This window comes from Ambystoma mexicanum, chromosome 4q, assembly GCF_040938575.1.
Source record: "Ambystoma mexicanum isolate Mex_15411 chromosome 4q, UKY_AmexF1_1, whole genome shotgun sequence".
Taxonomy (NCBI): domain Eukaryota; kingdom Metazoa; phylum Chordata; class Amphibia; order Caudata; family Ambystomatidae; genus Ambystoma; species Ambystoma mexicanum.
This window is the reverse complement of record NC_090928.1, coordinates 673,759,236-673,831,324: the sequence shown is the minus strand read 5'-3', so window position 1 is coordinate 673,831,324 and position 72,089 is coordinate 673,759,236.

Below are 72,089 nucleotides of genomic sequence, written 5' to 3'. Positions count from 1 at the left end.
AACTGCAATCCATGATCTTCCTGCTGCTGTGGTTCCTAAACTCCCTGCCACATTTGAGACTCCTCAAGTCTCTGCTGCAAATCTTGAGGTTGCTATAGCTACTGTGATTCCTGAAGCTACCGCTAATTCTGATGCTCCCGATGCCCAGATTTCTACTTCCTTCGCAGCTGTACTCGCTGCAGCAGAATCCTCTGCTACACAACCTGATCCCTCAGTACCTTCTCTTCCTGATCCTACATCCGCCATGCTAACTGTTGCAGGGTCAGCGAAGGGTTTTCCTGTTAAGACTACTGCTCCAGTTGTTTCTGCTGGTGTATCTATAGCACTAAGACTGCCAGACTCTACTCTACCAGTCTCAGGTGCGTTCCAGCCCACTGGCTCTCTCATGACACCCACACACCCAGTTGCTACCGCCTTGATACTCTCTACAGCCATTCAAGACTCTCACCTTGCAACCCGTTTCTGGTGCTTCATGTTTTGCCTTTTTGGAGTAAGACTCTTGTACGGTGTGACAGACATTCTTCCTATAGGTCGGTCTTCAGGGAACCTGGAGAGGGGCCTGGAGAGGGGCCTGGAGAGGGGCATACTGTCATGCCTGCGCCATGGGCGCATCCATTTACGCTCAATTTGGACTATATGTTTATCATTTATTTACAACAGACTCTTGGATCTATCTATATTTACTTTGGAAACTTTATTTCCCATTTGCGAGACTTTGCTGCTTAATTATTATTTCCAACAAACTACGCATACCATAATGCACCTGGCTACAAGCATTGATTCCTGGCTGTTCCTATTGGTTATCAATGGAACTACACCCCCCAGAAGCCCTAGAGACTTGCCCTGCTTCCACCAGCCCAGGAACAGAAAGGGAGGTGGCCGATTGCCTGCAGGTGTGTTTAGCCAGGTGCAACCAATTAGCCTGCCTCTGAGCTGGGCTAGGCAGTATAAAGGCTGCTGCCTGCAGTGGCTCAGCCTCTTGCATCTGAGAGTCCTTCCTCCACCTTTTGCATCTTCCTACAGATCTTGTATGCTGTTTACCTTCACTCCTGCTTGGACCCTGCCTTGTTGCTTCCTCCACCCTGCTGCCTTCAGCCATAGCCTTCCAGGGTCCCTGCCTCACAGCCCTGCTCCTCTGGGCTCTCCACACTGCAGCGGATCACGCTCTGCTGCCTTCCAGCCTTCGCCCTTGCCCTGCCGGGCTCTCCACATTGCAGCGGATCACGCTCTGCTGCCTTCCAGCCTTCGCCCTTGCCCTGCCGGGCTCTCCACATTACAGCGGATCACGCTCTGCTGTCTTCCAGTCTCCGCCCTTGCCCTGCCGTGCTCTCCACATTACAGCAGATCACGCTCTGCTGCCTTCCAGCCTTCGCCCTTGCCCTGCCGGGCTCCCCACATTGCAGCCGATCACGCTCTGCTGCCTTCCAGTCTCCGCCCTTGCCCTGCCGGGCTCTCCACATTGCAGCGGATCACGCTCTGCTGCCTTCCAGCCTTCACCATTGCCCTGCCGGGCTCTCCACATTGCAGCCGATCACGCTCTGCTGCCTTCCAGCCTCCGCCCTTGCCCTGCGTACCCTCTACATTGCAGCTGATCACGCTCTGCTGCTTTCCTGCCTCAGCCCTTGTTCTCTGGGCTCCCTGCCCTGCAGCCTGCCTCACTCCGGCTGCCTTCAGCCCTTGTCCTCTGGGGCTCCCTGCTCTGCAGCCTACCTCTCTCTGGCTACCTACAGCCCTTGTCCTCTGGGCCTTCCTACTTTGCAGCTTATCCCGCTTCGCTGCCTACTACCTACCTTTTCCGCTGGGTTCTTGGCCTAGCAGCTCTCTACAGTCCTCTGCTACCTTCTACGTTCATCAGCCCTTTCTCTCAGGGTTCACTCCTTACTGCCCGGCCCTTACGGGATCCTTGCCGTGCAGTCTGCTTTACTCTGCTGCCCTAAGCCCTTTTCCTCTGGGCGTTCTACCTTACTGTCCTACCCCTGTGGGCTTACTCATTGCTTTCCTGCTCCTCTGAGCTCTCAACCTTGTTCCTTACTGTCCTCTGCTATCCTATCCTGTTACACGACTTTCCTTTCATTTCCTTCTGCTAGTTTGCTATCACCTAATTTACTGGATTTGTCTGTAGTATCTTCTCTTGTACTGTTTGTAGACCCCTTTTGTACAGAGCTTGTCTGTTGGTTCCCATCAGTCAACCTCTGCCCCTTCCCTTGTCCTGTTTCTACATTACAGACACCCAGAGCTGCTGTTCCAAGTCATGAGCAATCAGCGTGGGCCTCTGTTATAGCAAACTGTGCAGAAGGCTAGAGTATTTCCAAGGTTTGTGGAATACTCTTTTCCTATATCTGCATACACCCCAAGAGGGTATTCATTCTGTATCTTTTCCCTTGCTACTCTTGCTTACTCTTCGTTCTCTTTCCTTTCCGCTCTGTGTGTTCTTATCTGTCCACTTTATTTGGCACAACCACCCAAACCCTTTCTGGGTGTCCTGTGCCACTCTTAATAGAGTGCCATTCCTGACACCAGCCTAGCCAGAACAATGGCCCACACCACTGACCATGTCTAAACACCCCTGCATTCCATGATAGTGAGTGACTCCAGCCCCAGCCACAAAACCAATGGCCATAAAAGATCTGAGCATGTACGGCCGTTTTACGTCTTCACATAAATACATTCTTTGTAACACGAGGTATTGGGAAGGATAAATTATAGATCAAAATGAGAGTGGAAGCCTTGGGTTTGAGGGGTGTGATATCAACAAAGCACAGAATGTGTGGGTCAGCATGACTGTATTTCTTCCTCCCTTCCCTCTGGCACCAGTCCCTGAACCTCCCAGGTGCATGCCACAATGATGTAGTGGTAGTCTTAATGTATCATAGCCATTTTAAAACTGTAATTTAGGAGGAACCTACCCTTCACTCTTTGGAGAGATGAGCCCAGCTGGCCCATGTGGGAACAGACAGACGGCGGAAAAGCGAACCAATTGTAGCCCAGCATCCCGATATGGAGCAGGCCCATGTATATGGGTGTACCAACCAATGATGCTAGTTTTTACTGTATAGTGATGACGATGTACTGCCTTTTCAGCTTCTGTTTGCACTTGCTGAGCCCAGAACGTTCTCGAGCAGCAGAGTTCTTTGCTGATACCTTTGTATTCTGTACAATTAAACCTTGTTATCCTTGCAAGCAATCACTTGGCCTTTTTCCCTAGAGGATTGTATTCCTTCTGGCGTGAGTTTAAACAGGGACTTGCCTTCACTACACATAATATCCAAAAGAAATTGACATTTGTAGAGTATATAAAAGATAATTGAAGGGGCGTGGCTTGCATGTGAACAAGATGGACTCATAGTCCTTCACCTTGCCACTAGGAGCTTGACAAATAACACCAAACATCAAGTTGTAAGCGTTTATTACCTTTTTTTGCCATATTAATTGACTATTTTGTAAAGTTGCACCCTCCAACATAATAATTTCATTTGAAGGAGGACGCTGTGAAGTGTTCCTTATGACTCGTTCTCGGCACGAAACAAACAATGATTGCTAATTGTGGCGTGCTGGGCATGGTGCAGCCTACCTTTTGTCTGCCCATTGCCCCCCGATAAGTTAAGGCTATGACTCGAGATGAAGCGCATTTTCTGGTGAGCATTCCACAATTGTGAGCATTTGTTTGTGGCGTTGATTCTGAGCAGCTCACAGTGTTTGTCGAAGCTGAGTAGCATGAGGAGATTGTCCGGGTGAAGTGTGGCTGCTCTTTCTGGTCCGGGTGACGTGTGGCTGCTCTTTCTCTCAAGGCATACTCAGTGCTGCCATCTTGTGGTACATAATAATATTTCAATCGCATTTAAGTTTTAAAATTCCTCCTTTATGCTTTTACCTATACACATACTAGACCTTTGTATGAATACTGAAATTACTAAAATATCATGACTCAGTACACCAGGTGAGCTCTCTTCCATTAACAAAGGCATGGAAAAGATTTTGATGGAGCTTACTACCATTCAATCTTCCATTTTGATTCTAGACTCCAGATCTTTGTTTGTGTTTGTATTTCTTAAGTTTATATAGCACTTTAAGTCAAAGCACTTTACAATATAACAAGAATACATATCATATATAAACCAGAAGCATATTTGCAAACATGAGACAAGCCTTTAAAAAACAGGACGTAGAACAATTTACCTAGGATAAAGAACGAGTGAAGGAGGGTGGAGGAGAGAGGGGGAGATGAGGGGAGGAAATGGAATAAGATGGAATTTCAAGTGAGCAAAGGAAGTGTGTGAGGAGGGTGAGGGAGAAGTGAAAGGGAAGTGAAGAAGAAAATCATGTCGGGGAAATGAGAAGAGATTTTAAGGAGGCATGGAAGGAGGAGTAGGAGGTAATGGAGCGGATAGGGAGGGGTAGAGAGTTCAAGTGTAGGGGGGCAATGAGCTGAGAGGAACGGAAACAAGAAGATGCACAAGGGGAGAGAAGAACAGCAAGCAAACAGAGATCAGCTGAATGGAGGGAGCAGGATGGAGTGTAGAAAGAGAGGAGAGAGGAAAGATAGGGGGGGAGCGAGCTCATGAAGAGATTTAAAGACGAGACAAAGGAAGTGAAATTTAAGTTGGGAGTGAAAGGGAAGCCAGCCAAGGTAAGAGAGCGAAGAGGAAACGGAGTTGTGAGGGGCAAGAAGACAGAGGGTACGGATGGCAAAGTTGTAGAGGGATTTAAGGGGAGTGAGATGAGAGGCAGGGAGTCCAAAGAGGAGGGAAGAGCAATAGAAAAGTCAAAAGAAAATAATGGAGGAGATTAGTTTAGTTGCATGGAAGGTGAGGGAGGTATCCCTTCAGGAATGGCTTTAATGCTTTTAAAAATGACATCATAACAATCAACTCTAGATTGTCTGAAGTGGAGGAATGAGTGTTTTCTGAAGATAGTTTGAAAGGCCTTGAACTCAGCATAATCTTCTCCATTTAGAATCAGAGATATGTAACCTAGAGGAAGAAATAGGAGAGACAACATTAGAATTTAAGGAGTCCCAGAAAAAAAAAATGTTATCATAAAGTTCCTGACTGATTATATACCTAAAATCCTGAAAATATCCTTTCGCTCACCTAGAATTAAAAAGGGCGCACAGAGTTAGAACATGCTTTAGCGCTAACAGCGCTTCACCTAGACCGCTCATCGCTTGTTTATTGCAACCCCACAAGCAAAACAAATTGAATCAGCAGCAAAAAAAATCACTGGCTCTAATCTTTCAAGGCAACAATATTTTCTTCTCTCTAAACTTTTCAAAAGCCACCCAAGATAAAAGAAAACGATTCCTGGATATGAGACTTGCATTGAAAAGTCTAAACATAAAGTACAGCCTTCTAAAACTGGCTAGAATACTCATCACACTTTCAGAATGTATTGCTAAAGAACACTTGGATCCTGATGACCTGTATGCCCTCATCAAAGCACTTCAATCTTCAGAGATGGATACTTTGTCAAGCACTGCATCTTCTTCAGTTATATGTTCCAGTGTGCAACAACCTCTTCATCCTCACAACTTATCTAGTCGTAATATGTTTAAACCTGAAAAATCGAATTATTCCAGAAATAGATTGGATCATGTTACCACTTCAAATCCCTTTGATGGATGAGACAAACACAGGGACAAATCTAGATCCCCTTTAAAACATATTGACCTGGTGGAGGTAAATCCGACTAATTGACAATTTTTTCTTCACCTCTTAACTTGCACCATCGTTTTTTTTTCCTTTAAAAGACGGATGACTATGTTGTTCTCCTTTACTGAAATGCTCCGTTTGGGCTCACAGCCCTACAGCGGGCTATCTTGTTTTCCCCAATGGCAGCTCCTAATGGATATTAACTTTTTGCTGCATTTTTTATAGTTTTCATATATTCAAATTTTGCATTCATTTTCATTAATAATTGTCTTTGTTATTATGTTCAGTGTTGTCTTCCCTTTCCTTCGGTGTTTGCCCTACCTCCCATTATGACTCATGAAACTCTAGATTCATTCCTGCATTTTGTTGTACATTTCCATTCACATATGGCCTTTTCAAATATTCACTGGTATGCAGTCTATTTAGCATCAGTAGATCCCTTAATTATCACTTATCCTACCCTTCTCTGATATGAGTATTAAAGTCCTGTCATAGAATGTTAAGGCACTAAATAACCCGATTAAAAGGCAAAGAATTCTTACTCATGTAGGGAAGAGTGGAGCAGATGAGTATCTGAGAAACTCCCTTAAAATCAATTGAAGAAAATGACAAATTTGTTAAATTATGGGCAAAACATGCGTCATATGCACCCGCTGTAGAGAAAAAAGGAGGAGTTAGTATCCTAATCCATAAAAGAACCTCCTTTAAATTAATAGGTTAACAACATGACCCGTTAGGTTGCTGGTCCATTATTGAAGTCATTATTAATAGGTTGTCAGTCACTATCCTCAACTTGTATGACCCCAATGTCCTGATCCTCTGTTTTGTATTGTTAGTGGTGAATGTAACCAGATTTGTGATTTCAGCTTGAACCACAAATCTGACACCAAATTCATTAATTCTAAATCACACAACCAGTTTTTTTTTTATTTCCTTAATGATCTTTCTTTAGTCGACACTTGGCACTTTTGTCATCCTGATACCAAATAATATACTTTCTTCTCCCTCCTCACAAGTCATTATCAACACTTGAGCACATCTTCATTAATTCACCACTGGCCTCTTTTAGCCTTCATTCAGAAATTGGGCTGATTGTTATATCAGATCATGCCCCGATCTTCAATACTCTTCAATGCAAACCTCATCTTAATTCCCCCTTCCTCTATGGAAATTCAATCCTTTTCTACATTTTTTTGGCTGAATTCTTTGCTAACAATAACCAACAAAACACCTCTATTCCTAACAATTGGGATGCATTTAAGGCCACTCTACAAGGTTTATCATTCTTTATGTTGCTCTTAAAAAGAAACAAAATGAAAAGATTTTACAAGATCTTCTACATTCAATCAAGATACTTGAAACGTCCTACTTCAATCATCCCTCAAATGGAACCTTTAAGTCGTTTCTCTCTAAATGCATTGAATTTAATAAATACAATGCAAAGAAAGCTTGTTCTTTCTTGCTAAGACCTGAGCAAAGTTTTACGGAGGTTCTTACGAAGCTGGTAAGATGTTAGCCTCTTATTTTAAAAGATGAAAAGAAAAATCCATTATTACTTCTGTCATTAATCATCAAAATATTAGAGTCACTGGTGCACAGAAAATTAATAATGCATTTTTTAACCTTTATTCCAAACTCTATTCTTCTGATCAGACCATTCTTAATGAAGACATTCTTAACATCTCGCAATAAAACAAGTAAACAAGTAAAGTACTGATTAACCATTATACTTATCATAGACACTATATAAATAAACAATACAATACAATACAATTTCTAGATGACACCATTTTGTTACAAAAAATCCAAAAAAACATTTTAGATATCAAGAATGGTAAAGCCCCAGGACCTGATAATTTCCCTATTGATTTTTACTGCTCCATTTCTACTTTGCTTTCTCCCAAACTTCTTGAGTTATTTAATCATGTGTTTACTGCTCTGGTTCTTTTGGAGAAGCATTATTATTATTCTTCACTAAACCAGGTAAAGATTATTCTTTTGTTACAGAATTATCAACCCATTTCACTCATATATTCTGAATAAAAAATGTGGGCTAAACTAATTGCTAATAGATTAAATGGAATCATGCACAAGCTAGTTAATATAAATCAGTCAGGATTTATTAAAGGACGTTTGGCTTCCTCCAATACTAGACTCATCTTTATTGTTCTCTCTCATGCACAATAATCCTCTAATCCACACATTTTATTTACTTTAGACGCAGAGAAAGCATTTGATAGAGTTTCCTGGTCCTTTATATTCCAATCTTTACTATGGCATGGGTTAAGTCTGACCTTTTCCAAATTAATTTTGCTCTTATACTCTACTCCTTTCACTAGACTTTGTGTTAATAACACTCTTTCTGACCCGTTTCCCATTTCTCGGTGCACTAGACAAGGTTGTCCCTTATCTCCCCTTCTTTTCATTTTAACTCTAGAACACCTCCTTCAAAGCAGAGCCACAAATAACAATATAAGTGGTGTTACTATACAGGAAATCTCCATTAAGTTCTTTGCCGATACTGATGACATTCTTCTTTATTTAGCAAATCCTTCCACCTCCATTCCTGCATTAATGAAAACTATCAAGCAATTTTCTATTGCATCTGATTATATATTAAAATATGACAAATCTGAAATCATTCCCTTAACCAACTCTTGCATTATGTCTGATACTCCCCTTTACGGTTTGAAATGGTGTCATTCATCTATGAAATACCTGGGAATTCTTATTGCCAAGATAGTTTGTCTACCTTAACCCTGAACCAAAATATTATTAAAGATAAAAACAATTCTTCTATCAACCATTGATCTCCATTATTCCTCTCTTGTTGGGGATGCTCAGACTCAATTAAAATGAATCTGAGTCTCACTATTCTTTATTATCAGCAGTATTTTCCAAAAAAATACATACATTCTTGTCTAACTTTCTTTGGAACAAACCCCCTCCCTAAAATTGCTCGTAATAATCTTGGTGGCATGAGGGCTTAGATTCCCTGATTTTTTCAAATATCAGAAATAATGTCTTCTTTGTCTCTATATTTCAGTCTAATGAATCTCATCCGACAAATTCTCTATCTTTGGTGAATCAATCCTTTTTCATTATCTCACTTCTTCAAACATCCCCATGGCCGGACATCAACAAATATTTACTTCTACATTCTTTTAAAATTGCGTGCAGTTCCTCTATAACCTGCTCGCCTGAGACCCAAGATGCCTCTAATGCCTTTTTATGGTTTAATAAATCTTTCCCATTCAGACCAAAACAAGGGGTTCTAAAAAAATGGTATTCTGTCAGTATTTTTCTTGTTGCACATTTATTTCATAATAACATACCTATTCCGTTCCCTCAACTATGTACTCAATTCAACCTTAATGGTTCTGATTATAAAACATATTCAACCCTTACTTCATTAGTTACTAAAGCTTTTCCTTCCTTTTGCCATGGTATTCCATCAAAATATTTAGAATCAATCCTATATTCCCCTTCAGTTAAAGCCTCAAATTTATATTCAATACTTAATCAGCCCAAAGATGATTGTATCATTATTTCTAAAATTATCCAGCAATGGGAAATAGACTGGGATTTACATATTTCTCTTACAGTTGGGATATCATTTGGAAACAATGCTTTTCCACTTCAATTACAGAGGACTTAACACAATCACACTACTTTATCCAACATAGAGCGTGCCTTACACCTTTCATAATTGCAAGAATCTCCAAAACAATTCACAATATTTGCTGGTATTGCCTAACTTCCCCCGCTGACTTCTTTAATTCGATTTTTGCCTGTAAATATGTTTTCTCTTTTTTGGGGGGGGGGGATATGGAATTGTTTACAAAAGATGTTTACTTTTCAAGAACCTTTATCATTGTGCAATGTAATGATTGGTGTCTTACTCAATACATGCATGATATCTATTTACTCACCAAAGGTATTTAATTTATTTGTTTATATTGTCTTTCACCTCATTGCTACCAACTGGAAAAATACAAAAAAATTATCTTATAATGTATGGTGGAATTATATTTGTTCGTATCATAGGATTGAAAAAATGCATGCTCTGTTTACTAAGAATCTTCCTAAGTTTAATAGAAAATGGAATGTCTTTAACGCTTATCTTGCATGATATATTTATTTATTTTAATATTTGTGATTCCTTCCCGAACACTCTACTTATCCATTTTCCCTATTTGTCTTTTTGTCATCCCTGTAGGTTGTAGTTCATCATGTTTTCATAATATTTATCACTGGTTAATATTAGTACATCCAATGTATGTCATTTTCTTCTTGGCAATGTTGGATAATAACATGCTTTTTAGAAGTTAGATTATATATCATAATATGTTCTCTTTAATACGGTTATAAGTTTCACAAAATATTTGTATATTTAATTTATCTATTTCATATTATGCCATTTTTGTGCAGAAATATTCCAATAACAATTATTCAACTTAAAAAAAGAGAATTGAAATCTCCTGCGTTATCACCAGTAGAGAAAGCAAACAGAAATACATACCTACAAGCGTCAGGTAGTTTGACCCGTTTCACCCAGTGAGTCCACTACAGATTCCATGTGTAAGCTAATAGTGTGGGAGAAGAGGGAGAGGAGGCGAGGTACTGGAGCGGGCAAGAGAAAGAAGGGTATGCAGGTTAAACATGCAGTCTCACTACCACACTATCCTTGGATGTCTGGCCGTGAATGTAGCTAATCATAAAGATCCAGAAATGTCCTCTAAGGAATCATGAGTATATTGTGGTTTTGTCATGGATCCCAAAGAAGAAAAGAGGTGTTTGGGAGAATTTGGAGGACATTTAAGTTTACTGCTAGTGTTTGATTTACCCACTGGCAGTACTTGATGCCAAAACTGCAGAGAGACCAAAGCATTCTATTGTGAGAATGTTGAGATAAAAATAAATGGATTATCACACCTGCCAGTGAATTGCACGACTTCCAACATTCGGATCATGGTTTTCAGGGTATACAGTCATATAGTCCCAGGAAATAACATCCAGGGTGACTCAATATCTTTTTTTAAAGGCACTATCCAACACTTTCCCCAACTATTCTAGGGCTGGAGTTTGTTTATATAATTGCACCAGTCCTGAAATATGTTGGGGAGGGTTTTTAGTGGCTTTAAAAAAATCTTGAGTCACCCTTCTTGTTATTGCCAGCGATTATAAAACATACAACCGATTATCAGTGGTTTTAGCAGGCTTGTGATAGAGATGCAGGCAGTGTTTGGCAGAGCAAAGACCAAGGAAAAGACATACATGATTGTACTGTTTCATTCATCTGAAAATTTCAGAGTTTCATGGAAAATGTTGTCAAGAGAGGTAATTGTGACAACCCTGGAACAAAAATAAATGGAACATCAGAAAACACATTCAGCCTTTGAGGTAATGCTAAAAGGGGTGGGTTTTGCAAAATGCCTCGTGATGTAGCACTCATGGGGTCTTGTGTAAAACTGCCTACTGAGACATCTGGCACCAGGCCACTTATCACTTTTGTGACCTTCGTCCATTAATTTGCAGTTACTCTATTACACCCAATCTGCAGCATAGTAACTTATGTCTTGCTCCATACTCTTGACCTTACATCAACACATTCATTGAACCTACCAGTAACCACCCATTAATGGATGCAATGCCTTTCCTTACTCTTAGACAGAACTTCCACTTGATACACGTATCTGTACCGACCACTAAGTCATATACTTCCTGTCTACCTACATCGCACACATCCTACCACTTTTCAGCTTGCGCCTCGTACTTACTCTACCTCTACATACTCTCATCACCATGGCTGACACCTAATCACAGAACACCTTGGTTACAGCTAATACAACTCAGGTCCCACCACAAAAACTCCAATTCTCCCTTACCATGACCACTCCATTACCTCAGGCAGATTGCATCATATCAACTAAATTCCTGCCACCTCTTCAACCTGACCTCAACAGGCTCACCTCCAATGCTAATTGACCCACTTAACTCACTTGCCCTAAATCACCAGCGCAATGGATCAAATTATACGCCACCAGGCCTACACCCAACCAACCTTGCTCAATGAACCTTAGAAACTACAGGCTTGGATCTGGATTGAAATTGGCCTCTCATCCACTAACTAAGATAGTAACAAACTTCACACCTCAATCCTACCTAACAAGAGTACCAAACAAAAATCTAACATCAATACTCCCACTAACAACCCATCACAACAGGAAATGGCAGGCTTCCCCCCAACTCACCTGCCACTGACATTCCTTTCATAAAAGGTGCTTTGATAAATGCCAGATCCATGGTAGCTCATGCATTAGACATTGCTGACATCATAGTCTCTAACCAACTAGATTTCCTTGCTATAACGGAAACATGGCTTCATACAGCTGCAGGCCCATCACTATCACTTGCCATACCAGAGAACTTTACCATACTTAGACAAGACAGAGAATATGCCAGAGGAGGCGGTATTGCCTTCATTGCCAAAATTAAATTGGGATTAAGGGTCTGCCCACATCTCCTCTTCGCTTCTGGAGAGCTTTTGATAAACTGCCTCTCACAGCGTCACATACTATAACCATGCACCTCATTTACAGACCGCCATGGCCCTACCTCATCTTTTGAGGAAGATATTACTTCTCTACTCAACATTAATACAAAACCGTCCTCACAAATCATACTACTAGGGTACCTTAATCTAGGTCTCAATGACTTGAAAGAGGACAATGCTCTAGCACTCGATAATACTATCACAGAACTAGGCTTCACACAATGTATCAACTCTCCTACTCATACCAAAGGTAGAACATTTGACTGGTTAGCCGACCTTAATTGTGATACCAAAGTTACATCCAATGTACCTTGTGCCTGGACTGATCATCATATCATTTCCTTCAACCTACAAGACAACCCACAACCTAATCCTTCATTCTTAGTGGCTCTCCCAGTTTTTACTAGAAATAAGCGAAATATAACAGTAGAAAACGAACTACTGTTGCTCCAACCTATTACCAATCTCACATTTATGAGCTCAGACCCCTCCGCTCTTGTAGAACTCTACAACTACACAATCAAACAAGCCATGGACAAAATTGCTCCATTAAAATTGTGCAAAGGTAAGCCTAGAGGTCACCTAAACTCCTGGTTTACCCCTAACCTTAAAGCATTATGCAATGATAAAAGAAGTGCAGAATCCTCATGGAAAAACAACCCCACACTGGAAAATAAGGAAAAACTCTCCGAAATTGCCACTAAATACAAATCAGAGATTCTTCAAACCACAAACCACAAAAGACACCTATAATTATAGAATTAACAAAGCCAACTCAAATACCAGAGAACTCTTCATCATATCAAGAGAACTAGAGTCCCCTATTCCTCCAACGGAAACATGTACCAAGGACAAGTTCTGGTGTACAAATATTCAAGTGGCACTCTCCAATAAAATTGAGCTTCATCAAAAGAAAAAAGAAAAAGTGTACTCTCTGGGGACAATCCCATGCGTAAGCCGCAGATGACCCTAACAAAACCATGCAACTGTTTCAAATTAAACCCAGTCTCCATACATAATGTTGAGAATATAATAGCCTCCCTCAAACCATCCTAGGGGCACACCTGCCCGGCACCTATGATCAAGGAAGCAGCTAGGGAAGTAGCACCATTTATCACAACACTAATAAACTCCTCCTTTGATGCATGTACGGTCCCAACAAACCTAAAAGATGCATGGGTCTTCCCTCTTTTAAGAAAACCTAACATTGACCAAAACATTCCAACCAACTACAGACCAATAACGACAAGACCTTTTCTCCTGAAAATACTAGATAGGGCAGCCTATCTACAGATACAAGCTTACCTTGAAATGAACAACCTCCTTGGCCTGCGACAGTCTGGCTTCAGACCTAAACATGGAACAGAATGTAGCGCCAAGATGTCTTAGGGTGTATGTGCACTCTCTAAGTTTGGTTTACATAACATAACAGAATCAGCCTTAATAGGCCTGAAAAACCAAATGGACAATGTAAGGGACAAAGGAAAACTTGCCCTCCTCCTCCTTTTAGACCTTTCAGCAGCATTTCATTTAGTGTATCACAAAATATTATGCAATCACTTAAAATTAGCTGCCCACTTTTCCACGGAGGCCACTGCTTGGATTCAATCCTTCTTGGACAATTGTACCACCAGGGTCTTCTCTCCTACTGCATCAGCTGAACCTGCACCCATCACCTGCGGAGAACCGCAGGGGTCGTGTGTCTCTCCAACAATGTATAATATTTTTACAAAGCCTCTGTTTGATGACCTTGACAATGTGGGTGTCTCTTACACTAATTATGCTGATGACACCCAGATTCTCATCCCTATCACTGGCGATCATGACACTTACTCAACCCTGCTGAACAAAATCTATCTGATTATCCAAGCATTGGTGGCCACTCATGGTCTCTGTCTTAACGATGATAAGACAGAGATCCTGCTCATCGGCGCCACAACAAGACTAAATAACCTATGTCATCAATTCACATCATTCAATATCGATGACAACAATATTAAAGTTTCCAAGGAGGTAAAAACCTTGGGCTTTTATCTTGACTCAGCCTTAAACTTGAGAAGACAAGTCAATGTCACCTCTTCCACAGCATACACTTGTAAGTTAATCAAGGCATGCAAACCATTCCTCTAAACATCAAGTTGCACCACCACTCTCTAAAATAGACTACTGTAACGCCTCATAACTATGCTCGAGCAAACACATTGTCAACAAATTGCAAATTCTGCAAAACAATGCATTAAGAACAGCGTTAAACATTCCTAGAACACAACACATCTCAGAAAGCAGACGTACCAATAAATGGCTTTCTGTGAAGGATAGAATCAACTTTCAATCATTAACCATCACCCACAAATGCCTCACCAACTCAGCCCCGAAATATCTAGTAGACAGATTCTGCAAAAATACATCGGTTCGACCAACTAGAACCCTACTCTTGCCTCAGGGTTCCCAGATATAAGCTCACCAAAGCAGGGGTTAGCAGTTTTCCGGTATTGGCAGCCAAACTGTGGAATTCCTTACCTACTACCTTAAGATCAGAACCATCCTTCCACAATTTCAGAAACAAAACTAAATGATGGCTCTTCTCACATGATTTTTAACACTGTTTGCACATACCTTTACTGTGTATATCTGTATTGGAATCTTGTAATATAGAGCGTCTGGTGCACACTACAACAATTCAATGTAAATAATTGCCTGTATCCTTTCATTGTAATTTCATAATGTAATGTATATGTAACTGTGTAAATGCGCCCAGATACCTATTGGTTAGGTGTGCTATATAAAAAAATAAACAAACAAAGAAACAAACTCATCTCATGAAAGGCATGAATGTAAATAACAAAGTATAACAAAGTGTTATTTTACCTTGAAAATCCATCTAGTAGTACCTCCACCCAAAAGGTGGTGGTAAAATTGTAAAGGCAATTCCCTTCAATAGAAGAACAAACCTTTTTGAATGTTGACACTGGAAGGGAGTAGAAAAGTGGCCATTTCAGATGTCGCACTCTCACCACAGTGATGATGTCCTCTACCTGACTGCAGGCATGTGGGGAAAGTTGACCATGGGGTAGGGGTAGTGTGGGGAGAATCAATCACCTGCTCTCAATCCCACACCTGGGTCATGGGTGGGGCAGGGGCACACCACAGTAGCTACATGACATCTAGCTCTTTGACGAATGTTCATAAGTATTGAAGGAATCACTGCTGGCTATACATGCTGAGCGGGCTCTTGATCTCAGGCCACATGGTGAAGAAACAGCTTTCATTTTCACAAGCAAAGTGGCATTCTCATATACTGACCACACCATTTTCTGGGATTCAAAGAGACAGGCTGGTGCCAGATGTTGACCTTACATCAACACATTCATTGAACCTACCAGTAACCACTCATTAATGGATGCAATGCCTTTCCTTACTCTTAGACAGAACTTCCACTTGATACACGTATCTGTACCGACCACTAAGTCATGTACTTCCTGTCTACCTACATCGCACACATCCTACCACTGTACAGCTTGCGCCTCGTACTTATTCTACCTCTACATACTCTCATCACCATGGCTGACACCTAATCACAGAACACCTTGCTTACAGCTAATACAACTCGGGTCCCACCACAAAAACTCCAATTCTCCCTTACCATGACCACTCCATTACCTCAGGCAGATTGCATCATATCAACTAAATTCCTGCCACCTCTTCAACCTGGCCTCAACAGGCTCACCTCCAATGCTAATTGACCCACTTAACTCACTTGCCCTAAATCACCAGCGCAATGGATCAAATTATACGCCACCAGGCCTACACCCAACCAACCTTGCTCAATGAACCTTAGAAACTACAGGCTTGGATCTGGATTGAAATTGGCCTCTCATCCACTAACTAAGAAAGTAACAAACTTCACACCTCAATCCTACCTAACAAGAGTACCAAACAAAAATCTAACATCAATACTCCCACTAACAACCCATCACGACAGGAAATGGCAGGCTTCCCCCCAACTCACCTGCCACTGACATTCCTTTGATCAAAGGTGCTTTGATAAATGCCAGATCCATGGTAGCTCATGCATTAGACATTGCTGACATCATAGTCTCTAACCAACTAGATTTCCTTGCTATAACGGAAACATGGCTTCATACAGCTGCAGGCCCAACACTATCACTTGCCATACCAGAGAACTTTACCATACTTAGACAAGACAGAGAAAATGCCAGAGGAGGCGGTATTGCCTTCATTGCCAAAATTAAATTGGGATTAAGGGTCTGCCCACATCTCCTCTTCGCTTCTGGAGAGCTTTTGATAAACTGCCTCTCACAGCGTCACATACTATAACCATGCACCTCATTTACAGACCGCCATGGCCCTACCTCATCTTTTGAGGAAGATATTACTTCTCTACTCAACATTAATACAAAACCGTCCTCACAAATCATACTACTAGGGTACCTTAATCTAGGTCTCAATGACTTGAAAGACGACAATGCTCTAGCACTCGATAATACTATCACAGAACTAGGCTTCACACAATGTATCAACTCTCCTACTCATACCAAAGGTAGTACATTCGACTGGTTAGCCGACCTTAATTGTGATACCAAAGTTACATCCAATGTACCTTGTGCCTGGACTGATCATCATATCATTTCCTTCAACCTACAAGACAACCCACAACCTAATCCGTCATCCTTAGTGGCTCTCCCAGTTTTTACTAGAAATAAGCGAAATATAACAGTAGAAAACGTACTACTGTTGCTCCAACCTATAACCAATCTCACATTTATGAGCTCAGACCCCTCAGCTCTTGTAGAACTCTACAACTACACAATCAAACAAGCCATGGACAAAATTGCACCATTAAAATTGTGCAAAGGTAAGCCTCGAGGTCACCTAAACTCCTGGTTTACCCCTAACATTAAAGCATTATGCAATGATAAAAGAAGTGCAGAATCCTCATGGAAAAACAACCCCACACTGGAAAATAAGGAAAAACTCTTAGAAATTGCCACTAAATACAAATCAGAGATTCTTCGAACCACAAACCACAAAAGACACCTATAATTATAGAATTAACAAAGCCAACTCAAATACCAGAGAACTCTTCATCATATCAAGAGAACTAGAGTCCCCTATTCCTCCAACGGAAACATGTACCAAGGACAAGTTCTGGTGTACAAATATTCAAGTGGCACTCTCCAATAAAATTGAGCTTCTTCAAAAGAAAAAAGAAAAAATGTACTCTCTGGGGACAATCGCCTGCATAAGCCGCAGATGACCCTAACAAAACCATGCAACTGTTTCAAATTAAACGCAGTCTCCATGCATAATGTTGAGAATATAATAGCCTCCCTCAAACCATCCAGATGCCAGGGGCACACCTGCCCGGTACCTATAATCAAGGAGGCAGCTAGGGAACTAGCACCATTTATCACAACACTAATAAACTCCTCCTTTGATGCATGTACGGTCCCAACAAACCTAAAAGATGCATGGGTCTTCCCTCTTTTAAGAAAACCTAACCTTGACCAAAACATTCCAACCAACTACAGACCAATAACGACAAGACCTTTTCTCCTGAAAATACTAGATAGGGCAGCCTATCTACAGATACAAGCTTACCTTGAAATGAACAACCTTCTTGGCCTGCGACAGTCTGGCTTCAGACCTAAACATGGAACAGAATGTAGCGCCAAGATGTCTTAGGGTGTATGTGCACTCTCTAAGTTTGGTTTACATAACATAACAGAATCAGCCTTAATAGGCCTGAAAAACCAAATGGACAATGTAAGGGACAAAGGAAAACTTGCCCTCCTCCTCCTTTTAGACCTTTCAGCAGCATTTCATTTAGTGTATCACAAAATATTATGCAATCACTTAAAATTAGCTGCCCACTTTTCCACGGAGGCCACTGCTTGGATTCAATCCTTCTTGGACAATTGTACCACCAGGGTCTTCTCTCCTACTGCATCAGCTGAACCTGCACCCATCACCTGCAGAGAACCACAGGGGTCGTGTGTCTCTCCAACAATGTATAATATTTTTACAAAGCCTCTGTTTGATGACCTTGACAATGTGGGTGTCTCTTACACTAATTATGCTGATGACACCCAGATTCTCATCCCTATCACTGGCGATCATGACACTGACTCAACCCTGCTGAACAAAATCTATCTGATTATCCAAGCATTGGTGGCCACTCATGGTCTCTCTCTTAATGATGATAAGACAGAGATCCTGCTCATCAGCGCCACAACAAGACTAAATAAACTATGTCATCAATTCACATCATTCAATATCGATGACAACAATATTAAAGTTTCCAAGGAGGTAAAAACCTTGGGCTTTTATCTTGACTCAGCCTTAAACTTGAAAAGACAAGTCAATGTCACCTCTTCCACAGCATACACTTGTAAGTTAATCAAGGCATGCAAACCATTCCTCTAAACATCAAGTTGCACCACCACTCTCTAAAATAGACTACTGTAACGCCTCATAACTATGCTCGAGCAAACACATTGTCAACAAATTACAAATTCTGCAAAACAATGCATTAAGAACAGCGTTAAACATTCCTAGAACACAACACATCTCAGAAAGCAGACGTACCAATAAATGGCTTTCTGTGAAGGATAGAATCAACTTTAAATCATTAACCATCACCCACAAATGCCTCACCAACTGAGCCCCGAAATATCTAGTAGACAGATTCTGCAAAAATACATCGGTTCGACCAACTAGAACCCTACTCTTGCCTCAGGGTTCCCAGATATAAGCTCACCAAAGCAGGGGTTAGCAGTTTTCCAGTATTGGCAGCCAAACTGTGGAATTCCTTACCTACTACCTTAAGATCAGAACCATCCTTCCACAATTTCAGAAACAAAACTAAATTATGGCTCTTCTCACATGATTTTTAACACTGTTTGCACATACCTTTACTGTGTATATCTGTATTGGAATCTTGTAATATAGAGCGTCTGGTGCACACTACAACAATTCAATGTAAATAATTGCCTGTATCCTTTCATTGTAATTTCATAATGTAATGTATATGTAACTGTGTAAATGCGCCCAGATACCTATTGGTTAGGTGTGCTATATAAAAAAATAAACAAACAAAGAAACAAACTCATCTCATGAAAGGCATGAATGTAAATAACAAAGTATAACAAAGTGTTATTTTACCTTGAAAATCCATCTAGTAGTACCTCCACCCAAAAGGTGGTGGTAAAATTGTAAAGGCAATTCCCTTCAATAGAAGAACAAACCTTTTGAATGTTGACACTGGAAGGGAGTAGAAAAGTGGCCATCTCAGATGTCGCACTCTCACCACAGTGATGATGTCCTCTGCCTGACTGCAGGCATGTGGGGAAAGTTGACCATGGGGTAGGGGTAGTGTGGGGAGAATCAATCACCTGCTCTCCATCCCACACCTGGGTCATGGGTGGGGCAGGGGCACACCACAGTAGCTACACGACATCTAGCTCTTTGACGAATGTTCATGAGTATTGAAGGAATCACTGCTGGCTATACATGCTGAGCGGGCTCTTGATCTCAGGCCACATGGTGAAGAAACAGCTTTCATTTTCACAAGCAAAGTGGCATTCTCATATACTGACCACACCATTTTCTGGGATTCAAAGAGACAGGCTGGTGCCAGATGTTGACCTTACATCAACACATTCATTGAACCTACCAGTAACCACTCATTAATGGATGCAATGCCTTTCCTTACTCTTAGACAGAACTTCCACTTGATACACGTATCTGTACCGACCACTAAGTCATGTACTTCCTGTCTACCTACATCGCACACATCCTACCACTGTACAGCTTGCGCCTCGTACTTACTCTACCTCTACATACTCTCATCACCATGGCTGGCACCTAATCACAGAACACCTTGGTTACAGCTAATACAACTCGGGTCCCACCACAAAAACTCCAATTCTCCCTTACCATGACCACTCCATTACCTCAGGCAGATTGCATCATATCAACTAAATTCCTGCCACCTCTTCAACCTGGCCTCAACAGGCTCACCTCCAATGCTAATTGACCCACTTAACTCACTTGCCCTAAATCACCAGCGCAATGGATCAAATTATACGCCACCAGGCCTACACCCAACCAACCTTGCTCAATGACCTTAGAAACTACAGGCTTGGATCTGGATTGAAATTGGCCTCTCAACCACTAACTAAGAAAGTAACAAACTTCACACCTCAATCCTACCTAACAAGAGTACCAAACAAAAATCTAACATCAATACTCCCACTAACAACCCATCACGACAGGAAATGACAGGCTTCCCCCCAACTCACCTGCCACTGACATTCCTTTGATCAAAGGTGCTTTGATAAATGCCAGATCCATGGTAGCTCATGCATTAGACATTGATGATATCATAGTCTCTAACCAACTAGATTTCCTTGCTATAACGGAAACATGGCTTCATACAGCTGCAGGCCCAACACTATCACTTGCCATACCAGAGAACTTTACCATACTTAGACAAGACAGAGAAAATGCCAGAGGAGGCGGTATTGCCTTCAATGCCAAAATTAAATTGGGATTAAGGGTCTGCCCACATCTCCTCTTCGCTTCTGGAGAGCTTTTGATAAACTGCCTCTCACAGCGTCACATACTATAACCATGCACCTCATTTACAGACCGCCATGGCCCTACCTCATCTTTTGAGGAAGATATTACTTCTCTACTCAACATTAATACAAAACCGTCCTCACAAATCATACTACTAGGGTACCTTAATCTAGGTCTCAATGACTTGAAAGACGACAATGCTCTAGCACTCGATAATACTATCACAGAACTAGGCTTCACACAATGTATCAACTCTCCTACTCTCGACTGGTTAGCCGACCTTAATTGTGATACCAAAGTTACATCCAATGTACCTTGTGCCTGGACTGATCATCATATCATTTCCTTCAACCTACAAGACAACCCACAACCTAATCCGTCATCCTTAGTGGCTCTCCCAGTTTTTACTAGAAATAAGCGAAATATAACAGTAGAAAACGTACTACTGTTGCTCCAACCTATTACCAATCTCACATTTATGAGCTCAGACCCCTCAGCTCTTGTAGAACTCTACAACTACACAATCAAACAAGCCATGGACAAAATTGCACCATTAAAATTGTGCAAAGGTAAGCCTCGAGGTCACCTAAACTCCTGGTTTACCCCTAACCTTAAAGCATTATGCAATGATAAAAGAAGTGCAGAATCCTCATGGAAAAACAACCCCACACTGGAAAATAAGGAAAAACTCTCCGAAATTGCCACTAAATACAAATCAGAGATTCTTCGAACCACAAACCACAAAAGACACCTATAATTATAGAATTAACAAAGCCAACTCAAATACCAGAGAACTCTTCATCATATCAAGAGAACTAGAGTCCCCTATTCCTCCAACGGAAACATGTACCAAGGACAAGTTCTGGTGTACAAATATTCAAGTGGCACTCTCCAATAAAATTGAGCTTCTTCAAAAGAAAAAAGAAAAAATGTACTCTCTGGGGACAATCGCCTGCATAAGCCGCAGATGACCCTAACAAAACCATGCAACTGTTTCAAATTAAACGCAGTCTCCATGCATAATGTTGAGAATATAATAGCCTCCCTCAAACCATCCAGATGCCAGGGGCACACCTGCCCGGTACCTATAATCAAGGAGGCAGCTAGGGAACTAGCACCATTTATCACAACACTAATAAACTCCTCCTTTGATGCATGTACGGTCCCAACAAACCTAAAAGATGCATGGGTCTTCCCTCTTTTAAGAAAACCTAACCTTGACCAAAACATTCCAACCAACTACAGACCAATAACGACAAGACATTTTCTCCTGAAAATACTAGATAGGGCAGCCTATCTACAGATACAAGCTTACCTTGAAATGAACAACCTTCTTGGCCTGCGACAGTCTGGCTTCAGACCTAAACATGGAACAGAATGTAGCGCCAAGATGTCTTAGGGTGTATGTGCACTCTCTAAGTTTGGTTTACATAACATAACAGAATCAGCCTTAATAGGCCTGAAAAACCAAAGGGACAATGTAAGGGACAAAGGAAAACTTGCCCTCCTCCTCCTTTTAGACCTTTCAGCAGCATTTCATTTAGTGTATCACAAAATATTATGCAATCACTTAAAATTAGCTGCCCACTTTTCCACGGAGGCCACTGTTTGGATTCAATCCTTCTTGGACAATTGTACCACCAGGGTCTTCTCTCCTACTGCATCAGCTGAACCTGCACCCATCACCTGCAGAGAACCACAGGGGTCGTGTGTCTCTCCAACAATGTATAATATTTTTACAAAGCCTCTGTTTGATGACCTTGACAATGTGGGTGTCTCTTACACTAATTATGCTGATGACACCCAGATTCTCATCCCTATCACTGGCGATCATGACACTGACTCAACCCTGCTGAACAAAATCTATCTGATTATCCAAGCATTGGTGGCCACTCATGGTCTCTCTCTTAATGATGATAAGACAGAGATCCTGCTCATCGGCGCCACAACAAGACTAAATAAACTATGTCATCAATTCACATCATTCAATATCGATGACAACAATATTAAAGTTTCCAAGGAGGTAAAAACCATGGGCTTTTATCTTGACTCAGCCTTAAACTTGAAAAGACAAGTCAATGTCACCTCTTCCACAGCATACACTTGTAAGTTAATCAAGGCATGCAAACCATTCCTCTAAACATCAAGTTGCACCACCACTCTCTAAAATAGACTACTGTAACGCCTTATAACTATGCTCAAGCAAACACAATGTCAACAAATTGCAAATTCTACAAAACAATGCATTAAGAACAGCGTTAAACATTCCTAGAACACAACACATCTCAGAAAGCAGACGTACCTATAAATGGCTTTCTGTGAAGGATAGAATCAACTTTAAATCATTAAACATCACCCACAAATGCCTCACCAACTCAGCCCCGAAATAGCTAGTAGACAGATTCTCCAAAAATACATCGGTTCGACCAACTAGAACCCTACTCTTGCCTCAGGGTTCCCAGATATAAGCTCACCAAAGCAGGGGGTAGCAGTTTTCCGGTATTGGCAGCCAAACTGTGGAATTCCTTACCTACTACCTTAAGATCAGAACCATCCTTCCACAATTTCAGAAACAAAACTAAATTATGGCTCTTCTCACATGATATTTAACACTGTTTGCACATACCTTTACTGTGTATATCTGTATTGGAATCTTGTAATATAGAGCGTCTGGTGCACACTACACCAATTCAATGTAAATAATTGCCTGTATCCTTTCATTGTAATTTCATAATGTAATGTATATGTAACTGTGTAAATGCGCCCAGATACCTATTGGTTAGGTGTGCTATATAAAAAAATAAACAAACAAAGAAACAAACTCATCTCATGAAAGGCATGAATGTAAATAACAAAGTATTACAAAGTGTTATTTTACCTTGAAAATCCATCTAGTAGTACCTCCACCTAAAAGGTGGCGGTAAAATTTTAAAGGCAATTCCCTTCAATAGAAGAACAAACCTTTTGAATGTTGACACTGGAAGGGAGTGGAAAAGTGGCCATCTCAGATGTCGCACTCTCACCACAGTGATGATGTCCTCTACCTGACTGCAGGCATGTGGGGAAAGTTGACCATGGGGTAGGGGTAGTGTGGGGAGAATCAATCACCTGCTCTCCATCCCACACCTGGGTCATGGGTGGGGCAGGGGCACACCACATTAGCTATATGACATCTAGCTCTTTGACGAATGTTCATAAGTATTGAAGGAATCACTGCTGGTTATACATGCTGAGCGAGCTCTTGATCTCAGGCCACATGGTGAAGAAACAGCTTTCATTTTCACAAGCAAAGTGGCATTCTCATATACTGACCACACCATTTTCTGGGATTCAAAGAGACAGGCTGGTTCCAGATAGAGCTGCCCCCAGACGGGTGCTGACTCCACCTACTCCATGCAGTGCTACAAAGCTCCTGCAAATGATCCAGCATCAGAAAGAATTAAAAAAGGCAGACCAAATTTGTATAGTGTAGGTCTTGAAAATAAATGTGGGAGACCTGTGTTCCTCATAGACGCATACATGAAGTAAAATGCTTGTTAAACCTCAGTCAACTCCACAGTGATGATTGAAATCTGTAACATGTGCAGATCCTCACTGGCAGTCTGACTCATGGGGAGGGGACAGGGACATAAATAGGGAATCTCATTGGAGCCCAAGTGTGCAAGTTTGGAAAAAGAGAAAGTACACCTTTGGTGATGGTTTCAGAAAGGAGAGGCTGGTGGAGGTGATGAGCCTGTAACGAGGGAAGGGAGAAACAGGAGGAGGTGGTGGTGAAAGCAAGAGCAGGGATAGTAGGTGGTAATAAAAGGAAGAGGTCAGGAGCAGATAATGTTAAATGAAGCACCAAAGAGGCAGAGGAGGAAGAAGTGGTGAAAGGAAGAGCAGAGGACCAGTAGGGAGAGTTAAAAAAAGAACAGAGAGGGACACTCAAACCCCAATATTTAAGAGTTCAGGAGAATGGTGGGAGGAGAAAGAATCATGTTTTGAAGCATCAATTATGTATTTGAGGATCCAGCTGTGATCCATGTGCCTGAAGGAGGAACAGAGGAGGGCCTCTTAGGCGTAGGCATGCAGTTCTACAGTGTTTGCTTGAGATAATTTTGTTTGAGGCCCATTTGCTTAAAAAATCCTTCACCACTTTTCATTGTACAAAAAGCGGGGGGGAGACCCCACTGCAACCTCCCCACATCCCCCGATCTTAATATATGTACCTAAACCTAACCCCAATCTACTCTTGCAGTGAAAAACCTAAGCATATGGGCCTCGAGCCGTTGGGCCTGCAGGAAAATTTGCTAGTAAAAAGGTTTGTATCAAAGTGGCCAGGAGGACATTCAGTGGGGGCGGATAGGCCATCAGCACATGCCTCTGTGAGAGGAGAGCATAGCAGGCATTATGGAGCTCGCCCCCTTGTGTGGCCCACCTAAAGGAATTACTTTCCAGCTGTGTTGTATAAGTCCTGGTGATATCTAAAAAACAATATTCACCATTGGTGATACAGTCCAGATGGGCTTGAGGCCAAGACACATTGGACAATACACAGAGAAGTCACTGACAAACAGCTAATGGGAGATCCAGAAATACTCCACAGAAAAACACATCTCTTAATAAACATCTGGACCAAAAACCCTACAGACTTAGAGTGATGTTAGGTTGAGCCATGGAAAATCTAAATACCTTTTGCTGATTTGAAACAGACATTTTCACTTTTGGTTCTCCCATAAAGACATTTTGTTTGGTGTTACCTCATCAAGTCTGTTTGAAGAAGAACATCTGCCCAAGTGACACTTGTAGAAAGACTGTTTTGTTTCACCACCCCCCTGTACTGTGTCCTGAAGAAATGACATTCGGACAATACCATAATGACCACCAGAGAACCTAGACTGTTTGCCTTAAATCAGGATGGAAGGGAACTTTGGAAGGTGGAGGTAGATGGAACACTGGGTAAAGAAACCCCATCAGCTACTGCTAAAATGCCAGCAACATGTATAAGATGTGTTTAAGTTGTCTCCCTTTTTTGAAAACCATTATAAGAAAGCTCGGCTGCAAACCACCCATTGGTGTCACAAGTCTGTTTATCTGTGACATCAATGTTGTCATGCAATGCATAAAAGGACCTGAGTTAACAGCTTTGAGCAGTAACAAAATATAGCGTAGTGCTCTAAAACATCATTGTACACTACCAATATGAGGAGGTAAATGGATAGAAACAAAAATTACCAGTGGATTTGCTGGAATATGTACAGAAATCTATAGTAAAGAAAAATATGCAATGAAAGAAAAGAGCCATTTTAAAAACAAACAAATGACCTATAGCCTGTGTGAAGCATCTGGGACGACACGTGCAAAGAAATGTGCAATGTTTACAGCCCATCTACAATTTGAATGTATGTCAAGCCCTGAAATAAATATTTCCAAGTACCAGAAAGAATCCTGAAACTTTTATTAAAATCAAAAACAGTCCCTCTGAGATGAAAAGCACAGCATTTGATAAGAAAGGAAAAGATGGAATTGGGCCTGTATTCTTTTGTTATTATCTGTTTTTGTATCCTTTTACAAGAATCAAAATCAGCGTTGAATAAAGAAACACACACAGATATTGAAGATACGTTTTTGTGAAAGGACTTTGATGACAATGTAGAGGACTAGCCAAATACCCCTAACAGAAATTCTGCCCCCATGTTGCCTACATCTTGGGAACTGGAAATTGTGACACGTGCAGTACCTGTGAGGATGCTAAGAATTCTATAGACAAGGCATCCATTGAGAAAACCCTATATGCATTCACAAAGAAGCAATGGTTTTCTGAACAAAGTCTGAGAAGCAGTGTGAAAATGAATGAGAAAGAGGATTGGTGATGTCATACGAAGCAGAACTGACACACCAGAAAAAAGGCAAAAGATGAAAAGAATATAGACGTTCTATAAGATCTGAAGAGGAGGTGTTGAAGGTAAGCAACATTTGGGATCGAAATAAAGATGCTTGTGCGATGAAACACTGAAGAAAATTCAAAGTTATTTTATAATTGTACAGATGCTGTAATGCAAGTAGACGAAGTAATCTTAAGGCTGGCTATGTAGTGAATAGATTGCAGTGATTCGCCAATGTATATACATAGGAATGTATAGAATCTGGATGTTCCACGATGCACTTTAGCAAATTTGAACCCCGTGAATGGAAAGGGCTTGAGTGTGGTGCAGTTGAAAAATAGCTGATGGGGAAGGAGAATTCAAGAAAGGATAGCTGGCCTAGCACCAAGAGTCAAGGCCACCGTGAGCCTGGTTGTCTGTCAAGAAGCTACATGAATGTGAGAAAGAAACTAACTTCTGTTTGATTTGGAATTTAAAAACACTGAAGGACTCAAGAGTATTATATGCAATGAAAAGCTGGAAAACGTGGTCTCCAGTCACATGGTCAGATGAAAATAGACTTTGGGTCGAGCTACACTGAAACCAGAAGATAAGACCATGCCACACCCGCTTTTATTTTCCGGCACAGAGTGCTTCTGCAAGGCCAAGTTCAAAGCCTTAATTGAATGACAGACTGCAGGAGTGATGATAGATGTTAGGCTAATTGGGTGGGGAGGCCTGACCAGGCTGACCCTCTCAGCACCTGGGGTAACCAGCTTGCATGCTGCTAGCAAGTTGAATTTTCCAGAAAAGTATAAGCGTGCCAACCAATTGCAGAGGGCAACGTATCAGAGAGCCCTATAGTTTGTGTCACCAATAAATTGTTGTGTATTTGGCGACGATGAAGATGACTTGCAATAGATGAGGGCTTAGGTGGCCACCTGATCCTAGAGACCCAATCACAATCCCTGTCAGTATGGAATGTATACCTGGATGTTCCTTGTAAGCCTATCACATCCCCAAATAGGTTTCTGTAGTTTGCCATGTAGTGTGACGTCAATGATGATGAATGTTTACTATATAAGAATGCTATTTTATGAAATGCTTTGAGATTGCTTGTGCGACATTGTTGTACTCCCTGTTTTAGATAATTGCAAATAAAACAGTACTAAGTTTTGCCAACTTCCTGAGTCAGTTTGATTATTGATGTATGAGTATGTTCTGCATCCCATTCCATCTCTAAGTATTGCTACCTCATCTTAAAGGCCCCCAGGTCTCGGGATTCACGTGGTAGCAGAGGTAGGATGGTTAAAGATCCGTCGACCCAGTGGGCTTTTAAGGCTCTCAGAATATCGGATGTCTTCTGCCATTTGCTGGAGGACCGTGAGGCTTCCTGTGGATAGCGGTTGAAGAGAAAAGATCTTGCAAGACATAAAGAGATAGGTGGGATGAGTCCCTCTTTCACAAAATCCCTTCCTGGTTTCTACAGGGAGCTGAGCGGACCAAAGGCGATGGTGGCCGGTTGAGGAGGAGACGATCCCAAGGGTCAGGAGCTGAAAAGCGAATGGCGAGTAGATTGAGAAAGGTGGCAAAAAACGGTGAATGCATATTAATTGGGGAAATTGATAGGGGAAGACAGTAACGGTGGGTTGGTGGGGTATTTAAGTTAATCACAAAGAGTGTCACATAGAGGTTTATGATGACGAGGTACATCACAGGTTAAGCCCAGAAATTCTAAGTTCAAGGAATGTTTTGAAGAAGTGAATAAATAGGCGACAAGCGAACAAAGTTAGCTAAAGGAAATAATTTACAACCTCATCAGGGTAATTTTAGGGGCAAGAATAGTAGCGAGAAGCGCTGTAAAGAGATATATGTGGGTGCCGGCCAGTTTGTCTGTTTGTCTATGTTATGTATTCCATGTGTAAAGGAAAAAGTGAGATGTCGAAGAGCGACAAATGATAGATTGTGCAAAGAGTTAAGAGTGAAATATGTATTTATTTAGTCATTGATGGTATTGACTGAGTAGGTAGATAGGAGTAAAGTGAAACACAGAGGTTTGGAGCAATGAGGACTGGTGCATACTCCTATTTCATTGTTTTTCTGAAAAGTATTTTCTGTGTAAACTAACAGTAAGTATCGACAGTTGATTGAGACTTGTCACTATGGAGGATGCTACTCCGCTCATACACTGTCAGAATTCTTCCTCACAAACTTGACCCCGTAGGGTAGAGGAAGAATTCTTTCTATCAATATACCTCTCTGAATGTACAAAGGAACATCCAGAAAGATTGATTAATCGAAAGACTGGAATCCTTGGAGACCTCGTGGCTGTGAAGAAAGATAGATTAATTAATAACGTGAATTCTATAGCAGAAATTACAAACAAGATAACTACTACACTAACCTGTGAGGTTAGTGGCAAGACCCAGAACTATAAGAACTCTAGTCAGGAGTCATGGAAATTTCCTGTAACAGAAACCACTGCGTGAGAACAGAATAAAGTGAGAGATCAATGATACAACCAATAGCCTAACCTCTATGTTAGATAAGCAGTATGAGTAGGTAAGAATAACCCTTGGATAGCCAAACGTGAGGGAAAGTTCCTATCTAACCCGTATGGATTGGGGTGACCCACTTCCCTGAACAAAAAGGAAATAAGAATGAAGCACAAGTTACCGTACCACAATAGTTCCGCTAGATCTCTCCCACGGTGCAGCTGAGGCTGAGTCCGGGTCTAGGTCTTCAACGAATCCTACGGGGTGGTTAGGATGGAAAACACAACACTCCCACGTAGCAGCGGAGGCTGGCAGGATCCCACGGTGCAGCTGAGGCTGAGAACTCCTAATCCCACGATGCAGCGGAGGCTGATACTATTCTGCGGTGCAGCAGCAGCTGAACCACTCCAAAAGAAAGTTATTGTTACAAGAGTATGTGGGAGTCACAAAAGTGAGTGTACAGAAAGGAACTCAAACACGGAAAATCCGAAATCCGTAAAGGCGTCAAAAACAAGGGGGTCAAGAACAGCAAGCCAAAATCAAGTCCGAATCAAAAACACAAGCGGGCGGCGACAGAACCGGGGAGCAGACAAGTAGCGAGTACAGGGACGAGTGCCGTAAGTCGAAAAAACCAGAAGTTCCAGGTACCAAGACAGACTAGGGAAATCCAAAAAGCAGGTCCGAGAAAACGTAAGCAGAATCACAACAAGGCACGGATCGAAGCAGTAAACCAAAAAGAGCTCAATCAGAAGCACTGAACTTAGGACAGGGCGGAGTTTAAGAAGAGGAAGTCATGTGACTAGTGTTTGCTTCCTGAACGCCGACTCCCTTCCCTTGACAACGTCTTCCACCGTTGCCAAGGTAACTTCCAAGCCCTTCTGCATGAATCAGGTCGGAAATGCAGGATTCTTTTGCTGCATTTCCGTCTTACATTAGGTTTAGCGAGACTCTTGGTGAATCGCGGATTTCTTGAAAACTGTCTCGAGTCCCGTGGCGTGACATACACCTACGCAAACATCTGCCAAAACACGCTCCTAAGCTTAAGCAGTATAGTGCAGAATAGGTTAAGGGCACGGCAGATAAAATGTTCATGCCAGGACCACAAGGGGATCACTGTCAAAAGCAGTTTTACAACACATGACCACGTACCTGCACGCTGTGTACACGGGAAAGAAATTGGAGAAAAGGTTAGCATGCCTAGGGTTTTGGAAAATGTATCAGGAGGAATGGGAAGACCCGCCTCATGAAGACAGGATGCTTAACCAGGGTAAAGAGGGGGTGTTGAGCCTTCTGCTCCCCCTACCATGCCTGAGATAAATGGCGATAGTACAAGAGATGAAGGATTGTACCCATTAAGGGAACTTAAAGGAGCAACAGGATATATATATATTTTTAATTTTATTGGTTTATACAAACCTTTAAAATAATTTACAAACCGACAGACAAAACACACCTCAATCTACAATGATCTATTTCCCATATCATGTCCTTATCAGAGCCGTCCCCAGAGGTCTTTCAATTACTTTAAGGGAACTTAAAGCAGCAACAGGATATAGTAATCCGATACATGAACCGCCTGCATATAGCAGTGACGAGAGCCCAGAAAGAACTTCAGAAAAGGATGTGATCTCTAAACTCTTACAGGACAAAGAGAAAAATGAATGACCAAGAGTGACCCTAGATATAGAATGGGAAATTAAGAGATGGAAGGGAGAAAAAGACAAATCTGATGAGATAGCGCTCATACAGAATGAATGGATGGGTGGTTAGATATTGCTCAGAGTTGATGGGAAGAGCTTCGAGGAAGTAAGGCAAGGGGAAGACCAAGGCGAGCAAGCTAAGAAAGATAGTGATTGAGAGAAATGATTGAAAGAAGATGAGTATAAAAGAAAGAGTAGACAAAGACGAGAACAGATGTATCAGGAAGAACAGTTAAGAAAGGAAGAAAGAGCAGAAGAGCAAAGAAAATATGACAATAAGCAAAGAGCAATCGAAGAATGAAATAGGTTATAAAAGAAGAGAGAGGAGGAGGAAGAACAGAAATTAAGGGATAAAAGAATGCAGAGACGCAGAGACGAAGGGGTGCGTAGGGCAAATGAGAGGAGAGAAGTGAAAAAACAAGAAGAAGAAAGGATTAGGGAAGAAGCAAAGAAATGAAGGGCATTTTCTGAGGAATTGGAACGAAAGAGGAGACAGAGGGCATGCAACATTGATCGCATCGAGAAAGAACTAATGGAACCAAGTCCAGTAGTATTGTGGGAAGACATAGAGGAGTTTCTCCCGTCACAATAGGCAATGCCAGGACCCTCCAGGGTAAAACTAGTGGAACATTTTGAGATAGGAAGTATCGGAGACAGAATTGTATGGCTTATCAGGAGATGAGGACAAAAAGTGAATTGAGAAACAAAAGGAAAGATGATCGATCTGAAATTGCCCAGTCACGAGGCAAGGGAGGAAGTCGCATTTAGTCTCAAGCATAGAGGCTTGTCTTTGGACAGGCTGACACTAAACAGAGATGAAAAAGAGGACAGCCATACTAGTTAGGGACAAGATATGTCAGACGAAGACAGGGAAACCATCCATGAGGAGGAGGGTGCTAGTGCATGCAGTCCTGAGGGATGCTTTCAGACAGACAAGGAAGTAAGGTGGTCAGATTTGGACCAACCTAAAAAAAGGATGCCAGAGCCTTTGGTGTACCCAGAGCAACCTAAAAGGCGATTTCATAGTGAGAGGGGGGAATCGCCACCATATGTGAGTAGACTGAGATTATTACCAGGAAGAAGGTGATCAGGAACCATTGTCCCCACTATGGATAGGCAGACGATGGGAGCCGATTGCGATTTTGGGATTTCGCAGGTAACTTTATTGGAGAAAGGAGGGGCCAGACCGCAGTATACCCCTTGGCCCCAGATGGATAAAGACAATTTAAGATGCAAATTGCCCAGCTTAATGGTGGGGGCGGGGAAATGGATCTATGAGTTGGAAAAAATGACAGGATGAAATATGTTGGCTATGGGGGACATTAAGTGTCTTCTAGCAGCTATCCTTGGGGAAAGGATGAAGACATTTGGACGAGAGCAGGATACTCGTGTGTTACAGCACAGAACACAGCACATGATGGAGTGCCATTTAACCCTTTAAGTGCCACGGGCGAGGTATCTCGTCCTTGACAGTGCACACGCAGTGCCAAGGACGAGATAGCTCGCCCTTTTCGTCACCTTGTTTTGAGCGATCCCTGCAAAGCAGGGATCGCTCAAAATTGTAATCCAACCCCCGGGCTATGTGAGGGGGATGTCCCCCCTCACTGCCAGGGGGCTGGATTACCTTCAGTTTCACGTCGGCGTGCGTAACGCACGTCGGCGTGAAACTGAAAGTAAATCCACCGCAGCAGCCATTTTCGGCTGCTGCGGTGGATAAAGAAGGTGAGTTCCCTTCTTTGTCAGCCTCGATCTCCGGCTGTATTTCAAGCCGGAGATTGAGGCAGGTATCGTTGGAAAGGGGAGATTCTCCCCTTTCCAACAATACCAATTGTGTGGCATTGCTGCCCGCGGATCGGGCGCAGGGCGCCTCGATCCGCGGGCAGCAACGTCACAGATCAAGTGAAGATCCGTTTGTGACGCGGGGGGCGGGGGGGCTGCTTACTAGGTAAGCGGCCCCCTTCCCCCGTGGCCCCAAAGCATGGGGCCACATGGCCAGGGACCCCAGGGGCCAGATGATCACTGCCCCCAGGGGTGAAATAAAAAAAAAATGGAGAAATGGAGGGAGGTGGGAGGGGTTTTGGGGCCCTGGGGCCCACTGGACCACCAGGGATGGAAAAAAAGTGGTGTCCCTGGAAAGGGGACTTTCTCCCCTTTCCAAGGACACCACATATGAGGCATTGCTGGCCGCGGATCGGGCGCAGGGCGCGCGATCCGCGGGCAGCAATGCCAGTGGATCAATGTAGATCCATTTGTGACGCAGGGGGAGGGGGGCTGCTTACTAGGTAAGTGGCCCCCCTCCCCCAGTGGCCCCAAGGCATGGGGCCACAGCGCCAGAGACCCCTGGGGGCAGATAATCACTGCCCCCAGGGGTGAAAATAAAAATAAAAAAACACAACAAAAAATCGAGGGGAGGTGGGAGGGGGTTTGGGGCCCTGGGGCCCACTGGACCACCAGGGATGGATCAAAAAGTGGTGTCCCTGGAAAGGGGACTTTCTCCCCTTTCCAAGGACACCACATATGAGGCATTGCTGCCCGCGGATCGAGCGCAGGGCGCGCGATCTGCGGGCAGCAATGCCAGCGGATCAACGCAGATCCGTTTGTGACGCAGGGGGAGGGGGGGCTGCTTACTAGGTAAGCGGCCCCCCTCCCCCTGTGGCCCCAAGGCATGGGGCCACAGCGCCAGAGACCCCTGGGGGCAGATAATCACTGCCCCAGGGGTGAAAATAAAAATAAATAAAAGCAAAAAAAAATCGAGGGGAGGTGGGAGGTGGGAGGGGGTTTGGGGCCCTGGGGCCCACTGGACCACCAGGGATTGATCAAAAAGTGGTGTCCCTGGAAAGGGGACTTTCTCCCCTTTCCAAGGACACCACATATGAGGCATTGCTGGTCACGGATCGGGCGCAGGGCGCGCGATCCTAGGAAGGGGCATCTGACCCCAGGGAGGGATCCAAGAGGTGGGGCCCCCCTATCTGCCGCCAGGAAGGGGGGTCCCCAGGGAGGGTTGCATGAGGTGGGGCCCTCCATTTGGGGTGGGGGGGGCTGAGGGCCACCCCCCGTTGCGGTACATCATTTGCTGCCAATTTAGGGTGGCCCTCAGCCCCCCCTAAAAAGCAGCCTATGAATTTGTATTCTGTTTTTTGTTTACCCAACTTTGCTTGGTGCAGATGGCCACATTAGTGTGGCTAGCTGGCCCCAGGGTGCCCAAACCCTACTGCCCCATCTATTGGGAGTCCTGCCCCACCTTTTGGGGTGGCCCTGTCCCCCCTCACACCAAATGGAGGTGGGGTGTACCTCACGCAGCCGTTAGGAGGAGGCCCAGGGAGGCCTGCATGAGGTGTGTCCCCCAGCCATTGGGGGTGGGGGGGCACCACAAAAGGTGGGGCAGGGCCCCCAATAGATGGGGCAGTAGGGTTTGGGCACCCTGGGGGCAGATAGCCACACTAATGTGGCCATCTGCACCAAGCGAAGTTGGGTAAACAAAAGAAAATATACAAAATCACAGGCTGCTTTTTAGGGGGGCTGAGGGCCACCCTAAATTGGCAGCGAATGATGTACCGCCAGGGGGGTGGCCCTCAACCCCCCCCCCACCCCAAATGGAGGGCCCCACCTCATGCAACCCTCCCTGGGGGCAGATATCTGCTCCTAGGAAGGGGCATCTGACCCCAGGGAGGGATGCATGAGGTGGGGGCCCCCCTATCTGCCCCCAGGGAGGGTTGCATGAGGTGGGGCCCTCCATTTGGGGTGGGGGGGTTGAGGGCCACCCCCCGTTGCGGTACATCATTCGCTGCCAATTTAGGGTGGCCCTCAGCCCCCCTAAAAAGCAGCCTATGAATTTGTATTTTGTTTTTTGTTTACCCAACTTTGCTTGGTGCGGATGGCCACATTAGTGTGGCTATCTGCCCCCAGGGTGCCCAAACCCTACTGCCCCATCTATTGGGGGTCCTGACCCACCTTTTGGGGTGGCCCTCTCCCCCCTCACACCAAATGGAGGTGGGGTGTACCTCACGCAGCCGTTAGGAGGAGGCCCAGGGAGGCCTGCATGAGGTGTGTCCCCCAGCCTTTGGGGGTGGGGGAGGCACCCCAAAAGGTGGGGCAGGACCCCCAATAGATGGGGCAGTAAGGTTTGGGCACCCCGGTGCCAGATTGGCACACCAATGTGACCCTCTGCACCAAGGGGAGTTGGGTTACCAAAGGAAAAAAATGAAAATGGTGGAACGCTTTTTAGGGGTGGGCGGTGGGGCACCCCAAAGGGTCAGGGAATTTTCTAATGGGATGGGGCGTTGACCCCCTCCCCCCACCCGCAATGGAGTGGGTGCCAAGTCATGCAGCCCTCCCTGGGACCAGATATCTGCTCCTAGGAACGGACGCCTGAGCCCAGGGAGGAGTGCAGGACAGCCCCCCTCCTTATCTGCCCCCGGGGAGGGCTACATTTTGCTGGTGTGACCGTAGGTAACACATGTTCTTTGTTTTGTTTACAGCTTTTTCTACCCGAGCAGCTGCAAAGTGATGTGAGTACTGTTTATTATTATTCTATGGTTAGGGCCCACTGTCAGTGGGGTGGGTGAGACTGGGGCTGGATTGTTGGTGGTGTGGGTGGGAATGGCCCGTCTGGGCAGATCACCTCCAACTGTCCTGGAGTTGCGGCTGGGCTGCATTACAGCTTTTCCCTTCGGGGAGGTATTGGCACACTGCCGAGACTCCTTGGTGGGGAGAAGCTGTAACGCAGGGCAGCCAGGGCTCCAGCAAAGTCGGCGGTAATATCCCTGGCCTTGGGCACCCTTCTCCCATGTGGGTCTTTGCTGGTGGTTCTGGGTATTACATTCTGGGCCGATTTGCGTAAGTCAGACCTCTGTGGATTCCCACGGGTGTCCTCTTTTGGGAAATGCATGGGGTTCCCTGTTTTCCTTGCTGGCTTCGACACCCTAGGCCCAAATCTGTAGGTTGCCCACATGAACAAAATGGGCAGTGGCGAAAGGCTTGGGGTTCCCAGTGGGTTACCCTTTTCCTTTTGCGCCCCCGGTAGGTGCACCCACACATGTGAGGTACCGTTTTCATCGAGACACATGTGGGGACGCGGGAAGGTAAGCCACGTGTTGTTGGCGGTGTGTTTCGGTGGGTGGCCAGAGCGAAATGTCTGAGAATTGTCTTCATTTCCGGCCAATTTCAGAGACATTTCCCTGTGTCCACTCACCGAAACACGTCGCCAACAGCAGATGTCATACCTTCTCGTGTTCCCACAGGTGTCCCGACGAAAAAGCTACCTCGCATGTGTGGGTGCACCTACCTGGCTGGCAAGGGGCAAGCCGAAAACGCAAGCAACCCCCAGTCCGTTTGCAGAGGGGAATCTCATCCATTCTGACGACCGGCACAACATACAGATATGGGCCTCGGGTGTCCAAGCCACCAAGGAAAACAGGGAGCCCCATGCATTTCCGAAAAGAGGACACCCGTGGGAATCCGCAGAGGTATGATTTGCGCACATCGCCCCAGAATTTATTACCCAGACACCCCCGCAAAGTCCGAAATGTGGGAAAAAAAACGCATTTTCCGCACATTTAGCTCGGCGCACCCATCGAAACACGCCCCCAACAACACATGGCCTACCGTCCCGCGTTCCCACAGGTGTCCTGATGAAAATGGTACCTCACATGCGTGGGTGTACCTACCTGGCTGGCAAGGGGTAAGCCGAAAACGTAAGCAACCCCCAGTCTGTTTGCAGAGGGGAATCTCAGCCATTCTGCCGACCGGCACAACATACAGATATGGGCCTCGGGTGTCCAAGCCACCAAGGAAAACAGGCAGCCCCATGCATTTCCGAAAAGAGAACACCCGTGGGAATCCGCAGAGGTATGATTTGCACACATCGCCCCAGAATTTATTACCCAGACACCCCCGCAAAGTCCAAAATGTGGGGAAAAAAACACATTTTCCGCACATTTAGCTCGGCGCACCCATCGAAACACGCCCCCAACAACACATGGCCTACCGTCCCGCGTTCCCACAGGTGTCCCGATGAAAACGGTACCTCACATGCGTGGGTGCCCCCGCAAAGTCCGGGGCACATTTCGGACTTTGCGGGGGTGTCTGGGTAATAAATTCTGGGGCGATGTGCGCAAATCATACCTCTGCAGATTCCCACGGGTGTCCTCTTTTCGGAAATGCATGGGGTTCCCTGTTTTCCTCGGTGGCTCGGACACCCGAGGCCCACATCTGTACGTTGTGCCGGTCGGCAGAATGTCTGAGATTTAACTCTGAAAACAGACTTGGGGTTACTTGTGTTTTAGGCTTTCCCCTTGGCGGCCAGGTAGGTGCACCCACACATGTGAGGTACCGTTTTCATTGGGACACCTGTGGGAACGCGGGACGTAGGCTATGTGTTGTTGGGGGCGTGTTTCCATGGGTGCGTCGAGCGAAATGTGCGGAAAAAGCGTTTTTTTTCCCGACTTTTCGGACTTTGCGGGGCTGTCTGGGTAAAAAATTCTGGGGCGATGTGCACCAATCATACCTCTGCGGATTCCCACGGGTGTCCTCTTTTCGGAAATGCATGGGGTTCCCTGTTTTCCTTGGTGGCTTGGACACCCGAGGCCCATATCTGTATGTTGTGCCGGTCGGCAGAATGGCTGAGATTCCCCTCTGCAAACAGACTGGGGGTTGCTTGCGTTTTCGGCTTGCCCCTTGCAAGCCAGGTAGGTGCACCCACGCATGTGAGGTACAGTTTTCATCGGGACACCTGTGGGAACGCGGGACGGTAGGCATTGTGTTGTTGGGGGAGTGTTTCGAGGGGTGCGTCGGGCGAAATGTGTGGAAAAAGCGTTTTTGCCCGACTTTTCGGACTTTGCGGGGCTGTCTGGGTAATAAATTCTGGGGCGATGTGCGCAAATCATACCTCTGCGGATTCCCACCGGTGTCCTCTTTTCGGAAATGCATGGGGTTCCCTGTTTTCCTCGGTGGCTCGGACACCCGAGGCCCACATCTGTACGTTGTGTCGGTCGGCAGAATGTCTGAGATTTCCCTCTGAAAACAGACTTGGGGTTACTTGTGTTTTAGGCTTTCCCCTTGGTGGCCAGGTAGGTGCACCCACACATGTGAGGTACCGTTTTCATCGGGACACCTGTGGGAACGCGTGACGGTAGGCCATGTGTTGTTGGGGGCGTGTTTTGATGGGTGCGTTGACCGAAATGTGTGCAGAAAAAGTGTTTTTTTCCCGTCATTTCGGAATTTGCGGGGCTGTCTGGGTAAAAAATTCTGGGGCGATGTGCACAAATCATACCTCTGCGGATTCCCACGGGTGTCCTCTTTTCGGAAATGCATGGGGTTCCCTGTTTTCCTCAGTGGCTTGGACACCCGAGGCACATATCTGTACGTTGTGCCGGTCGGCAGAATGTCTGAGATTTCGCTCTGAAAACAGACTTGGGGTTACTTGTGTTTTAGGCTTTCCCCTTGGCGGCCAGGTAGATGCACCCACACATGTGAGGTATCATTTTCATCGGGACACCTGTGGGAACGCGTGACGGTAGGCCATGTGTTGTTGGGGACGTGTTTCGATGGGTGCGTCGAGCGAAATGTGCGGAAAAAGTGTTTTTTTCCCCACATTTCGGACTTTGCGGGGCTGTCTGGGTAATAAATTCTGGGGCGATGTGCGCAAATCATACCTCTGCAGATTCCCACGGGTGTCCTCTTTTTGGAAATGCATGGGGTTCCCCGTTTTCCTCGGTGGCTTGGACACCCGAGGCCCATATCTGTACGTTGTGCCGGTCCGGCAGATTGTCTGAGATTTCGCTCTGAAAACAGACTTGGGATTACTTGTGTTTTAGGCTTTCCCCTTGGCGGCCAGGTAGGTGCACCCACACATGTGAGGTACCGTTTTCATCGGGACACCTGTGGGAACGCGTGACGGTAGGCCATGTGTTGTTGGGGGCATGTTTCGATGGGTGTGTCGAGCGAAATGTGCGGAAAAAGTGTTTTTTTCCTGACATTTCGGATTTTGTGGGGCTGTCTGGGTAAAAAATTCTGGGGCGATGTGCGCAAATCATACCTCTGCGGATTCCCACGGGTGTCCTCTTTTCGGAAATGCATGGGTTTCCCTGTTTTCCCCGGTGGCTTGGACACCCGAGGCCCATATCTGTACGTTGTGCCGGTCGGCAGAATGTCTGAGATTTCGCCATGAAAACAGACTTGGGGTTACTTGTGTTTTAGGCTTTCCCCTTGGCCGCCAGGTAGGTGCACCCACACATGTGAGGTACCGTTTTCATCGGGACACTGTAACGCTCACCTGATTCCCGTAGAGGCGCCGGTCTTGACTGGGCGTATACCGTATCTGCAAAGGTGATGTGTAACACACGGCTGGCTCTTTGGGCTGGACCTCTGTGCACTGTATGTCTGACTTGAAGGGTAAAATGTCTGCAGATAGAAAATATGGGATTAAGGAACTGGGTTATTGAATGTCTCTCTCTTCTTCCCTTTCTCTTCTCCTGTAGAACCCCAAAGGTTAACGCTCTCACCTTAGGTAAGTGAACGCCGTGCTCTCCATCTGCCTCGGGGCAGGGTGCTGTAACCAGTTTCTTCACTGGATAAGGGGAGCAGGCCTCTTGACTTCAGAGGACTGCTGTCCGTCGTTTACTGCACGAACGGTAAGTTTCGAGTAATTCTAATGTCTTTAAAGTCTTTAGTAATGATGTTTCTTGTTTTGCAGGGTTCCGGCGATGGCGGATGACGGGCTGAAGTGAGTTGAAGATGGAGCCCGTGTGATGAATAGAAGCGCCTGGAAGCACGTAAGTAAGCGCTTGTTGCCTGCTTCACGATGCGCTCTAACTGTCTTTTTATTTTGCAGGTACAAGTTCGGAGCGGCTGCAGGGTGCCGGAATAACCACTGGGTTAGATGTGGAAAGGAGTAATGGCACGTGAGTATTAAAGTTCCCCAATGTCTTTAAACGCACCTTGTTTTGTCTTTCAGATGCGGGATGCAGCGCCGAAGGCCTCCGGAGCGTGCGAAGAGTTGGTAAGCTTTTGTCTTTCAGATGCCGGAATGCAGTGTGAAGACCTCCGGAGCGCACGAAGAGTAGGTAAGCCTTTGTCTTTCAGATGCCGGAATGCAGCGCGAGGCGTTGGTGACAGCCGATGGACCAGGTAAGTGAAGAGCTGTCACTGAAGACCGTAATGCTAACCTGTTCTTTCTTGTCTTTATAGGTGTTGCTGAAGACTGGATTCAGGATGGTAAGCCTTTTTCCTTAGGCCCAGGATCAGATGCAGAAGACACGATGAGCGTTCTGCTGCAGAGGATGCAGAATAACGCAAAGCAAGATTCATCCATCGGGTGTGGTTTAAATAGCCTCCTGTAGTGCTTAGGTGTCTCCTTTCACAGCCACGCCCAGGTAAGAAAAGAGTTCCTGCTTTCCAGAAGAGTTCCAGTGTTCTGAATCTAGGGAGTGGCTCCTGCCCCACCCAACAGGAAAAGTAGTTCCAAACAGAAGAGGATCAGAGGCTCAACTGGCAGGCAAGTAAGCAGCATGATCTGCTGCAGGTAAGTCCACCCAAGCATTATGAGCCCGGCGCTTCCAGCGCTGGGACTGGGCATATTTATGAGCCTGGTGCCACTGGCGCCAGGACTGGGTCCAAAAGGTCCCAATTGGGACTGGTTGGCACTCGGAACCTGGGTTATGGATCTGCTTCCAAGGGAGTTGGGAAAACCCTGACCTTTTGGAAGCAGAGATCATGACAGACACCTGTGGGAACGTGTGACGGTAGGCCATGTGTTGTTGGGGGCGTGTTTTGATGGGTGCGTCGAGCGAAATGTGCGGAAAAAGTGTTTTTTTCCCGACATTTCGGACTTTGCGGGGCTGTCTGGGTAAAAAATTCTGGGGCGATGTGCGCAAATCATACCTCTGCGGATTCCCACGGATGTCCTCTTTTCGGAAATGCATGGGTTTCCCTGTTTTCCCCGGTGGCTTGGACACCCGAGGCCCATATCTGTACGTTGTGCCGGTCGGCAGAATGTCTGAGATTTCGCCATGAAAACAGACTTGGGGTTACTTGTGTTTTAGGCTTTCCCCTTGGCCGCCAGGTAGGTGCACCCACACATGTGAGGTACCGTTTTCATCGGGACACTGTAACGCTCACCTGATTCCCGTAGAGGCGCCGGTCTTGACTGGGCGTATACCGTATCTGCAAAGGTGATGTGTAACACACGGCTGGCTCTTTGGGCTGGACCTCTGTGCACTGTATGTCTGACTTGAAGGGTAAAATGTCTGCAGATAGAAAATATGGGATTAAGGAACTGGGTTATTGAATGTCTCTCTCTTCTTCCCTTTCTCTTCTCCTGTAGAACCCCAAAGGTTAACGCTCTCACCTTAGGTAAGTGAACGCCGTGCTCTCCATCTGCCTCGGGGCAGGGTGCTGTAACCAGTTTCTTCACTGGATAAGGGGAGCAGGCCTCTTGACTTCAGAGGACTGCTGTCCGTCGTTTACTGCACGAACGGTAAGTTTCGAGTAATTCTAATGTCTTTAAAGTCTTTAGTAATGATGTTTCTTGTTTTGCAGGGTTCCGGCGATGGCGGATGACGGGCTGAAGTGAGTTGAAGATGGAGCCCGTGTGATGAATAGAAGCGCCTGGAAGCACGTAAGTAAGCGCTTGTTGCCTGCTTCACGATGCGCTCTAACTGTCTTTTTATTTTGCAGGTACAAGTTCGGAGCGGCTGCAGGGTGCCGGAATAACCACTGGGTTAGATGTGGAAAGGAGTAATGGCACGTGAGTATTAAAGTTCCCCAATGTCTTTAAACGCACCTTGTTTTGTCTTTCAGATGCGGGATGCAGCGCTGAAGGCCTCCGGAGCGTGCGAAGAGTTGGTAAGCTTTTGTCTTTCAGATGCCGGAATGCAGTGTGAAGACCTCCGGAGCGCACGAAGAGTAGGTAAGCCTTTGTCTTTCAGATGCCGGAATGCAGCGCGAGGCGTTGGTGACAGCCGATGGACCAGGTAAGTGAAGAGCTGTCACTGAAGACCGTAATGCTAACCTGTTCTTTCTTGTCTTTATAGGTGTTGCTGAAGACTGGATTCAGGATGGTAAGCCTTTTTCCTTAGGCCCAGGATCAGATGCAGAAGACACGATGAGCGTTCTGCTGCAGAGGATGCAGAATAACGCAAAGCAAGATTCATCCATCGGGTGTGGTTTAAATAGCCTCCTGTAGTGCTTAGGTGTCTCCTTTCACAGCCACGCCTAGGTAAGAAAAGAGTTCCTGCTTTCCAGAAGAGTTCCAGTGTTCTGAATCTAGGGAGTGGCTCCTGCCCCACCCAACAGGAAAAGTAGTTCCAAACAGAAGAGGATCAGAGGCTCAACTGGCAGGCAAGTAAGCAGCATGGTCTGCTGCAGGTAAGTCCACCCAAGCATTATGAGCCCGGCGCTTCCAGCGCTGGGACTGGGCATATTTATGAGCCTGGTGCCACTGGCGCCAGGACTGGGTCCAAAAGGTCCCAATTGGGACTGGTTGGCACTCGGAACCTGGGTTATGGATCTGCTTCCAAGGGAGTTGGGAAAACCCTGACCTTTTGGAAGCAGAGATCATGACAGACACCTGTGGGAACGTGTGACGGTAGGCCATGTGTTGTTGGGGGCGTGTTTTGATGGGTGCGTCGAGCGAAATGTGCGGAAAAAGTGTTTTTTTCCCGACATTTCGGACTTTGCGGGGCTGTCTGGGTAAAAAATTCTGGGGCGATGTGCGCAAATCATACCTCTGCGGATTCCCACGGGTGTCCTCTTTTCGGAAATGCATGGGTTTCCCTGTTTTCCTCGGTGGCTTGGACACCCGAGGCCCATATCTGTACGTTGTGCCGGTCGGCAGAATGTATGAGATTTCAATCTGAAAACAGACTTGGGGTTACTTGTGTTTTAGGCTTTCCCCTTGGCGGCCAGGTAGGTGCACCCACACATGTGAGTGTAAAAGACCGGTAGGGGGTGTCTGTACTTCTGCTCTCTATATGGTAGAAGAGAGGCACAGAAGACCCCAGCCAAGATTCTCTATTACGGTAGCTATGGTCGAGCAATCAAGGCCTAGCTTCTCAGGAGGTGATGCAGGCTGGTTCTTAAGTACAGTGTAGTCCCCAAGCCCCCACAAAGGAATGTCCACACACTGTATTGGTTAGAACACAGTCTTTATATAATCAATATTCAAGGTTATGTACACTTATCATAATAACTCACTTTGTACCTAGGAAAATCAACAATGGCAAATATATACAATTCTAAAGTGGTACCACCCTTTGTATTAGATCTCATTAAAGTGCATCAACAATACTGTAACAATGTCACACAGATCAATAGGGTGAAATCAGCAATAGAGAGAGGAGAGAAAATAAGATGGTTGAGCAATAGGCAGAATACTGGCCCCTACCACTAGACACAGTTCTGTGTGGAGATCCCCCCACCTGGGCAACCTGAAAAATAAAGATATAGCACAAGCCCAGTCCATATATTGTTCTGCCAGTCTTATTCCCTCCTATAATGTTTTTACCCCCCCAATGTACCTGGTGGAGTCGAGTTCTTCGAAGAGGCGTCGACAGATCCTTCTTGAGCGACCCCCTTTCAAGCGGGAGTCACGGATCGTCGAGAGGCGTCGAGAAGCGTCGAGGAACTCGGCGTTCGGCGGCGGGGAATCGACGGACCTTCTTGAATGCCTTCCCTTTCAAGCGGGAGACACGAGGCGTCGAACGTCCGTCGACAAACAGGGTAGAACGGCGTCGATGAGGCGGCAGCTTCGTCCGAGCGGTGCTCGTTGGCGTCGGGGCGTCGGCGTCCTGCAAGGCAGAGGCGTGCGGGGCACCTCGGTGACAATAGTTCTGGACCGCAAAGATTGTGGAGACGGAGGCCCAGCAAGGGCGCCGAGTCGTTCCAGTCTTTGTGGTCTTCGGGTGGCGGGAAACCCACCGGCAGGTTTCTCCTCGGCGCGTTGGTCGTCCTCGACTTTCTCCGGCAGGATAAGGCGGTCGACAGTGCGGACGAGGGAGTCCTTCGATTCGAATGTTCTTAGGCAAAGGAGCGGGCGGCTCCGGTCGTCGGCGGCACAGCGTCAAGTGGTTCCCACGGCTGGGCAACACAACTTCGACGGGCCTCCAGCGGTTACACAAACCTGCGAACCCTGGTCGACGGCAATGGACTTCGACGGCGGCGATGTCCGGGTGCTTCACTTCGATCTCCTCGGCGGTCCCGTCTCGGGTCGGCAGCCTTTCGACGGTCTGTCTTCCAGGGCGCTTCGGCGAAGATGGAGTGGTGCTCGATGGTCCCTCGGAGCACGGGAAGAGGGCGCCTTAACAGGTCCTCTCTCGGGTCAGTCTTCGACGATTTCGGCAGCCTTCGGATCGGTCGAAGCAAAATGCAGCAGCAAGTCTTCTTCTTCCAGCTGGACGTCGAGGATCAGCAGTTCCATTTACTCTTAGAGTGGAGACTCAGCTTCTGAACGCTTCTGAACAATTACCAGTGGTGAGAGGTCCCCAGATATACTATTCTGTCTCTCATCCACACTGCTGGCACACACTCAGCAGCCAATCATACAGAAGGGCATTCATGCAGTCAGTCAGCCAATCAGGCACACAGTGCATTCAGGCCACACTCCTCCCTTTCAGACACTCACAACAAGGAATGTGGATTGGGACAAGTACCCAGCCATTCAACACTACACACTGCATTCAGGCCAGTTTCGGGCAGGGCTGTCTCAGTCTTTGTCTCTCATGCCAGAAACCAGACAACCACAACAAGGAGTGTATATTGGTCACACACTCCATTCACCCAGGTCCCACCCACAGGAGGTACCCACAACATACAGTCACTGGGAAGGCTCCAGTCAGTCTAGCTGGGCCTTCACAACAACACCATATATGGAACTTCCACCCAACAGCCAGTCAGGGGGAAGGGACAGAGTCAGGGCTTCCCAGGACTTTGGGAAACAAGGTAACAGGCAATAGAAAGCAAGAGGCCACAGGGGCCATCTTGTTTCCTATCAGGAATCAACTGATCCCAATGGCAGGGCCTGGGTATCCCAAAATGGAGGACACCCAGAGCACCTGTCAAATTCAGCATGGAGCTGCCACCAGCCCATACCGTGCTCTGTGGGCCACCCATAGGTGCCCAAAAACATACACTAGGGGCACAGGGTTGTACCCCTACCCATGGGTGCCATAAGGGTATCCCATGGGTCTGTTCACCAAACCAAAAGAGAGAGCTGCACTGCCAGGAGTCCCACATGGACTCCTGGGCAGAAAACACGACAGAACACACGATAAAAAGCAGTAAAGGACAAGGATTCAGAGGCCCTGTCCCTCTGATGCATTTCCAGCATCACAGTCGCCCCCCCAGACTGAGGTGGAGGGTGTCTAATCTCCCACGGGATAGACACCCTCATCCAGACGGTCAACATACCTTCTGGAAAGGCCATCTGCATTATCGTGACTCTTCCCTGGTCTGTGCTCTATGGTGAAGTCTAGCCCTTGCAGGCTAATGGACCACCTGAGCAATTTCGGATTCTCAACCTTCATTTGCATAAGCCACTTCAGGGGCTTATGATCTGTTTGGACCTTGAAGTTAGACCCCGTAAGGTAGGGCCTAAAACACCTAAGGCTCCAAACTATGCTAAAACACTCCTTTTCAACAGTAGCCCACCTAAGTTCTCTACCCTTGAGTTGTCTACTGATGAATATGATAGGATGTTCTCTCCCTTTGTCATCTAACTGGGACAAGACAGCTCCAATTCCGGTGTCGCAGGCATCCGTCTGGACGATAAAGGGTCGGCTGTAGTCAGGCGCACACAACACAGGTGCCCTACACAGACTTTCTTTCAAGCCATAAAAGGCCCTCTGACAGTCTTCGGTCCAATTAACCTTCCTAGGCTGTTTGGGTGAAGTTAGAGCTGTCAGGGGTGCAGCTATGGTTCCATAGTCTGCCATGAAATTGCGATAGTACCCAGTGAGGCCCAAAAAGGCTCTCACCTGGGTTTGAGTAGTGGGAGTCTCCCAGTTCTGTACATCCTGTACTTTACTGGAGAGAGGTTGGATTTGACCCCCTCCCAACTCATGACCAAGATAGGTAACTTTCCCCTGAGCTATCTGGCACTTGGTGGCCTTGATAGTGAGGTTAGCCCTTTTCAAGGCCTGCAACACCTTATCCAGATGTGTCAAATGCTCTTCCCAGGTGGAACTGTAGACGGCAATGTCGTCTAAGTAAGCCACACAAAAGGCTTCCAGCCCACTGAGCGCATGGTTGACCAATCTCTGGAAGGTGACAGGGGCATTCTTCAACCCAAAAGGCATGACCCTAAACTGGTAGAGTCCCTCAGGTGTTGAGAAGGCCGTCTTTTCCTTGGCATGGTCCGTCAGAGCTATTTGCCAATAGCCTGAGGTAAGGTAAAGGTGCTCACAAATTTGGCAGCACCTATGGTGTCCACGAGCTCATCAGCCCTGGGCAATGGGTGCGCGTCAGTTTTGGTGACGGCATTGACTCCTCGGTAGTCCACAGAGAACCTCCAATCCTTGGTACCCGCCTGGGAACTTGCCTTGGGGACAAGGACCACTGGACTGGACCAGGGACTGGTTGAGGGTTCAATAACACCCAGATCCAACATCTTGGCGACCTCAGCCTGGATGTGGTTCTTGACGGTATCTGACATACGGTAGCACCTGCTTTTGACAGGCACACTGTCACCAGTGTCAATTTCATGCCTACAACACGGTGTAAGGCCTGGCGTCAGTGAAAACAGAGAGGCATACTGTTGGAGCAAAGCCCTGCAGGCCCTCTGTCGCTCTGTTGTCAAATCCGGAGAGAGATGTACTCCCTCCACTGAGCCATCCTGAGGGTTGCTATGCAGCAAATCAGGAAGGGGCTCACTCTCATCCTCTTCTTGCCCTGAAGCTAGCAAGAGACATGAGACTTCTGCTCGCCGGTGGAAAGGCTTGAGCCGGTTGACATGGAATATCTGAGGGGCTACCCCAGAGGCTCCCATGTCAACCAGATAATTGACTTCGCCCATCTTGGAGATGATCCTGAAGGGTCCAGTCCACTTGTCTGCCAAAGCTCTAGGCTTGGTAGGCTCCATCACAAGGATTTCCTGTCCCGGAGTCCAATCCACTTGCGAGGCTTTAAGGTCATGCCAGTACTTATTCAATTCCTGGCTGGCCTTGAGATTTGCTGTTGCCTGACCCATCATCTGTGTCATCCTCCGTCTGAGGCCTAACACATAGTCCCCCACTTGCTTGGCGGGACCTGGAGGGGTGGCTTCCAAGCCTTCTCTGATCAAGGCGAGGAGCCCCCTCACGGGATGTCCAAAGAGTAACTCAAAGGGGCTGAAACCAACACCCTCTTGAGGTACCTCTCTGTAAGCAAACAGCAGGCATGGCAGGAGGAGATCCCATTTCCTCCTTAGGGGTTCTTCCAAAGCCCCTAGCATGCCCTTGAGAGTTTTATTAAATCTCTCAACGAGAACATTGGTCTGGGGGTGGTAAGAGGTGGAGAACTTGTAGGTTACCCTGCACTCTTTCCACATGGTTTTCATGTAACTAGACATAAAGTTGGATCCTCTGTCAGAGACAACCTCCTTGGGGAATCCAACACGGGTGAAAATGCCCAGGAGAGCCCTGGCAACCACCTTGGCAGTAACAGTCCGAAGGGGTATTGCCTCAGGGTACCTGGTGGCATGATCTACCAAGACCAGGATGAACCGATGTCCACCTGAAGTGGGAGGGTCAAGGGGACCGACGATGTCGATGCCCACCCTCTCAAATGGTGTGCCAACCACTGGCAATGGCTGCAGTGGGGCAATGACACTGCCTCCAGTCTTGCCAGACAACTGACAAGTTGGGCAGGTCCTGCAGTGGGACTCCACCGCTACTCCCATCCGTGGCCAGTAGAAATGGGCAGAGAGCCTCTGCTTAGTCTTCTTGGTCCCAAGATGACCAGCCAAGGGCACCTCATGCGCCAACTGCTGTAGGAAGGGCCTGTAAACCTGGGGTACCACCAACCTCTTGAGGGCACCAGGTTCAGGCTTAGTGGGCTCACTAACAAGGAGCTCACCCTCCCAATAAATCCGGAATGTCCTAGGCACTTCTCCTTGTGCCTGGGACAGGGCCTGTTTCCTCAGTCCCTCGAGAGAATGGCACTCTCTCTGTTCCTTACAGAAGTCTGCCCGGGAGGGTCCCCCTTCAGCTAACAAGCATTGAAGGTCGGGATGATCCTCCGGGTTGAGAACCTCTCCCACAGGAGAGTCTTCTGTCTCTTCTCCCACAGGAGTTGAGTTTGGGTTTTCCACTGGACCCAACCCGTCCGGAGCATGGATCCCAATGGGTGCTGCCGGAACAGCAGGAAGAGAAGGTGTTCCCTCCACAGAGGTGGCCTTCTTGGTCTTCCTTCTTCTTGCCTTAGGCCTCGCCTTTGGCTCGGGTACCTGACTCACAGCCAGACCCGGTGTCACCTGTGACCTAGTGACTGCAGCAGCAGTCATGGGAAGACCATCTGAGATCAACCCCAACTCTACTAGATCATTTCCTAACAGAATGTTAGCAGGGACATTGTCCTGAACCATGACAGGAAGCTTTGCTGTCTTGTCTCCAATCATGAGTGTGACTAAGGCTACAGGCGATACTTGGGGAGGCCCACCAGCTAACCTGGTGGTTCTCAGAGGAGCACCTACATAGTCCTCTGGCTTGAGCAGGGTCCTGTCCACCACTGTCATGCTTGCCCCAGTGTCCCTCAAACCAGTAGAAGGCTGGCCATTCAAGAGGACACTTCTCAAAAACCTATGGGTGTTCTGTGGGGTAGTCGCCAGTACTTCTGCATACTGGTCCCAGGCCCCAAGGGACACTAAGGAAATCTCTACCGAAGCACCAAATGTGATCCTGGTAGAGGAGGGGAGGACAGTGGCCTCCACCTCAGACACGGGGTAAGGGTAGGTCAGGCTGACAGCCTGTACTCCAAGTGCCTTACCTTTACACTTGGAGTCACCCCTTCTGTGATCCAGAGCCCCACAGTCCCAACAAGCGCCAGGAGTGCGGGGTACGGTACTGGAACCACTGGGAGCCTGCTTTGCAGGAGGTGGTCCACTACTCTTATTCCCACCCACAGATGACTTATCCCCACTAGATTTTTGGGTCTTGGGAGAGGAAGGTTTAGGTTTACCGGACTGTGACTGCTTGTGGGACTCCTCAGCTTTCTGAGAGGCCCCCTTTTCTTTTGTCCTTGTCCTTCCCACTGGAGTCCTTAGGGGACACCCGGTGGGAGACCCACTTGTCAGCCAACCTAGCCAGCTTAAAGGGGTCCAAAATGTTCTGGTCAGCCACATACTGACGCAGCTCTGGTGAACAGGCTTCAGAAAAATGCTCAAAAAACAAGAGGTGGGACAATTCAACAAAAGTCTTAACCTTTTATCCATCAATCCACCCCATCATGTTCATGTGCGCAGCACTCACCCAGTCAACCCAAGACACATTCTCTCTTTTCTTAAAATCCCTGAACCTTTTAAGGTATTGGGTAGGTGTCTTGCCAAACTTGGCAATCAAAGCAGACTTCATACACTCATACTGACCCCTTTCTTCCACACTCAGCTTCAGAATACAGTCATATCCAGTTTGAGGCACTCTGCTTAACAAACACTTAGCCCAATCTCTTTTATCAACATCATGAATCGCACAAGCCATTTCAAACGCTTCAATCCATTGGAGGATATCTGAACCCTCCACAAATACACCAACCAAATCTTTCATAAACTTGGTGGCTGGGGACCTGACACTCTCAATGGTTTTAGCTGAAGTCTCCACTCTAGCTTTCTCTAGCTGGATTCTCTGACATTCAGTGTCCTGGCTCTTGAGTTCAAGGTCCTTATTTCTGAGTTCAAGATCCCTATTCTTCAGCTCCACTTGTTGAGCCAACTCCTCTTTCTTAAGTTCAGCATCTATTTCCAACTTGCGGTATTCAAAGGCCAATTTCAGCCTTAATAACTCAAGCTCCAAGGAATTGCTGGGGTTTGGAACAGAGGCAGCAGGAATGGCGGCATTCCCAGAAACAGATTCAGCAGAAACCCCAGGGGCAGAGTCCTCATTGGTTGCATTCCCCCCCTCATCAAGAGTTTCACCATCAGTCTGGTAGTCCACCAGGGCAGCTATCAGCTCAGCCCTAGACTTATCCACAAAGTCTAACTCCCTGGCTTCACAAGCACTCTGGAGAGCCTCCAAGCTCATCCGAGTCAATTTGCCATTTGCAATAGACTCCATTGTTTGTAATGCAGTTATCTTGTACACAACTAAACCTTAATTTAATAAAGTGCAGATATTTTGTAAGTGGCACGGTTATACACTGATTCTTAAAACCATAAGCATCCCACCGCTGCCACCAGCTGTAAAGGACCGGTGGGGGGTGTCTGTACTTCTGCTCTCTATACGGTAGAAGAGAGGCACAGAAGACCCCAGCCAAGATTCTCTATTACGGTAGCCATGGACGAGCAATCAAGGCCTAGCTTCTCAGGAGGTGATGCAGGCTGGTTCTTAAGTACAGTGTAGTCCCCAAGCCCCCACAAAGGAATGTCCACACACTGTATTGGTTAGAACACAGTCTTTATATAATCAATATTCAAGGTTATGTACACTTATCATAATAACTCACTTTGTACTTAGGAAAATCAACAATGGCAAATATATACAATTCTAAAGTGGTACCACCCTTTGTATTAGATCTCATTAAAGTGCATCAACAATACTGTAACAATGTCACACAGATCAATAGAGTGAAACCAGCAATAGAGAGAGGAGAGAAAATAAGATGGTTGAGCAATAGGCAGAATACTGGCCCCTACCACTAGACACAGTTCTGTGTGGAGATCCCCCCACCTGGGCAACCTGTAAAATAAAGATATAGCACAAGCCCAGTCCATATATTGTTCTGCAAGTCTTATTCCCTCCTATAATGTTTTTACCCCCCCAATGTACCTGGTGGAGTCGAGTTCTTCGAAGAGGCGTCGACAGATCCTTCTTGAGCGACCCCCTTTCAAGCGGGAGTCACGGATCGTCGAGAGGCGTCGAGAAGCGTCGAGGAATTCGGCGTTCGGCGGCGGGGAATCGACGGCCCTTCTTGAATGCCTTCCCTTTCAAGCGGGAGACACGGGGCGTCGAACGTCCGTCGAGGAACTCGGCGTTCGGTGTCGGGGAATCGACGGCCCTTCTTGAATGCCCTCCCTTTCAAGCGGGAGACACAGGGCGTCGAACGTCCGACAACAAACAGGGTAGAACGGCGTCGATGAGGCAGCAGCTTCGTCCGAGCGGTGCTCGTCGGCGTCGGAGCGTCGGCGTCCTGCAAGGCAGAGGCGTGCGGGGCACCTCGGTGACAATAATTCTGGACCGCAAAGATTGTGGAGACGGAGGCCCAGCAAGGGCATCGAGCCGTTCGAGTCTTTGTGGTCTTCGGGTGGCGGGAAACCCACCGGTAGGTTTCTCCTCGGCGCGTTGGTCGTCCTCAACTTTCTCCGGCAGGATAAAGCGGTCGACGGTGCGGACGAGGGAGTCCTTCGATTCAAATGTTCTTAGGCAAGGAGCGGACGGCTCCGGTCGTCGGCGGCACGGCGTCAAGTGGTTCCCACGGCTGGGCAACACAACTTCGACGGGCCTCCAGCGGTTACACAAACCTGCGAACCCTGGTCGACGGCAATGGACTTCGACGGCGGCGATGTCCGGGTGCTTCACTTCGATCTCCTCGGCGGTCCCGTCTCGGGTCGGCAGCCTTTCGAGGGTCTGACTTCCAGGGCGCTTCGGCGAAGATGGAGCGGTGCTCGATGGTCCCTCGGAGCACGGGAAGAGGGCGCCTTACCAGGTCCTCTCTCGGGTCAGTCTTCGACGATTTCGGCAGCCTTCGGATCGGTCGAAGCAAATGCAACAGCAAGTCTTCTTCTTCCAGCTGGACGTCGAGGATCAGCAGTTCCAGTTACTCTTAGAGTGGAGACTCAACTCCAGAACGCTTCTGAACGCTTCTGAACAATTACCAGTGGTGAGAGGTCCCCAGATATACTATTATGTCTCTCATCCACACTGCTGGTACACACTCAGCAGCCAATCATACAGAAGGGCATTCATGCAGTCAGTCAGCCAATCAGGCACACAGTGCATTCAGGCCACACTCCTCCCTTTCAGACACTCACAACAAGGAATGTAGATTGGGACAAGTACCCAGCCATTCAACACTACACACTGCATTCAGGCCAGTTTCGGGCAGGGCTGTCTCAGTCTTTGTCTCTCATGCCAGAAACCAGACAGCCACAACAAGGAGTGTATATTGGTCACACACTCCATTCACCCAGGTCCCACCCACAGGAGGTACCCACAACATACAGTCACTGGGAAGGCTCCAGTCAGTCTAGCTGGGCCTTCACAACAACACCATATATGGAACTTCCACCCAACAGCCAGTCAGGGCGAAGGGACAGAGTCAGGGCTTCCCAGGACTTTGGGAAAACAAGGTAACAGGCAATAGAAAGCAAGAGGCCACAGGGGCCATCTTGTTTCCTATCAGGAATCAACTGATCCCAATGGCAGGGCCTGGGTATCCCAAAATGGAGGACACCCAGAGCACCTGTCAAATTCAGCATGGAGCTGCCACCAGCCCATACCCTGCTCTGTGGGCCACCCACAGGTGCCCAAAAACATACACTAGGGGCACAGGGTTGTACCCCTACCCATGGGTGCCATAAGGGTATCCCATGGGTCTGTTCATCAAACCAAAAGAGTGAGCTGCACTGCCAGGAGTCCCACATGGACTCCTGGGCAGAAAACACGACAGAACACACGATAAAAAGCAGTAAAGGACAAGGATTCAGAGGCCCTGTCCTTCTGATGCATTTCCAGCATCACAGTATCAAACACAGGCTCTCTTAGAAAAGCAAAGAAAGAGACCTAAGAGAAGTGCAAGGCAGGATAATTATGAATCAATTGACTGTTTAGATAGTACAACACATTTGGGGAACAGCATGTGTTATCAACACATGAAAGAGGTGGGAAAAAGACCTTCTGAGGAGGATTGCTATGTATCTGCTCTCCTGCCTTATGCATTGGGCAAGTCTAAATTATTCATAGCTATTGGGTTTGATGTTCAAACATCTCATTGCCTGACTCACCTTGCACTCTGTCATACAAGAGGTCAGTTCCAGGGCCGAACAGCACCTTTGGTATGGGTGACAGAATGGTCAGCCTCAGATGAAGATCATTATGTCCAAGATTTGAAGACAAGAGAAAGAGCACACACCAGAAATCATGTGATTAGATATGAACACCCTGGCATGAAGGGAGCTGGAATCAGATGGGAACTAAACAGGAAGCTTAACTATCAAGGAAGAACGGATGAAGAAGTGTGAAGCTGCCAGGAAAGAGGCCAGATGCTTCACCAAGCAAAGTTCTGTTACTGGTGCTGAACCATTTAAGAATCAGGGAAAAGGGGTTAATAACCTTTACTCAATTTCCCACTTTTATGTTGCCCATTGAAAATGAGAACGACACACCTTTCCACAATAATGCAAAGAAAAAAACTCGCTGGAGAAAATCAAGCAAACATACATTTTCCTTTTTACACGCTTTTTACAAGCTGGAATGTCAAGCAGCTGGTATTTCAATTATGATTTCTAGAGAGCTGTTTGAAAGTGACTTGTCTATTGAGTAAGGGGGGATATCTATTTTCAATAAAAGGGAAGTAGAGAGAATTAGATAGGCTGGGATGTTCTGGTTCAATTTGTTTTTTAACAAAGAAAAGCTTTGTCCAGGGCACGCATGCATTTTTGCAGTCCATGGTGCATGTGCATACAGGGTAAACAAAAGGTATACTTAATTATATGTGTGTTATAAAAGTCTGTTCCTATAACTGTATCATTGACAACGTGACTAGTGTATTTATCATTCGTCACCATTGACGTTGCAAGTTCATAGATGTATAGTTTGTTAATAATTAAATGGATAATATTGTTTATATTTTATTAATAAATGGAACTTCTGGTCAACCCTGTGTGTTTCTTGTCCCGAAAGGGGAGAGAGGCTTTCAGGATTCAAGTTAAATTCGGGTTCCCGGGAAAATTAAAAACACGTTATTAAATAAATGAAAATTGTGCGCGCCTGATTTGGGGTGGGTGGAAATTTCCCAGAACCGGAAGTAGTCCGATTAAAACATCCTGTAAATATCACTGGTGGTAATTATGTAATTGGGTCTGACTACTCAGAAATGCAACCAGTGGTGGTGCTTTTTTCCTCTCATCACCATTATCCAATAGTGCTGCTTTTGTCTGCTGCAGTACTCTGGGCCATAGAGACAACTGAATCATTCCATCCACAGAAATTGTAGTTACATTTGTCACATTTACTATTTAAGCAGTGCTTGATTCATCCACAGAAGCAGTGTAAGAAACCAATTACACTCACCACACACATCATAGCACATTAATAAATGAAGACCAACTACATTAGGTTGAGTGATTGTTTTCCTTTACCAGGAATATTTTCAAGGCTCATATGCTCTTCTTTGAACAGCTATGCTCGATATTGCTGTTATTTGACTATATTGTTTTTTTATAATAAAATGTTTGAATGCACATTGTAAGAGTTTTGTGTAATGTACTCAGTGACTCAGTGACGTTCTACACCTCACAAATATCAAATCTTATCCTCTAAGAGCTATAGAACAAGATACCAACACAGTACATTACCACATCCCAGTATCCCATGTGACATAAGCTCTACATCACACATACAGCATACCATCATTCACCAGGACAGACAGTGTGACACTGGTCGAGTGGATGTAGTGAGCTGAACAACAGAACTCAGCGAATCAATGAATTTGTATTTAGTCGAAGAGTAACAGGGAGGTCAATTTCGATCAAAAATGACTTACAATAACACATTTACAGATGGTGGAGACATTCCCCAAAAGGGTGCCTGTGCAATAGAACAAAGATGAGAACAAGTGGTGAATCCGTTTATGAGGGTGTTCAAAAACATAGGATATAGACCAGGGACAGAACAAAACAAACTGAAAACAATATATATATATATATATTCATATATGGAAAAACAAGGAAAGGTGCGCACTCCAATTCTCTGCATGACCTTCCAGGCCACTGGTGTACTCCTCCGACCGGTTTCTGTGCCAATACACGTCATCAGGGAGGCAGGGAGCGTTTTCTCTGCTGACCAGATGACTACATCTACCAGTAGCCCTTGCAGCAGATTCTTATCACCTGCACCTGCGGTGAGCTGCAAGTCCACCCAGCCTCCCTGATGACGTGTATTGGCACAGAAACCGGTCGGAGGAGTACACCAGTGGCCTGGAAGGTCATGCAGAGAATTGGAGTGCGCACCTTTCCTTGTTTTTCCATTTTTCGCAGGACCTTGAGGGGTGGAATCCTCAAGACCTGACAAGGTGCCGCACCAGAGTTGTATATGCCCGGCTTTGGAGTGCCTCACTTGAGGCTACACTCCCCCCTTTCTCCACTGTGGGATTGGGCGTGAAAGTTTTCTCTGCTGACCAGATGACTACATCTACCAGTAGCCCTTGCAGCAGCTTCTTATCACCTGCACCTGCGGTGAGCTGCAAGTCCACCCAGCCTCCCTGATGACGTGTATTGGCACAGAAACCGGTCGGAGGAGTACACCAGTGGCCTGGAAGGTCATGCAGAGAATTGGAGTGCTCACCTTTCCTTGTTTTTCCATTTTTCGCAGGACCTTGAGGGGTGGAATCCTCAAGACCTGACAAGGTGCCGCACCAGGGTTATATATGCCCGGCTTTGGAGTGCCTCACTTGAGGCTACACTCCCCCCCTTTCTCCACTGTGGGATTGGGCGTGAGCGTTTTCTCTGCTGACCAGATGACTACATCTACCAGTAGCCCTTGCAGCAGATTCTTATCACCTGCACCTGCGGTGAGCTGCAAGTCCACCCAGCCTCCCTGATGATGTGTATTGGCACAGAAACCGGTCGGAGGAGTACACCAGTGGCCTGGAAGGTCATGCAGAGAATTGGAGTGCGCACCTTTCCTTGTTTTTCCATTTTTCGCAGGACCTTGAGGGGTGGAATCCTCAAGACCTGACAAGGTGCCGCACCAGGGTTATATATGCCCGGCTTTGGAGTGCCTCACTTGAGGCTACACTCCCCCCCTTTCTCCACTGTGGGATTGGGCGTGAGCGTTTTCTCTGCTGACCAGATGACTACATCTACCAGTAGCCCTTGCAGCAGATTCTTATCACCTGCACCTGCGGTGAGCTGCAAGTCCACCCAGCCTCCCTGATGACGTGTATTGGCACAGAAACCGGTCGGAGGAGTACACCAGTGGCCTGGAAGGTCATGCAGAGAATTGGAGTGCGCACCTTTCCTTGTTTTTCCATTTTTCGCAGGACCTTGAGGGGTGGAATCCTCAAGACCTGACAAGGTGCCGCACCAGGGTTATATATGCCCGGCTTTGGAGTGCCTCACTTGAGGCTACACTCCCCCCCTTTCTCCACTGTGGGATTGGGCGTGAGCGTTTTCTCTGCTGACCAGATGACTACATCTACCAGTAGCCCTTGCAGCAGATTCTTATCACCTGCACCTGCGCTGAGCTGCAAGTCCACCCAGCCTCCCTGATGACGTGTATTGGCACAGAAACCGGTCGGAGGAGTACACCAGTGGCCTGGAAGGTCATGCAGAGAATTGGAGTGCGCACCTTTCCTTGTTTTTCCATTTTTCGCAGGACCTTGAGGGGTGGAATCCTCAAGACCTGACAAGGTGCCGCAACAGGGTTATATTTGCCCGGCTTTGGAGTGCCTCACTTGAGGCTACACTCCCCCCCTTTCTCCACTGTGGGATTGGGCGTGAGCGTTTTCTCTGCTGACCAGATGACTACATCTACCAGTAGCCCTTGCAGCAGATTCTTATCACCTGCACCTGCGGTGAGCTGCAAGTCCACCCAGCCTCCCTGATGACGTGTATTGGCACAGAAACCGGTCGGAGGAGTACACCAGTGGCCTGGAAGGTCATGCAGAGAATTGGAGTGCGCACCTTTCCTTGTTTTTCCATTTTCGCAGGACCTTGAGGGGTGGAATCCTCAAGACCTGACAAGGTGCCGCACCAGGGTTATATATGCCCGGCTTTGGAGTGCCTCACTTGAGGCTACACTCCCCCCCTTTCTCCACTGTGGGATTGGGCATGAGCGTTTTCTCTGCTGACCAGATGACTACATCTACCAGTAGCCCTTGCAGCAGATTCTTATCACCTGCACCTGCAGTGAGCTGCAAGTCCACCCAGCCTCCCTGATGGCGTGTATTGGCACAGAAACCGGTCGGAGGAGTACACCAGTAGCCTGGAAGGTCATGCAGAGAATTGGAGTGCGCACCTTTCCTTGTTTTTCCATTTTTCGCAGGACCTTGAGGGGTGGAATCCTCAAGACCTGACAAGGTGCCGCACCAAGGTTATATATGCCCGGCTTTGGAGTGCCTCACTTGAGGCTACACTCCCCCCCTTTCTCCACTGTGGGATTGGGCGTGAGCGTTTTCTCCTGACCAGATGACTACATCTACCAGTAGCCCTTGCAGCAGATTCTTATCACCTGCACCTGCGGTGAGCTGCAAGTCCACCCAGCCTTCCTGATGACGTGTATTGGCACGGAAACCGGTCGGAGGAGTACACCAGTGGCCTGGAAGGTCATGCAGAGAATTGGAGTGCGCACCTTTCCTTGTTTTTCCATATTCGTATTTATATATATATATATATATATATATATATATATATATATATATATATATATATGAAACAGGTGATTTACAAAAATACATCTTACAAAAGAAAAGTAACATTAATCTAAGGGGGCAAGTGCTTCGAAACTAAAGAACACTAAATTACATTATTAAGCATCAATGGAGGGAGTGGATGAGTTAGATAGGGATTATGAGTGAGAAGGCTGACGGAGCTGCCTCTTAAGCAAGTAAGTGAAGGTTTAGCAGAGTTTTCTAGAAATGTACATTTGGGCTGGCTTTGGTTGCGATTGGCAGCATGTTCCAGTGGCGTGGGGCAAATTGGGAGAAGGAGTGGAAGTGAGAGGAGGCTCATGAGGGGTGGGGCATGGGACAGTGAGGCTAAGTGCAGAGAAGGAGCAGAAGGAACGAGATGGTGAGTAACCTGAAATACAATCAGACATGCACCAAGGAGCAAAACCATTGATAACTTTGTAAACTAGGAGAAGGAATTTGAAAAGGTAGTGGCTGTGCATGGAAAGCCAACCAGCATGCAAGAGGTTGGTAATAATGGGGAGGATCTGGATAGGTTGAAGAGAGAGCAAGTAGCAAAGTTAAGGACTTAGTCTAGAGGGAGGAAGGAGTAGAGAGGAAGGTCATGAAGTAGGCTTGAGCAGTAGTCAAGTTTGCTGAGCATGAGGGTGGTGATAAGAGCCTTTGTAGAGTGGTCAATAAGAAATGGACACATTTTCTGACCGTTGAGAAGGTTAATACGAGCAGTAGAGGCAGAAGTAGTGATGATTCATTACTGTCAGAGGTCACTATCAAAGGGGACTACACAATTTAAGAGCTGTGGATGAGCGAGTAAGAAGGTCAGGGAAGGGCATAGGAGAGGTGAAGTTAGGGATGGCAGAAGAAAGGTGACTTCAATTTTTGATTTATTCAGCATGAGTCAGCAGAGAGCCATCCAGAGATGAAATGCAGTGACACAATTAGTAATCTGTTCCAAGATGTGTGGGGGAAGCAGGAAAAGGATGGTGTACAGTGTGGTTTACTGCTCAGTCATGAACCCTTCTAGTTTGCAGCTGTGCTGTGCAATCTACCTTTTTAAAATAAAAGCATCCTTTTGTTTAACTGTGATCATGTGGAATACCATGGCTTTAGAGCATCCAGGGGCATGGAAACTGCTCTTCTGAACACACCGTAAAGACCTGCTCTCCAATCTTGACACTAACACCCCATCTATCCTCACTCTCCTTGACCTCTCCTCTGCCTTTGACACAGTTAACCACAACATCCTGATCGCACGTCTCCTTGACAGCCTGGGAATCAAAGGTTAGGCTCTGCCGTGTTAACCTCCTTCCTCTCTGACCGCCCACCCCAGGTAGAACTCAGAGCCTTTCACTGGACTATCACTCTCTCAACCTGTGGCGTTCCCCAGGGATTTAACCTATCCCCCTGGTTCTTCAACATCTAAATGGCTGCCCTGGCATGGGTTATTGCCACCTTCACCTATAACTTCCAGTGCTATGCGGATGACACACAACTATCTTTAAGGCCACTATCTACCATATCTAAAAAGTCTGACTATCAGCGACACCTCCTCAGAGGTACCCTACCCTTTTTCACTTTCCCCCAGAGGCTCACTGTCTCCAGAGCCCTGGTTCTCTCCAGGCTGGACTTTTGCAACAGCCTCTTCCGCAACATCCCTTCTTCTGCCCTGCGCCCTCTGCAACTCATCCAGAACAGAACCGTGAGACTAATTCTTGGACTCAAGCCCAGGGACCACATCTCACCATTGCTGAAATCTCTACAGTGGCTCCCTGTGGCTGCAAGGATCAAATTCAAGACCCTTTGCATTGTTCACAAGGATTTCGGGGCCTGGGAATGACCTACATTCAACACAGCCTACCTAAATACTGTCCCTCACAAGCCCTCTGCTCATCTACCTCCAACCTTCTGCAAGTGAGCCGGTTCTCCAAGCAGAGATTTGGTGGGTGATCCTTACGCTCAGCAGGTGACTCCCTCTGGAATAGCCTCCCTGCCGCCCTATGTCTTGAGCAAGGATCTCCTGAAATTCCGGAAACTCCTCAAGACCTTCCTCTTCTGCTCTTCCTTCTCTCTCCCTCTACCCTGCTAACCTAGTTCTCTGTCCTTTCCCTCTCTCTCTCTCCAATTGCTTACAGAATGCTGACTGGCTGCCTGGTGTACCTCAGAGTCTCTCTGATCCCAGGCAACCCCACCAGTCCTCCCTCGCACTTGCCTCAGGGCCTCACCCCACCCACACTCAACACACTGAGAAATGAACGCAAGAGAGTGGCTCTCTCTGCACTTACCCCAGTCTCAACCGACCGGGTGCACTTGACCCTCCCCTCCATCTGACCCTCTGTGCACTTGCTCGATCCATACACACCACGGCTGAAGATCGTCTGTCCGTTTCTCCCCTGTCCTCACCCCTAATTGTACTTTAACATTGCAGAATCGCTGTCAGGCCATACTGTTAAATGTATTTTATGCACTTACTCTACCTGTGCAGACTATTATCGTCTCCGATTTTCAAGGACTCTGTTGCGACTGTTGTTTTTTCCCGTGGTCCCACCCTCCTTGAGGCTTTGGAACACTTGCCTGTGCATAGGCAATATATAAATAAACAATACAGTACATACAATACATGAACACCAGCATGAATGCCTGGAGAATGGCACAGGTATGAGGCTTGAGGAGCATTCACATGATCTGGTGTTTTAGCTACGATAAAATAACAACTGGGCATGTAGCATTACTAGGGGCCTTGGCAGTGTCCCCATGAGAAGAATTTTGTAGAAAAGACAGGGATCATCGGGTAGACCTAGTTGAAAGGACACCCCCAGCAGGAGACAACAGGTGGCATGGATGGACAGCATAGCGTTCCCCCTTTTGAGCTCCTACAATGGTTGTTCCCAAGCCCATGGAAGAGCAGTGTTTGCGAACTCCTTATAAATGGAGAATGCAGGGTACAACGGCAGGCAAAGGGGCAGGGATGACTTGAAAGATTGGGGGGCTGAGCAGTGAAGACGAGGTGGGAGGAGAGCAGAGTGATGGTGATGCAGCTGCAACACGACAGCCCACTGCAAGACATCCCATGGAAAGATGACCGTGGTATTTGTAGTACAGCACAAGGTGCCAATTTCCATTATCCAGTACCCCGGTCTTTTTTCCACATATTTCCAATGAAAAGGATGGTGTAACCGGTCTTGTTTTTCAGAGAAAGTAAGCAATTTGGCTATACTTTCTGGCCTCCGTGCAGCTCTTTCGCTTTTAGCATGAATCATAAACATGGTGCAGTGGCATTATTGTCTCAGAAGTAACGTTATTCCCATGTCCCTCTTCCTTATCCAAGTCAGTATTTTTGTGATGTCCCTTTCTCATGACAGATAACCCAATAACACATATATATCTATTGTTGTCCCCCCCCTCTTTGAGGAAGAGCCATGAAACTCTTTGCTACAATCTTCCTATGTTTGATTCTGTCCTTTCTCAGGGACAAGATCTAACCGAAACCTGCCAGGAACTACTTCTGCAAGTACAAGAAACACAATACATCAGAGGTATGGGCACCCCCTTTCCGAGCGAGGTGAAACTGGGCTCCTGTTGACAAGAGTCCCCTAAAACAAAAGGGATGTGCTGCTCACAAACTGTATATCAGATTCCCCCACTGAGTTGGATTTCCAGGCGAAACATCATTGGAGAGTGCACAAGGTGGGGCGCGTGCTACACGGGCATCAGGGCAGGGATAGTAAATGGATCTATGTGATCACTGCGACCACATGGGATTGTGACGGTCGAAAATTCCTTTTTTTAATTAAATCCCCTTTACACCACATAGATATGCGGTGGGAGAACCCAGGGCAATGACAATTTTTCTATAATATCTCATTCCCCCCACATATATATGTTGTGTAAAGAGGGTGTTTAAAAATAAAAAGTCGCGCAATTGTGAGGGGACATTTTGGGCCATTTCCATAGTAAAATAATTGCCCTGATACTCCCCTAGAAGGCCATAGATAAGGATGCATGCACGCTTTGACTGGCAATGAGCATTCACATGATCTGGTGTTTCAGACCATAGCTGCCTGGAGTCTGGGTATTTTGTAGCCAACATCTGAATCAGCAAGATCAAGGAGGGAGCATAACCGGGGAGAGAAGGCATGAAAAGGAAGCAATGGTAGGACTCTTCTACCAATTCACTCTCTTCTTCTAGTGCGTCACAGAAAAGGGCTGTGAGGCATGGCCGACCCAAGCACATCACCCTCTATTTCAGAAGGAAGGATTCATTCAATTGAGAGCAAGGTGCGGGGAAAGCAGAGGAAAAGAAGGAACCTTCTTCCAGCAAGAAATCTTCTCTCGCAGAGAGTCTGATATGTCATCAGTGAATCAGGGAGATTCAGAGGGTGGTGATGATCAGAAGGGGAGAAACCCTTGCACTGGGAGCTACAAGCAGCAAAATTGCTAGCAGATATTAGTCTCAAATGGTGTTCTAGTGCTGGGTGATTCCGGCCCTTCCTCTGGGCATGCGATGAGGCAGTGTATCAGAATGCTCCAACTGGCTTTCAGGTTATCGCTTCATAAGAACTAAAATAGTGAGTGACTGGAATGACCCAAGTAAGATTGTTTTGCACAAGTTCATGTGCGAATTGTCTCCTCTAGTGGGCCAGCAACAACACCAGATGCATGCTAGACAAATTGGCCCCCTGCTGTCCTGCCCTAAAAGCGGGCCCTGCATTTCAATGTATGGCACCTTCCTGAGGCATCCTGGAGATAGGAAAGTTGAGTAGACATTCAAAAAGAAATACTCTGGTGTACATTTAGAATTAGGTACCAGTATGTGCAACATCTGTATGGTGTGACATTCTTGACTAAATGAGGGAAACACATGTTCGTCTTTATTAGAGGGTGATACATCGCTGGATGGATTTGGTTCCAGACCTAGCAGTTAGAGTGGTCAAGTCCTCCACATTAGCCATTAGCTTCTGTGCATGCAAGGTGCCCAATACATATAAAAGATACACAGATCCAGGGCACATTATTAGTTGTCAAACAACTGGAGACAAAGGTCCATGAGGTTTTCATGAATATGAAGCACAGAGGTGTCCTCAGAAAAACAAAAACAAAGCCCCAGAGCCTGTTTCCTTTCCTCTATCAGTAATGCATTTCCAACTTTCAAGAAACAGACCCAGGCAGAGAGGAAGACACCAAGCTGCTGCAATGCAAGATATGCAAATACCGAGACTCAGTGGGAGGTGGGTAGGCCCTGCCCGTCCTCGAAGATCTGAAATATTTCTGCTGCGCTTGGGAGGCTACCCCAAGTTGGTCCTGCAGATCATCCGATGGGGACACAAAATCGTGTTCACTTCCCCTCCACCTCACACAGGACTGCTGTGTACCGTAGGTCTACACAGCCCAGCCAAAAGCCAAGCACTGTTGCAAGGAATAAAGTGTTTCAGAAAAGGGATACAGCTCCTGTGTCAAGTGATCAACAGGAAGGATAGTGCATTCAATAGTTTTCCTTTTTCCCAAAACATTGGGCCTCTGCCGAGATACCACTAAACGGATTTACCGCTACCACCACTTTTACAATTACTGCTGGAGTATGAGTGGTTGTAGGTGGTGTTAGTCTTCAGAGGACTCCATGGGCATTTCGGCGGCATTACCAGCTGTGCTAATTCTGCCAGGAGGAAACTCTGACGATTTGGCCTTTTTTGTTTGCTGTAAAGCATGAATAACCTCCATATTCTGCCAGAGGATTTTCCTCCAACTTACCTCCAAACCCGTAGTTCACTGGTGTTGTAATGTAGAGTTAATGCAGTCGTAATTACCACCTTTTTTAGCCACACCCTGAACTCATAATGAGGCCCACTGGATTTTAGCTTGTACTAGATCTGAAGCAAGAGTATCAGCATGTTGACAACATCCATTTCTAGATGGAAACACTACAGTGATCAGGGATTATCTAACCTCATTGAATTTAAGGGATGCTTGCCAACCCCACTTCAAGTAGCAGAAGATCAGTATTTTCAGTTTATTGTCCTGTCATTCTGAAAGCTGAAAGCTGGCCCACACGCATCTACAAAGATACCATTACCAGCAGTCCCTTTACTCTATCAATTGGTCATGTGCATATGTCCGTACCTGGACGATTGGCTTCTACATGCCACATCACAGGGCCTGATCACGATGCAGATGAAACAGGTGTGTCAGTCTGTGGCAATGTATCAGTCTTAGGTCAACTGGGGGAAATCACACCCTATCCCCAGTGAGGACTTATTCTGCAACAATTCAATATTTCACACTCAGTCCAGCCTGGTATGTTTGCTGGAAATCATCCAACAGGTTAAGGAGAATTTGGTGGTGGCTGCTTCCAAAGAGCCTCCTGAGTGCATTCTTCTTGAGGCAACAGGCACACACCGATCATCACAACATATAACGACAGGACAAGGTGGACATCAGTCCTGGAGGGTCTGCAGATCACTATGCAGATGGTCTTAGTAGGGAGATAGCAATTCCTCAGTGATCTTCGTGCACCTCAAGAACTTCTCTCCCTTGACCTCAAACAGTCATGTCCCGCTTTAGTCACTCTATACGTACTGGTTGAGGCAGCTCATGCCATGGGTTTGTGGGAAGAACTTTACCAACAGTCAATGACGGCGACTCACATAAAGGGTTCACAGATCACAGAGGTGGACAGCTCATCAGAGCATTGCCATCCTCCCTGGAATGTCCCCTTAGTCTTTTTGTAAAGGTGTGTCAGCAGTTTGAGATTCCCTTTCTTGACCGTTGTGCAAAATTAGAATATTGCCTCAATACGAGTATGGCAGTATTGTGGTGGTAAATCTGATGAAATACAATAAACTCAAATACTGTTACCGCCACTTGGTCCTCCAGATCATCGTTCTTCACCTGCCAAACCATTACAGAAGGGGAAAGGCCATATGCAAATCAGACTTGGATACCCACCACAAAAGGGGCAGTCCAGCCGAACTGCTAAGTCACATTCCTTCTGCAGGAGACCACAAGCATCCCCAGACATGCTTCTGCCTTATTAGGCCTCATCAGTGAAGAGTAGCTTGGTTCTCTAGGTCCAGCTGGCATGGGACTCACATCTGGGCATACCTGTCCTGCTTGGGGTGACAAAGCAAAAACAAAGAGGTGATGGCTGGAAGGTTTAGAATGAATCATAACCTCTGGCATTGCTCTGGGCAACCCTCCAAACCATCGTTCTTCACCTGCCAAGTCATTACCGAAGGGAAAAGACCATATACAAATCAGGCTTGGTTCCACCCCTAAAGGGGCAGTCCAGCCCGAACTGCTAGATCACTCCATTGGGACTCCATTGAGGAGTTTGCAGAATTACCACCAGGTCATTCCACCATTGGTAATTCCACCAAGCTTGTAATTTGGTAGAACGGGTACAGTGGCAGTAACGGATTACCACCACTTTTTTCCAGCACCCCCAAACTTTTAATGAGGCCTATTCTCTTCATCCAAAGTAACGCTCAATGTTCCATAATGTCAGGCTTGGGGCATGGATGCCATGGCACTGTCTTGCCAAGTGAGTTACTGTACACCGTCGTCAGCTTTCCCTGATTGCACAGATTAGCAGCAAGCTCAAGAAGTCTTAGGTGGAAGTAATTTGGAGGTCTCAGACGAGCCAAGGAGCGAATGGCTTCCTTTATTGATATGGTTGTCAGTGGCTCCAGGGTGGCAGCTCTCCTTAGACTGTCGCCAGCCAGGAGATCCCTAAGAAATCTCTGGATTTTCTGAACAGTCTGAATTTTGAGTGGGAGTCCCTACAGAGAATAGGCCTCTCCGAGAAATTAACAGTAGCTATAAAAACGTTCTACGAAGATTTATACTTTGAAGTCCTACGACATAAACTGGGGGCACTTTCCAAGAGGGGTGTGAAGGAGTGCCTTTTCACTTCCTAATTAGCAGTCATTCTTCAGTTTCTCTGGAACTTCTTCTAAGTTTCGTTTAGTTTTGGCGCTGACCGAGAACCTTGAGGGGATGCAATTGAGGATGAGGGATTGGTGCATAGCCTTCTAAAGAGGTTTGCATTTAAATTGCTGCATTCAACATTTTAGTACCTTTTTGGGATCTTCTGCTGCTGCTTAGGTAGGGCATTACAAGGGGCATCTGCGTCAGCCAATCGCATCCATTGATATGAAATTACTAACATTTAAAGCAGTCTTCTTGTTAGTCAGAATCGTGGCATTGTGAATTGGGGATCTAGCCGCACTGCTGCCCAGTGAATCGTTTCTAAAGATGTTTCCCAGTTCCTTGATATTGAGGCTAGATCTGTCATTCAGACCTAAGGTCATATCAGATGTGCTTGTTTTGCAAGATATTGTCTTACCTGGGTTCTGTCCTACACTTCTTCAGTTGAAGAAGAGGCGTTGCATTTTCTAGATGTCAGGCAAGCAGTGCTGATGCGCATGGATAGAACTTTCACATTTTACCAATCAGGCAGCTTGGTCATCACGTTTGGCGTAACTGGTAATGACAGGCATGCCTGTTCTGCTTCATTGATTAGAGTGATACATTGGGAAATCTCTTTCACTTACTCCATTGCTAATATTTCTCTACACTTGAAACCCTGAGCCACACAACAATGGCCTTCCAAAAAATGGAACCGTATAGCAGCACTGTAACCAGGGACTACCCACGACTGGATACCCAAAACCTACCAACCATCTCCTTTCTCAATCACCGCCACTCAGCACACATTTACCATAGATGCCGCAGATGGCTAGAAAAAACTGTCAGCTAAACACCCTTAAACCTCATATCTTTCTCATACCACCTCATAAACACCCTACTAGCCTCAGACAACCGACAACGCATATACTGGATGTCTCCCATCTGGAAACATTACGGCTCCAGTGTACAAAGCAAAACACACTTTGAAAGCCCAGACGCCAGTTATTCCTTGTTCTACACACATCAACATCTGAGCAGGGTTCTAGTGTTATGGCAGTGCAGTGACAGGGTGTTGGCATAGGGTCTTATGTTTTAGGGGGTGGGAATGTAGGATACCTGCTATGGATCTTTTACTGGGTTACGTGAGAGTGGGGGGTGCCAGACAGACGTTGTGAGTTGGGTGCATAGAAGCAGGACAATATGGGGCTCTTGTGTTGTGAGCGGGGAGGGTATAGGGGTCTGGATGCCAGGTAGCAGTCTTGTGTGTCACATAAGGGGGTAACCGCCTAACAAAGTTACACCATACTCTAACTTATGTATGTGGTGGGTTTTATAAAATAGGTGGTCTATGCAGAAGTTAACCTATGATTCATCCTAGTGATGTAATCTGACATCCCCTGGGGGTTGAAAACAAGACAATGTACTTTGTATTGTATAGGCAAATTCTCTTACAAACAACCAGTTTTATAAGGTGCAATTTATTTTAATGCACTCAGTATTCTTTAACAAAAGAACAGAAACGGAAATGCAGTGTTCTGGTATAAAAGCAAAAGAATTTTTCAAGGCAATAGTAGAGCATCAGTCTCAAACCAAAAAGAAAAAATTACTCATAACTTCATCATCCGCATGGTAAGGTTCTTTTACCAGCAACAACAGGGTAACACTTGTTTTGGTTACAAATAAGGTTTGACAGATTGTTTAACAAATTGTTTTCCCAATAGGGGAGCCCTGTAGCACCAAGTTAAGCAGGACAGAGTGGTGAATGTTAGTAAAGTTGTGTACATTTACATATAGGGGGGCAACAGTTTGCCTCACAGTATTAATGGTGAAACCTATATAGTTGTACACTATTATACAGGTCCATAAGTGACCAATCCTCAGTCGGTCTACGTCAGGAAAAGAAAAAATTCCCAAAGATGTAGGTTGGGTCTACAGTGGTGTTTCTGGACCCTTGGATGTTTCGGCTTCCAGTGTGGGTGCCTTCATCTGGGCCAAAAGAGGATTGTATCTCCCTATAGGTGATAAACAAGAACAAGAGGAAGGGGGGTGTTAGAGACTCACAAAGAAAATCTGTACCGTAAATTGGTAACAGTGTGCTACATACAGAAGAATGACCTGTATGGCTAAAAGAGAGGGGAACTCTCATTAAAAACAAGGAAAAAAGTAAGTTGCCAACCTGAAGCATGGGTCCGGACAGGGAGAAAGTGAGGAGAGAAGGACGGGGGGAGAGGGGTGCAGCAGTCCCGTCTCGAAAAGCCGTGATGATTCAGTGGCTGCAAGGTGGGAGGGTCCGAACTTCCTAAGTGGGGTCCCCACCTAATAACAGAAGAATACCAGTGTGTAGATAAAGACTGGTGAAACCCAGGAGAAGGAACAAATCCCACCAAAACTATAGGAAGATGATTTTCCTACCTGAAACGGTGTGAGCTGGGCACCTTCCAGTAAGGGCCAGGACACTTGGAGGCCCAACTGAAACCCTGGGCAGGCAGGGGGCTGCAGAAATAAGGCCCAACAAAGATAAGATGAGGGGCCGCGGTTTCAGAGAAATGCCCCTGTAACAGTGGACAGTTGGAAAATCTAAAATGGAGGGCAGAACAGGGGAGACAAAACAATGAAGAGGCCATTAGAAATGACCGAGCCTATGTGCTAGGCTAGTGTAAAATAAGGGAAAACTACCCTAGAGAGTAGCATGAAAGTGGGAATAGCGGGTGCCCTTTGCCGTAAAGGTAGCGGTCTTGTGTCATGGGGGAGGTACGTGGGCAACAGGATGCCAGGTAGTGATGTTGTGCCGGTATGGAGAAAGGTTGTCAGGAAGTGGTCTTGAGTTGTCAGGCTGGGAGTGCAGGGAGCTCGGCACAGTTCTTGTGCCAGGAGAGTGGGGAGTAGGATGCCAGGCAGGATTCTTGTGTTCTCAGGGGGTGGTGGAGAGGCATGGCAACATAGGGCTCTTGTGATGTGAGGGAGGAAGGTGGAGTAGGCATGAGTAGTATATGGGGCCCCCTTGTTTTCAATGTTACATTTTTGACAGGTGGGAACGCCCCCTTTGGTGTCCTTATTCCCGCCCTCCTATGATATGTGTTTCATATAAACTTGATATGTATTTAATATAAAATTGATATCAAATGTATATTTCTTGATATAAATTGTTTTTGTAGTTTCATATGGAAAAGGATATAATTAATATCAGTTTGATATAAAGTGAATATAAAGGCTATATATAAATGTGTCCGGGAGAAGCACAGCGCTGCGCACACTGCTGCCTGTTGGAGGGTGTAGTGAGTTGTGAAGAGAGAGATGGCGAATGTTAGGGTTTTGTCATGGTCATGCATTAATGACGCGGCTGTGTATTTGGCTTTTAAATATATAGTCAATGCCATGATTTTATAATACTTTTTATATAGATTTAATATTAGTTTATGCATAGTAGCCGACTTCATGATTTTATAAGAGTTTTTATATAGATCTGATATACGTTTAGGCACAGTAGCTGACGTCACAACTTTATAAGAGTTTTTATTTAGATTTTATATGAATCTAGGCACACTGGTTTATGTCATGCTTTTCTAACACTTTTTATATAGATTTAATATAAAAAGAAGGTTGTGTTTTTTTAAGGCACGCCATCATCATTTTAAAATATAAAGAAGCGGCTTGAGCTATAAATAGGTTTGGAAGTGTTTTGGCATTTTAAAGTGAATAAAAGCAGAATACAAATGTATAAATGTGAATAAAAAATGTTTTTATAATAGGTTGAGCCGGGCATGCCCATGCATGTCCATATATGGAGTGGGCATGAAACCATTGAAAATATAGGATGACAAAGGGGAGCTATGCGTATAAATTAAAACAGGTAAATTGCACCATGTGAGAATATTTATTTTACTAACATTGTAATTGATAGAATGAAAATAGAGGTTGGTAAAAAAAAAAGGCAAAGGCCACTTTACAGGGCTGAGACCAAAAAGTTGTAAGCTATTGTTTCTAGCACTGTAAAGTGTATTTCTCACACTGCCAATGCATGGGACTAGACCAACAGGATTCTGCATATGCTGGCCAACCAGAAGGGTTATGCCATTTGAAAGTTGCATGGCTGTAAAACAGTCCTCTGCAGTCAGAAACAAAATGTCAGAATGCTTTCTGGTAGTGCATGTTTGCCATTTAAAAACACAATGTTCACAAAAACACAGCTTCATGCCCCATACTCAGGCATGAAACCATTATAAATATTTAAAAAAAACATCTAAGTTGCATGGCCTGAGAATATATATTTTAGTAACAATAAAACTTGATAGAATAAAATAGAGGTTGGTAAAAAAGGCAAAGGGCACTTTAAAAGGTTCAGACCAAAAAGCTGTAAACTGTTTTCTTTGGCAGTGTAAAATGTAATTTTACAGCACAATAATATTTAGCACATGGTACCCAGACAGAAGTGTTAGGGCATTTGAAACTTTCATGGCTGGAAAACTCAGTCCTATGTATGCAGAAACAAAATGTTGTGGCATTGGATTCTGCCATTTAAAAATGAAGAATGCAACTCTGAAAAATGTATGCTTCACTACACACACAGCAGCAGAGACTGGCTCATATCAATAATGGTCACAACTGACGGAGGCACCAAATTCACAGCTGGGGACACAGGCCCATGTGGGATGGCTCAGCTGAGTTTTCCATTTTCAGTCAGGCAGAAGAATGATGCAATGCTGAAACTGTGACTTGCAAAAACACATTGTCTCTTTGTAATGTGCTTTCTTAACTAGCAAGTGTTGTGTAAGCATGACTAATGAACTTGCAGAACTTGCATACTGTATGTGCAGCATACGTCAAGGTTTAGGCTGCTGATAACAGCACATAGAGGGTGTGTAGGTCTTTAAAAGCAGACTTCGGAACCCAGACAGAAATATCGCTTTGAAGCTGTGGAGGATTGCTGTGGCCCTGTGTCCTGGATCATTGGAATTCTGCTATCGGCAAGCCCTGTGACAGAAGAGGCCTTCTTTTATGAAAGAACGAACAAGAACTCGCCCATTTCATCATGTCGCTAATAAATGCCTTTTTTGAAAAAAGTACTGTCCCTGCCAAGCTCAAAGATGCCTCGGCCCTTCCCCTACTAAAAAAAGAACACTAGACCCCAACATTCCCACAAACTATTGGCCCATCATAAACGTACCTTTCCTATTCAAAATCTTCTAGGACTTCACCAATCAGGCTTCAGACCAGGACAGAGGACTCAATCAGACTTGATAGACCTTAAAATCCAAATGGATGAAATTAAAGACAAAGGCAATCTAGCTCTCCTACTCCTGCTAGACTTATCAGTGGCCTTTGGCCTGGTTGACCACAAAGTTTTGTGCAATCATTTGACCCTGGCTGCCCACTTCTCCAACAAAGTTTCCGAATGGATTCAATCCTTCCTATCCAACAGGACAATAAGGGTCTTCACCCCTACAGCATCTGCCAAGCCTGCCCCAGTTGACTTAGTGTTCCACAAGATTCCTGTGTGTCCCCCACAGTATATAAAATCTTTACAAAGCCACTATTTGACCACCAGGACAACTTGGGTGTCCCCTACACTAATTATGCAGATGACACCCAAATCCACATTCCCATCTCAGGCTCCTGCGATGATGATTCTCAGAGACTTAATAAAACATACCAAATGATTCAGGCATGGATGGCAATTCATGGCCTATGTCTTAACGATGACAAAACTGAGATAGTGTTTATTGGCTTACAGCACCAACTAAAGAAATTAGATGACCAATTTAAATCATTTAACATTGACAACTTAACCATCAGGGTCTCCAGAGACGTTAAAACGTTAGACATCTACCCGGATTCAGCCCTCACGCTAACAAGACAAGTAAATCCGACTGCCTCGGCATCCGCCTACACCTCAAAACACATCAATGCCTGTAGACCCTTCCTCTCCTCAGACAGTTGCATTACCTTGGCTAGGGCTCTTATAGTATCCAGACTTGACTATTGCAATGCCCTGTATGTTGGGAGTAACAGTCGCAATTTAAAAAAACTCCAAATTCTACAGAACAATGCCTTGAGAGTGGCCCTCAACATCCCGAAGACTGACCACATATCAGCTGCTAGACGGAATGACCACTGGCTCCCGGTACAGGACAGGATTGTTTTCAAAACACTAGCACTAACCCACAAGTGCCTTTCTAATGTAGCTCCAAAATATCTAACTAACACATTTACAAAACATTTCAGCCATAAACCCACACGGTCCACCCATGCTCACCTCATAAATACACCTAGATTCAAACGACAAAAATCAGGAGGCAACAGTTTCCCAGTTCAAGCCGTAAAACTCTGGAACTCTATGCCCCCAACATTAAGAGCAGAACCATCCTACTGGAAATTCTGAAAAAAAACTGAAAACCTGGCTCTTCGCGCAAGAGCAGCAATTCATTTAAGTTCCTCGCCTACCACTGTAACTGTACTGCCATATATTGCCTATCATATTATGTAACTCTATGTACGCACTGCACTGTAATGTCGCACTCTTATGGAACTTACCTGTACTCATTCAAGATCCTTGCCTACCACAATAACTGTACGGTCATGTATTGCCCATC